General features: G+C 44.7%; 1 protein-coding gene across 2 annotated transcripts; it reads left to right on the plus strand.

Moving 5' to 3' along the window:
* The first annotated feature begins 24,760 nt into the window (after positions 1 to 24,760).
* net1 (neuroepithelial cell transforming 1) lies at positions 24,761 to 57,550 on the plus strand. 2 transcript variants are annotated; one of them, XM_042300306.1, is made up of 10 exons: positions 24,761 to 24,887; positions 36,480 to 36,546; positions 41,353 to 41,415; positions 52,894 to 53,178; positions 53,884 to 53,946; positions 54,186 to 54,359; positions 54,546 to 54,803; positions 54,911 to 55,081; positions 55,448 to 55,634; positions 55,758 to 57,550. In XM_042300306.1, the coding sequence occupies exons 1-10, from the start codon at positions 24,823 to 24,825 to the stop codon at positions 56,210 to 56,212; spliced, it is 1,788 nt and encodes a 595-aa protein (XP_042156240.1). In that variant the 5' UTR covers positions 24,761 to 24,822; the 3' UTR covers positions 56,213 to 57,550. The 2 variants fall into 2 exon arrangements, with proteins under 2 accessions (XP_042156240.1, XP_024232891.2); XM_024377123.2 differs by lacking the exons at positions 24,761 to 24,887; positions 36,480 to 36,546; positions 41,353 to 41,415 and adding an exon at positions 49,312 to 49,572.
* The last annotated feature ends 14,539 nt before the right edge of the window (positions 57,551 to 72,089 follow it).

Below are 72,089 nucleotides of genomic sequence, written 5' to 3' on the forward strand. Positions count from 1 at the left end.
GCTGGTAGATGGATGGAGATGGTAGTATGGCTGGGTTAGGATGGGATGGAGATGGTAGTATGGCTGGGATAGAGGATGGAGATGGTAGTATGGCTGGGATAGAGGATGGAGATGGTAGTAGGGCTGGGATAGAGGATGGAGATGGTAGTATGGCTGGGTTAGAGGATTGAGATGGTAGTATGGCTGTGTGTGGTAGGGCCGGGATAGAGAATGGAGATGGCAGTATGGCTGTGTGGTAGGGCTGGGATAGAGGATGGAGATGGTAGTATGGCTGGGATAGAGGATGGAGATGGTAGTATGGCTGGGTTAGAGGATGGAGATGGTAGTATGGCTGGGATAGAGGATGGAGATGGTAGTATGGCTGGGATAGAGGATGGAGATGGTAGTATGGCTGGGATAGAGGATGGAGATGGTAGTAGGGCTGGGATAGAGGATGGAGATGGTAGTATGGCTGGGTTAGAGGATTGAGATGGTAGTATGGCTGTGTGTAGTAGGGCTGGGATAGAGAATGGAGATGGTGGTATGGCTGTGTGTGGTAGGGCTGGGATAGAGGATGGAGATGGTAGTATGGCTGTGTGTGGTAGGGCTGGGATAGAGGATGGAGATGGTGGTATGGCTGTGTGTGGTAGGGCAGGGATAGAGGATGGAGATGGTAGTATGTCTGTGTGTGGTAGGAGTGGGATAGAGGATGGAGATGGTAGTATGGCTGGGATAGAGGATGGAGATGGTAGTATGGCTGTGTGTGGTAGGGCTGGGTTAGAGGATGGAGATGGTAGTATGGCTGTGTTGTAGGGCTGGGATAGAGGATGGAGATGGTAGTATGGCTGTGTGTGGTAGGGCTGGGATAGAGGATGGAGATGGTAGTATGGCTGTGTGGAGATGGTAGTAGGGCTGGGATAGAGGATGGAGATGGTAGTATGGCTGGGATAGAGGATGGAGATGGTATTATGGGCTGTGTGTGGTAGGGCTGGGTTAGAGGATGGAGATGGTAGTATGGCTGTGTGTGGTAGGGCTGGGATAGAGGATGGAGATGGTAGTATGGCTGTGTGTGGTAGGGCTGGGATAGAGGATGGAGATGGTGGTATGGCTGTGTGTGGTAGGGCTGGGATAGAGGATGGAGATGGTAGTATGGCTGTGTGTGGTAGGGCTGGGATAGAGGATGGAGATGGTAGTATGGCTGTGTGTGGTAGGGCTGGGATAGAGGATGGAGATGGTAGTATGGCTGTGTGTGGTAGGGTCTGGGATAGAGGATGGAGATGGTAGTATGGCTGTGTGTGGTAGGTCTGGGATAGAGGATGGAGATGGTAGTATGGCTGTGTGTGGTAGGGCTGGGTTAGAGGATGGAGATGGTAGTATGGCTGTGTGTGGTAGGTCTGGGATAGAGGATGGAGATGGTAGTATGGCTGTGTGTGGTAGGGCTGGGATAGAGGATGGAGATGGTAGTATGGCTGTGTGTGGTAGGGCTGGGATAGAGGATGGAGATGGTAGTATGGCTGTGTGTGGTAGGGCTGGGATAGAGGATGGAGATGGTAGTATGGCTGTGTGTGGTAGGTCTGGGATAGAGGATGGAGACGGTAGTATGGCTGTGTGTGGTAGGGCTGCGATAGAGGATGGAGAAGTCCAGCCTTAGAGAGAGAGAGTGTTTGTGTGTGTTTACTGTTAAGTCCAGCCTTAGAGAGAGAGAAGAGAGTGTTTGTGTGTGTTTACTGTTAAGTCCAGCCTTAGAGAGAAAGAGAAGAGAGAGAGAGAGAAGAGAGAGTGTTTGTGTGTGTTTACTGTTAAGTCCAGCCTTAGAGAGAGAGAGAAGAGAGAGTGTTTGTGTGTGTTTACTGTTAAGTAATGTTTATGTAAGATGTCTCCCCGCCTCTTCGATGGGATTGAGAGGCTTGTTGAAGATTTATCAGCAAAGACAGGCAATAAAGAGATGATGTCCTTATAACACGGACCTTATATAAGGAGCTCTCTCTCTTTGTTTGTCTGTCTCTGTCTCTGTCTTTCCCTCTATGGCCTTGAGTGGAATATGCAGACAACGTCTATGCAGATAACGTCTAGGCAGTCAAAAGTTATATTGGAGATGTACTGTATATCATAAAGGCAGAAGTTTTCCTCTTGATGCTGTCCACAGTGTTGTTATGTGTGGTGATGAATGTTGAATCGTTGTGTACATTTTGTGTGTGTAATGTACAGTAACTGATGTGTTTGCATAAAGGTGTGTGTTTATGTGTGTGTATGTGCTTAAGGGTATATGTGGTTGATTGGGATCTGTACATGATATGTATTCGGGGTCAAAGTTGAAGGTTATATGTTTGTGGGGTGGGTGTTGACTGAGGGTATTTTTGGTCACTGGTGACGTGTGTGTGTGTGTGTGTGTGTGTGTGTGTGTACTGTGTACAGTGTGTATACTGTGTACAGTGTGTGGGTGTGTACTGTGTGTGTGTACTGTGTGTGTGTGTAGTGTGTGTGTGTGTGTGTACTGTGTGTGTGTGTGTACTGTGTGTGTGTGTGTGTACTGTGTGTGTGTGTGCGTGTTTAACAAGATCTCATGTTGCTCCAAACGTCACATTTCTAAGTGGTTTTGACAATCTAGATTCCTCTTCTGCTCAGTATCATTCTGTTTCTCCAAACATAACGTTTCGAAGTTGCTTTGTCAAAGTTAAGGGTTAAGGTTTGGGATAGGGTTGGATCCGCAGTCATGGAATTAGGCCCATTCACCACCCCTGTCCGCAGCTCCCTAGCAAAATGAAAGCCTACTCAGTGTCATGTATTCATGGATGCCAAGGGAAGCCAGGCTTCCCCAAAAATGTACCAAGAAAAAATCTAAAAAATAAAATATTTAGTCTCCCTGTGTTTCATAATCTTCCTTCAATTCGGAGGAGGCTTTATGCATCTCTTCTATGAAAGCATTCAAGCGAGGAAAACAGCGCCCCTCTGTCTGTGTATGTGCAGCCCATCACTTTGAAGCTGTCTGGTCAAAAAGAGCAAGATATTGTTGCTGCCATAGCATTGCATGCAAGGGAAGCCAGCGAGAATTTGGCCTCCCTTAATAAAAAATATATAAATAATAGCCAATCAGCATTGAGCTAAACTGAGAAAGCTTAACTGTGAATGGTCCTGGCGCAACAAAAAAATGTCATGGGAAGCCAGGTTGGATTGGGCTTCACACCAATCACATCAAAAGCCAAACGTCATTGACAGAAAAACCTTGAATTGTTGCATCTCGTTGTGTTGTCCTCCAGTGGCCAGCTAAAATTGTCCCTTTCCTAATATTAGCCATGGATGGGAGACAGGGATTTGGACTTAATTCTCCGTACTCAGCAGTGATTGTAATGTATTCTGATCCAACTATAAATTCATACATTGTACCCCTGAAAGGAAGTCAGGTTATTGAGCAAACAATTTAACCAGGTAGTTTAGGACAACAAAAACGAAGTGTGTATTGTCTGACAGAGTCATAGACAGTTTTCGCAACATGAAAGAAAGGAGGATGCCATTGGTGTTTCTTCACAAGTAGGGTGAGTCAACATTTTGTTATACTTGCAAACACACACACACACGCATACAGAAATCAGTACCATGGACAGCCACATCATATTTAGCTGACGTTGATTGGACTGAATTGTTTTTGGTCTTTTAGTTGTCACTGTATTAGATTAAGCGTAGGTGATTTGATGAATTTGAAATGGTGCTGGAATAGTGGAGGCAGCTTCTGTTTTCTTTGCGACTTGCTGTAAGTCTCTGTGGTTCTAAATCAATAGTTGTTTAGTAGTCCTAAAAATGTCAGAAACATTAACTTGCTTGACCATGCTGTAGGTCATGTAACTGTTTGTTACATGCAATATTGTTTTTGGACTTCACCGGATAGAGCGTGCTCTCCGGTTTTGTGATGAAACAAAGGTGTGGTTGAATTTATGCCACTATCACGGTGGCAAGGCATATGAACTAACAGGTTATAGAGCAAACAACTAAATGATCACGTTGTAATATGGAATTCACCCACGCACCACTGCTGAGCCTATTTGACCCTGATTTCCGGATTCATGGAATTCTGCTCAAAACCCAGGCCTACTTGATGGTAATTGCGCTCACTGTTTCCTCCAGTGGACGGTTTTGAAGGCATTTTCCAACTTCGTCGGGAGATGGACAGATGTCCAATTTCTAAGTCAATCTTGGGCGGTGTGTGTGTGTGTGTGTGTGTGTGTGTGTGTAAACTTTGTGTGTGTGAGCACATTCTAACCCCTCTCTTTCTTTACTTAATTGTTTACCTGGCCAGAGAACTTAAAGAAGGTCTGTGTGTGTGTGTGTGTGTGTGTGTGTGTGTGTGTGTGTGTGTGGGCATCTTGCAAGTTCATGTTGTGTGTGTTTTGGACTGGCCATACACACCACCACCACTTCTTTCACTACAAACTCTGCCTCACATACCCAACTATTAGTTCTAGGATGTACTGTAGGATCATGCTGTTTTTGACAGATACATGGAAGTTTGGAGGGAATGATTAAATGGAGGGAGGGATAGATTGAAGACAGGTGGAGGAAGGAGGTGGTATGAGGCAGATAGCTGCTGGGGATTGTGGGTAGTGAGAGGAACAGGGTCAGAGTATCGGGTGACTTGGGAAGGGATGCAGAACTAGGTGAAGGGTTATGGGCCGGAAGACAGGGGCTGTTAAGGGGCTGTGGTGACACATATACACACACACACTGAAACACACACACACAGACAGTGCTGGCTGCTGGCGCCTGATGAAGAACATCAAGAGTGAAAACCTCAGTGACTCATAGTCCAGTCATGGAACCATAGATGCAGAGCACTTATGTGTTCATGGATGTGGACATGTTTAACTATACTTGTGGGGACCAGAAGTCTCCATAAGAATAGTAAATGAACAAAAATGTTATCAACTGGGGACATTTTGTTAGTCCCCACAAGTTCAAATGCTATTTCTAGGGGGTTTATGGTTAAGGTTAGAATTAGAATTAGGTTTACTGTTAGGAGCTGGTGTTAGTTTTAGGGTTAGGTTTAGGGTTAGGGTTAAGGTTAAGGTTAGGGTTAGGGTCAGGTAAGGGTAAGGGTTAGAGTTGGGGAAAATAGGATTTTGAATGGGACTGAATATTGTGTCCCCACAAGGTTAGTTGTACAAGTCTGTGTTTGTGTGTGTGTGTGTGAGACAGGTGTTCCCGTACAGTGGGATGTGAGTCAGGAATGAGGAATCCACCAGTGAGGGTTCATTTATTTTGGCGGGAAACCGAGAGTTACCGTCAACACACACACACCACAGGCCACACACCACACATACTCCACGAGAAAGGACCACAGGCAACTTCCTAGCATTCTCCACGGCATTCCGTGTGTGTGTGTGTGTGTGTGTGCGTGTGATGGCATGTAAACGTAGTGTCTCCATGTGTTTCCATTCCAGTGAAATGGTGTTTAACATCTAGTTTGGGCAGATATCTCTCTCTCACCATGATTACAACCTTTTGAAGGCCAGTAAAATGTTTTTTTTTTTTCATGAAACATCTGTTTAATCCTTTCAACAAGTTGTTTTTGATTGTAGTCTGAGGATTCCTTTGCCCCTTCTACCCTCCAAGGTTTCCAACACAATGGCAGCCCGTCATAACCACAACCACAATAACACAATCCCAACACAACAGTCACACTAACCATTACAAATGTGAATCATGGCAGTCAGCGGATGTTTTCACTCGGAAACAGTACCGACTGCTGTGTGTTAGAAGAACTGCAACAGAGGAAGACAACCAATCTATATACAGAGAGGAGTAAAAGGAGAATCTTAGAGAGTGTTTTGGAGAGTGGTAGAGAAAGAAGGAATTGGAGAGAAAAGGATGAGGGGGAGAGGAAGAGAGAGAGAGGCTCACTGCCTGTTGACTCACTGAGCAGGAATGACTTGACTGGTCATGATCTGTATGACTGAGCAGTGCGCACGCTCTCTCTTTCTCACACACGCTCTCTCTCTCTCTTGCACTCTCTCACCACAGACACACTCACCCGCTGAGTGGAGAGCTCCAGGACAGGCTGCTCTCGCAGCACAGCCTCAGGGACTTAGAGGTAATCTGCTGGGGAAGAGAGACAGGCAGGGACCCCCCCCCTGGAGCTCACTGGAACTTACTCTGTTTTTCTCTCCCTCTCTTTTTGTCTGTTCCCTCTCACTGAGTCTCTCTCCCCTTTCTCTCCCATTATCTCTCTATTTCTACTCTCTCCTTCTGTCTCTTTCCCTCTCTCCTCTCCTTCTCAGGACGGACACAGGATGTGAAGAGAGCAGGTGGCTGACAGTCTCACAGCAACAGTAGGTTCCTTTTTCTATTTTCATTTTTCCGTGTTTATAATATATTACAAGGAGTTTGTTAGTGTGTTTTCGTTCCAAGGGCATGGAGTCATATTGGAACACATCACTGCAAGTCAGGACAGATTCAGAGGAGATTCAAATCATGATCTTAATAAGTGGAATGCTTGATTATTCTAATGCCGCCGCTTATTCTCAGAACTCATTGGTCACATACTGCCAGAGCTTGGCTTTAGGCTACCCTTTGGCTAGGTTAGTGATGATATGGTGCAGCTCTGTGCTTAGTCATTAGTAGGGAACTATGATGTAGTCTGTCTGTTCGCTGTAATGACTGAGGTCATTTATCTCCATTATATCTCCTCCTCCTCTGATTGCTGTGGAATACGAGAGGCTAGAGAGGGAGTTAACCTACCTACTGTACGGTTGTGAATGGGTAAACTCAGTTAGGAGCCCATATCAATTAGAAAGGGACTCCAGGGGACATTAGAATGGACAAGACATTCCAAGGCGTGTTTGAATCAGATTTATTGCGCAACATTCCGGTTTCTGAGACCAATCTCACAGAGACACACACACACACACACACACCTACACCTGAGGTAACTATAGCTGTTGACTCAGCTGGTTTTGTGTTTCTGTGAGGCTCCTCCTCACACCTCCGTATGTTCTTGGAATCAGCGTGTGAATGGCTGGGAGGGGTGGGTGTGGCACGCACCACTGTACCTTGACCTAACACCCGCAACGCCCACACACTCGTAAACCTGTATCTACACAAGCACACTCTTTATACTGGACTAATTCAGGTAGGGGCTCCTTCCTTCTCCCTGTCCTTCGGATGATAGGTGAACACACCTGGATTGTCCTACTGTGTGTATGTCTGCTGTAATAGAAAGGCCTCATTCTGTCAGTATGGCTGATTCACTGTAGGGGGGAGGCCGGGGGAGCTTAAAACCTGCTTGTCTCTCAGGTGACACACACACACACAGAGACACACACACACACGCTTATCTCTGCTGGTCAGACTTAGCAGTGTGTTTGTGGCCATAGATCATGTCCCTCTAATTGAAAATGAAGCTCCTGTGTGGCTCTGGATGTATGGGGACTGGAGTTGTCTTTGTGCCTCACTAGAGTGGCCCAGATTCAGTCAGGTCAGCTTGGGTCTCCACTTCAGGGTTAGTAGACAGGTCAGGGTCAATGGCGTGTGTGTGTGTGTGTGTGTGTGTGTGTGTGTGTGTGTGTGTGTGTGTGTGTGAGAGAGAGAAAGAGAAAGAAAGAAAGAAAGAGTTGGATACCACTGAGAGAGCATGTGAACTGGGTCTGGTTTCCCACAATGCCAAGTGTGTACAGAGTAATGAGCCGTGGTCACTCAGGTGGAGCCCTCCTCTGTTCCTACATCACCACAGAAACAGGCCTCTCATTTTATTATCGCTTACAGACTAAATTGGGGCTACATTGGAATTGCCCCACTTGACCAACAATCACCGCCCTACTAGGGAATATGCTCTTTAAGGAATAGCTAACACTTGGGAACTGATAAGTGGGATTGACAATAATCTGTGGATAATATGTAGATGTTTAAACTGGCGTGCCCAAGCCTGTGGCTATTCCCATTTCTCCTGGTATTCCCAGTTCTCCTCCTGGCTTGGCTGGGCTCCTCTCCAGCTTCCTGTAGTGGAGTGTTTGGCATCACACCATGCCCAGGAACACATATTGCAGCCATGCCTGTGGGCATGAAGTGTGCGTGTGAGAGGGAGAGAGAGGGAGTGTCAGGGGAGGTAGAGTAAAGGTACTGTCTCTCTCAAACACACACACACACACACACACACACACACACACTACTTAGCAGTGCCACACTTTCTCACATGGTTGTGGGCTTCCTTTTCTTTACTACTTTTTGTTGACCGCTGAGATAGACATACCCTCTGTGTTTGGTAGAGCAGAAGTCAGAGGAGAGGACAGGAGAGGGGCCAGACTCACCCAGGTGGACAGAGGTAGGAGTGGACGGAGGGGGACACCCATGGAGGAAGGTCACTCTGATATTTCGCACTACTGACCCCCTTGTCTTGCATAGCCAGACATCGTATTCTTGCAATCACAAACATCAGAGCTAGTGACACGTTGATGACTCGGCTGGTATTCTTGTGCTTTCTCAGGAAATGGGAGGCTGTGGAGGATATGACAAACAGCCCTCATTCAGTCAGCAGACTAACTGGACAGCTCTACTGTACGCCACAGGGGACAGTGAGTAAAACTATTTATTTACTAAGGACCATACGGGAAGCCGTGACCTGTTTGTCATGGTCCTGTTAATGACTAATTAGTGTGTGTGCGCGGATGTATTTCCATTCAGAATTGTTTTATTTTATTTGTGTGTCTGTCAATGCCTGCGTTTCTTCATTGTATGTTGGTATTGTGTAGAGTATGCGTGTTTGCGTTTTTGTGGGTGTGTGTATTTGTTTACATGTGTGTGTCTCTGTGTGAATGTGCGTCAGTGGATGGTAACCAAATCTGGCCTGCTCTGACCCATCCCTCTGGTGATGCACACACACTCTGCCACGTCTCACAGCTTTGTGGTAGTGGAATGAATACCTGTTACGTCTCGGAGGGAGGGAGGGAAAGAAAAAGAGAAGGAATGAGATGGAGAGCAGTGGGAGGGGGTGTTACAGAGATTGAGGGGCGATTGTTAAGTTGTGATAGATGGAGTTGGATCCAGTACTGTAGATAGGGTAAAGGGGTAGGTCAACAGAATAGTAAATATGAGTTGTGTGTCCCTCCTTTCCAATACTGGTGTCTGTAACTGTAAAACACAGGGAATTCCCTTTTCTCCTACCTCTGATAAATACACCTCCGGGGGATGATTTCTGAAAACATGTTTTTTGTGGGCCTTATGCAGAGACACAAAGCATCAATGGGCGTCAATTGAGTGTTCTCAGAATAGCACAGGAAGTGACTTGATTTGACTATGACATCACTTCCATGTGGGGGTGGTCCAGAACAGTTTGTTTCAGTTGGAACGGTTTTGCTAATGTCATCAGGTGTGTTTATGTGTGGCAGTCCATGTTTACGGGTCAAATTCACCTGTAACGACTTCTCAGTTGAAGCAGAACACACACAGTTCTGAAGCGGTGAAGCTCGCTCCCACACATGCTGGAGAACGGTCACTGTTTGGCTGGTCCCAAGGGTGTCTACACATCAGGCCCTGAGTGTTGCGGGAAACCAGGCCAGCCTGTTCCACACACACACACACACACACACACACACCCCTCCGTTGCTATCACTCTGTCAGAGCTCCCATTAGCGTCATTGTTCCCTTGGCGACAACAGGGTCAGGGGTCACTTAGCAACGGCAGAATGTTGAGGACACTGGAGGGAGACTGGAGCTCCTGGCCTTTTGTTCCAGAACATAGCCTCAAGTCTGAAAATAGATATGGGCTTTAATATTTCCACACTGTTTTCCTCCGCAAAGTGATGACACACTCTTCTATGGTAGTCGGATGTCGTCATCACAGCTGATGACATACGTTAATGTATAGAGAATCTATGTCCTTCTATGATATGAGGAAGCCGGCGTGATGTTCTATATGACACTGAGCATTGATGGATCGTCTCCTCACCTTCTGGCTCATTGCCAAGAAGGGCTTTACATGTTTTAGAGTAGGCTTCCTCTTTCCTTATTCCCTCTCTGATCAGACGGCACACCGTAAACACAAGGGGTGGTGATCGATACAAGCAGTGTGAGAGTTCTTCTCAGTAACAAATGTTTTTGACAAGGTTAACAGCGGTGATAAATGACCATAGTACTGGAAAAGCACGCGTGAACATTTATGACACCACCAGGCTGTGCTGCCATGTACCTGTGCTTCATGCGTCACACTACCTGTGTACTCTAATGACCGTTAGAGGAGTGGCCCTATATAGTCCTTACAGTGCACTATAAACTGAATAATCAGATAAAGATGATATTATGACAAAGCTTATCATATACTGGGAACCACATACACATATATTCAGGAAAAATAACATTCTGGCATGTGGATATGCTTATACCTATAGCTAGTTTCTCTCTCTCTTTCTCTCGCACGCTCTCTCTCTCTCTTTCTCTCTCTCTCTCTTTCTCCTCTCTCTCTCTCTCTCTCTCTCTCTCTCTCTCTCTCTCTCTCTCTCTCTCTCTCTCTCTCTCTCTATGGAGTGGCACTGCGACACAGAGTGATTGAACCTTTAGATATTGAGGCAGGCGGAGATCAAAAACGTCCTGTAGTTATTGATTTGTAGGGACGGAGAGGTGCCTGAGGAATGATTTGTAGGGAGGGAGAGGTGCCTGAGGAATGATTTGTAGGGAAGGAGAGGTGCCTGAGGAATGATTTGTAGGGAAGGAGAGGTGCCTGAGGAATGATTTGTAGGGAGGGAGAGGTGCCTGAGGAATGATTTGTAGGGAAGGAGAGGAGCCTGAGGAATGATTTGTAGGGACGGAGAGGTGCCTGAGGAATGATTTGTAGGGAAGGAGAGGAGCCTGAGGAATGATTTGTAGGGACGGAGAGGTGCCTGAGGAATGATTTGTAGGGAAGGAGAGGTGCCTGAGGAATGATTTGTAGGGAAGGAGAGGTGCCTGAGGAATGATTTGTAGGGAAGGAGAGGTGCCTGAGGAATGATTTGTAGGGACGGAGAGGTGCCTGAGGAATGATTTGTAGGGAAGGAGAGGAGCCTGAGGAATGATTTGTAGGGACGGAGAGGTGCCTGAGGAATGATTTGTAGGGAAGGAGAGGAGCCTGAGGAATGATTTGTAGGGAAGGAGAGGTGCCTGAGGAATGATTTGTAGGGAGGGAGAGGTGCCTGAGGAATGATTTGTAGGGAAGGAGAGGTGCCTGAGGAATGATTTGTAGGGAAGGAGAGGAGCCTGAGGAATGATTTGTAGGGACGGAGAGGTGCCTGAGGAATGATTTGTAGGGAAGGAGAGGAGCCTGAGGAATGATTTGTAGGGAAGGAGAGGTGCCTGAGGAATGATTTGTAGGGAAGGAGAGGAGCCTGAGGAATGATTTGTAGGGAAGGAGAGGAGCCTGAGGAATAATTTGTAGGGACGGAGAGGTGCCTGAGGAATGATTTGTAGGGAAGGAGAGGTGCCTGAGGAATGATTTGTAGGGAAGGAGAGGTGCCTGAGGAATGATTTGTAGGGAAGGAGAGGTGCCTGAGGAATGATTTGTAGGGAGGGAGAGGTGCCTGAGGAATGATTTGTAGGGAAGGAGAGGTGCCTGAGGAATGATTTGTAGGGAAGGAGAGGTGCCTGAGGAATGATTTGTAGGGAGGGAGAGGTGCCTGAGGAATGATTTGTAGGGAAGGAGAGGTGCCTGAGGAATGATTTGTAGGGAAGGAGAGGAGCCTGAGGAATGATTTGTAGGGAAGGAGAGGTGCCTGAGGAATAATTTGTAGGGAAGGAGAGGAGCCTGAGGAATGATTTGTAGGGAAGGAGAGGTGCCTGAGGAATGATTTGTAGGGAGGGAGAGGTGCCTGAGGAATGATTTGTAGGGAAGGAGAGGTGCCTGAGGAATGATTTGTAGGGACGGAGAGGTGCCTGAGGAATGATTTGTAGGGAAGGAGAGGAGCCTGAGGAATGATTTGTAGGGAAGGAGAGGTGCCTGAGGAATGATTTGTAGGGAAGGAGAGGAGCCTGAGGAATGATTTGTAGGGACGGAGAGGTGCCTGAGGAATGATTTGTAGGGAAGGAGAGGAGCCTGAGGAATGATTTGTAGGGAAGGAGAGGAGCCTGAGGAATGATTTGTAGGGAATGAGAGGTGCCTGAGGAATGATTTGTAGGGAAGGAGAGGAGCCTGAGGAATGATTTGTAGGGAAGGAGAGGAGCCTGAGGAATAATTTGTAGGGACGGAGAGGTGCCTGAGGAATGATTTGTAGGGAAGGAGAGGAGCCTGAGGAATGCTCTTCAGGTGTACAGTCGTTGATTTTAGAGGTGGAAGAGAGAAGTGCTCAGACTCAAAGGGCTTTGGACTGGCCGTGAGCCAGCAAGCAAACACTGGGCGCCTATGAGGAGAACCGCTATGGTGCTGGGGGGAGGTCAGAAATAGTTGGCTCATTTTCCATCTGCATATCCAACGATAGAGAAATGATATATTCTTCTCTGGAGACCGTGACATAAAGTTCTAGCCTAATCATCAACCATTCCCCACTCACTCAAACACACGCCTACACAGTACTATCAGATGTCTAAACTTGAAGATTTACAGTAAAAAGGAGCTCTCTTTTTGGGAAGTTGCCTTGGCGATGGGCCAACAGGGAGTCCGCCTGCTTTGTGTGTATGTATGTGTGTGTGCGTGTGTGTGTTGTTGTTGTGACTCAGTGTTTGTGGGCTGCAGATAACTGTGTCAAAATTAAAAGCAAATGTGTCCCATCTCAAATGGATTTTAGGGCTTTAGTAAGAAAATAACAGTCCTCAGTTTGCCGTGGCAGATGTTTGTCAGAGTCTAAGAATGTACTGTACAGACACTGTACAGATACTATCTTAATTTGACCAGTTTCGCACTGCAGGAAAATAATCCTGCAGGAACAGGAAATGTGAATTATTATGTGGATTGTAATTAATGGACGTTTTTATAGGGGCTGATTCATTGTTTTTTTTTAAATCATCAAGTCTGACAATTTAAAGTGGAAATTAAACTTAAGAAGCCTTTTTAAACCTCAAATACATTACAATTTGCATTTCCTGTTGCACTACAAAATTCTCTGACAACACAGTGATCAAATTACGATAGCACATCTGTGTATAATTGGTTTACTGTAAACGTGAACCACTTTGTCAAGATGTGTGAGTTTTGTTTCAGCTTAATTCCAAGGAGGGTGATGGTTCCCTCCTTTCCCCTCTCTTGCAATACACACACACAAACACACACCCTGTCAGTTGGGAGGTGTGGAGATAAACAGGAGGCTGATCACAGCAGTTCTGAATGCCACATCATTCCTGCTACCACCGTCATCTGGGTTTAGTGACTCACCCTGCCGTCATCCAGCCCCTCCGAGGGTCACACACGTCACCCAGAGCCCCACAACACACCCCCTCTTCCTGGCTTGCCCCCCTCTCTATGGCCTACTCATCCCTCTCTGGCTCCCTGGCAGCCTGCTCCTGAGCTGAAGGGGAAGAGAGTCTCTGTTTTTCCCTCTCGCACATTTCCAGAGCCTTTCAGTCTCATACGCAGAAAAACAAGGGCTATTTTTGAACCGTGCTCCAATTAGGATGTTAAGATTGTTTATCTGTTTCCGCGAAAGACGAAAGACGTGTCCTCCCGGCTTGCAGTGGCACAGAAAATGGAGCAACGTTCGTCCCGTTCCCGGAACTGGATCCAAACAAAGCCAGATATTTAAGATTCTCTAGAAAGCGAGGAGACGCACTTGTTATTGTCCTCTTTTTCTCTGACAGTGGAAAAATACTTTGGATGGTTATGGAGAAACGTCAGCCTGCCTTGTGTGTGTTCTGAAAAGCCAGGAACTCTTAAATCTTATCTTATGATGTGGGCTTATTTTCGTGTGTGTGTGTGTGTGGCATTCAAAAGTCTGGCACTGTACTGTATTCCTCGCTTACTGCATAGATGCATGTTCGATAGTATTTGATTAAAAGCCCCCACTTACTCCAGAACCATGATGGATGTTCTGTTTTCCCTCCATCAGACTGATATGCCATTAGCATAGCTCCACACAATAATACCTGCCATCAGTACAGCCTATTGCTCTACATGGCCCATGCTTGAACCCATAGCGCAGCTAGCGCTCGCTCGCTAATGCACATTAACACACACACGAACCCGGCGATACACGCTAGGCTTAACCGCATTATCTGGAAAGGGGTACTGACAGAGACACTTATCCAGTAATGGAGGGTCTTTATTGGTTAACTCCTGGAATGCCCCTCAGAGAATGGCCCCATCATCCAGTTTAATGCCTTATCACCACATCTGTACTGAACGTGTGGCGTCATCTGTCACGGTTCACATACTGTACAGCACAGGGTCTTTGATGGGGCTGCAGTCTCCTTCATTATCATTACTCAGTTGGAACTCCTGTTTTGTAACATCCTATGCAGATTGACACGCACGCGCACACACAGAAACACACACACCCAATATTCACATCATGGACACCTGTGAATGTTGGCTGTGTACTCTATCATGAAAGATCTGTTTCAATGTGCAACCTCCTCCTTTAGCTTCTCCCACTTTCTTGATCAGGAATCCAATTAAGAGACTTAAGCCAGAGTTTCCAGGGGTTCTGAAAAGACTATCAGGGAAGGTATTAATCAGTAGTATGTCAACACTGATTCACTGTCTCTGATGAAATGCCAGTCACTCCTTTGAGCCTCTTCAGCACTGCATTCCGCTACACAGTTCCTGGAACAGTTATGTCAATATAATGGCTCAGATGCTATCTTTACGGGAATGAAGGATACGCTCAGGTCAGTGATGATGTAGTCCCAGGGGGATAGAGGGGTTTGACGTGCTGCCTGTTGAAGACAGGAGAACTTAGTCAGTCATCAGGCCTCATAAAGCTCTGGATGACTCACTGTTTTAACACCTCAGCAGTGTGTCCTCTCTATTCCGCTATAGTGAGTCCCATCAGAACAGTGTTTCTCACATTTATCAAATGACTGATTCGCATTATATTAGATGTGTGGTCATGGTGGGAAAGATGCTCTGACTGATGACTCATAATCCCTTTACCCTCCCACACGTATCCACACACACACACACACACACACACACACACACACACACACACACACACACACAACACACACACATATCCGGCAGGAGGGGTAACCTTGTCATCTGATTATCATACTGGCAGTGAGTAATTCTTCCTGTGTAATAACGAGAACATCCTTTCCAGAGTCATCCCTCCATCATCCCCCATCATCCTCCTCTTATGCACCTTGACCACAATCTACCCTCTCGCAGTCACCCCACATCCACAGAGCTCTGTCTGTCTCCTCCTCTTGTGTGAGGCGTTTATGTGTGTTTGAAACTCAGAGTGGACGTCTTGCAGCACATACCGTTTCCACCCCTTTCTGAAACTAACAAATTAATAACCGTGTGTCACTTTTTTGGATGAGTATAAGATCAAGTCTAATCTCACTAAATAGGTGTGCCGCAAGGCAGATGTGCCCATACAAGTTTGGACAAAAGAAAGATGCTACTCTACCCAGCATAGGAATAGGCCGGCCTCTCCCTGAAAAAGGAATCTCATATAATTTTCAGGAAAATTACCCCCCGCCACCCCTCTCCACCACCATCCAGGCTGTTATATAAACACACCACCGTCACTCTCTCTCTTTCTTGCTCTCTCTTGATCTTTTTGATACCCTGAGTGAAGGAATGGAGGAGCAGCAGCAGGAAGGGGGACATTACCGTCACCCGCAGCAGCTAGGGCCTGCCGGGCTGGTGTGTGGGAGTCTCTATCTCTGCATGTTACTTCCTGGGAGAGAATGAAACAGAAAGCGCAATGGCCAAACCTCACAAGGGCTCCTTTCACATGGGGGGGAGGGAGCGGTAGAGTTGAAATCTGTCTCTTACTTATTCATTCATCCCACACGGTGTTGTTGTTGTTAGGTTTAAGGTTGGCTTCTCTCTTTCCTCTCCCCTACCATGCTATGTGCTGGTGGGTGACTACTTATGGTGTGGTTTATGAGATGTTATGCCTCCCCCTAGTGTCCAAAGGCAGGATTGTAGAAAAGTGCCACGTTGTGATGAGACTGTTCCATCCAACTGTGTTTTCCTTATTTACAACATGCTCTGACCTACACTATGCTATATGACCATTATAGGTCATCCAACACCCAGCATTCAGACACCTGTGATTGACTGTGAGAACCTCTGTGACCAACTGCTATTAAGCTGTGTTGTCATGGCGACGCCATGGTTACGTAAGTGTTTTGGCCTGGTTCTCATAATCACACAGTACAGAGCTCTTTGTGTCCCAGTCGTTTTCTCCGACACTGGACACCCCAGCTGTGATCTGTTCACTCACTGTACATTCCTCCACCTGAATGTGATATGATGAAGATCAGGTGGGATACACAGGTGTGTGTGCTGCCTGCCACGCCCTACGTGAAACACACGTGTGTGTTTGTGTGTGGTGGGTGGTCATGATGTCATCGTCAACACTAGCCCCATTGTAAATAGAAATAGGGTTTGGGGAGGTGCACAGCGGTGTCTCACTGTGTCACATGGACAGCAGCCTGTGCCCTACCGTATCCATAGATACCTGCAGGACAGGTACAGTAAGCCGGACACAATAAGGAAGCTATTGTAAGGCTATGAGGCAAGCACTGTAAAACAGGTAAGATATCACGACTAGTGTTTAGTGGCTGTGAGAGTAGTTTGTTTGGTTACTCATGGATGTGGAGTGTTTGCCCAAACACACACACACACACACTCACTCACACACACTCTGTGGTCATGTGGTGTTTCTATGTGTTTTTCCCAGGACCCTTGGCAGGCAGAGAGGTCGCTGAGCTCTGAGAACAACAGTTAGTTGGGTGGGTGAGTAACATTGTAACATTCATGTTTGTTGGGTGAGTTCTAGAATAGAAGATGAGTAGACTGGTTAGATGTTGTTACGTATTTCTTACAGTCATTTATTGTTGATAGATAATGATTGCTGTAATGAATTGTGCATACAAAATTGTATCATTGTCCTATACTGTCTAATATTGTAATGTGTTATGTTTTCTGCATGTTGACGTGACGAGAATAGTATCTAAAGATATGATATTATTCTTATAATGTTGCTGCAGATCTTCTTCACAGCTCTACTGTTAAGAGGCAGTGTCCAAAGTGTGGAGGATGATGTCACACGTCAGCTGTCCTCATAGCTGGGCTACCATGGCAACGACATTCATCAGAATGACTTCCTGCAAAAGCAAAGCACTGTCACGATCACTTTCTGTACTGACAGATCACTTTATAAGGATAATTATTGTGTTTGTGTAAGGTAAAGCATTGAAATGCTATGCCAAATGAGTGGACTGTCTTTGTAAATCTACTTGTCATCCATGTCACAACTGCTGCACAGAGTTTCTAAATAAGCAAAGTGTCCTCCAAAATCTTTGCTGCTGCCACGCAACCACTGCATCCCTATTGTCCGGCAGGGAAAGTCTTCCCCCAGAGGCTGGTTTCACATGGTGGTTTAGATTAATGTTCCCAGTGTCTAGCACCATTTGAAATCAGTGTTCTTGGGGACAGGAGAACAGCACTGGGCCTCTGGTAGTGTCAGTCAGTCTATTGGAGCCATCCTCTCTCTCTCTCTCCCCTTTAAAGGATGACTGATTTCCTCTGGTGTTTAGAGCCCCTTAAAGCCTTCTAGCACCATTTGAAATCGGTTATAATGACTGGGGATCAATGCCTCAATGTCTTCACGATGTCTACATGTCAACTCTACAGTCAAGCAGACAGGAAATGAATTGGATGAATGTTCATATTATACGTGTCACAGGGTCTGCTCTACAGATCCTGGAATCGCAATGAGTTGGACAGGAGCTCAATTCCAGTGGGACAGTTTTAAAGTGTTTATTGAATAAATGTTCAACTAAACTGAATTGATATTGCATACTTATTTGACTTTTTCTGTGTGTATGTTATCATATTTGTGTCCGTGGTTCTGAACATGCATGTGAACTATATAACCCCGCTCTGCTATGTATAAAACTCAGAGCTCAAGGGATCATAACAAGTCATTTCACAATACCCTCACTCATAACAGATTGAATCACTGTTATATCTAGCAGCACTCAACACAATCCAACACTTACTTTATAACATGATAATGGAAACAGGAAAGGCTTTTTATTGCAGGGCTTGTACCAGACACCGCACAGAACTACAGAAGATGGCGTCTACTGAGTACAGAATGTTAAACCGGGAAAGTTCCTGTTCTGTAATGTGGGATGAATGAGTTCCAAGGAAGCCTGATGTTTTCAATAAGATTTTCAAGTTGTGGAAGTTTATCTTAGCTCTGCTCGGCGTCTCTGTCGCGTGTGTTACCATGTCACTCTCCGGGTCTGGCAAGACATGCAGTGCACAACCGGTATCTATTCATTTAGTGTGTTGTTAGGTGTAGATAAAGGTGTGGGCAATGGCATTGATGGTGGTTAGCATGGTAGTATGAACATGATCATGGAGTTGAACTTGGAGACCATCCCAGAGAATGCAGTTGAACTGGGAGAGGAAGAGGAGGAGGCAAAGGAAGAAAAATAAGTGCCTCCACATTTGAGCGCTACAGAGGTACAACTTGGACCCGAGGTCATTCTGTGTCCATGATTATTAGCTGAGATACTATGCAATTTCAACTCATATCATTATTTTAGAACCTAATTGGGGAGGACAGGCTCATTGTAATTGCTGGAATGGAATGAACGGTAAGAAACACATCAAACCTGTGGTATTATGAGCCATTCTCCTGTCACCAGCCTCCTGTGGAGCCTGTATTGGCTAGGTTGAAGACAAAATAGGTAAGGGCAAGTTGTATTCATGAAAATTAAACAGATTCATGTTTATTCTAGTTGATAACTAGCATCGCCTGGTCGTTCTTTAAAAGTAACTTCCTCACCATCTTAAATAATCATGCCTCTTTCAAAAAATGTAGAACTAAGAACAGATATAGCCCTTGGTTCACTCCAGACCTGACTGCCCTCGACCAGCACAAAAACATCCTGTGGCAGACTGCACTAGCATCAAATAGTTCCCGCGATATACAACTTTCAAGGGAGTCAGGAACCAATACACACAGTCAGTCAGGAAAGCAAAGACTAGCTTTTTCAAACAGAAATTTGTATCCTGTAGCTCAAACTCCCCAAAATTTTGGAACACTGTAAAGTCCATGGAGAATAAGAACACCTCCTCCCAGCTGCCCACTGCACTGAGGCTAGGAAACACTGTTACCACTGATAAATCCTCGATAATCGAGAATTTCAGTAAGCATTTCTCTACGGCTGGCCATGCTTTCCTCCTGGCTACCCCAACCCCCGGCCAACAGCTCTGCCCCCCCGCAGCTACTTGCCCAAGCTTCCCCAGCTTCTCTTTCACCCAAATCCAGATAGCAGATGTTCTGAAAGAGCTGCAAAACCTGGACCTGCACAAATCAGCTGGGCTAGACAATCTGGACCTTCTCTTTCTAAAATTATCCACCGCCGTTGTTGCAACCCCTATTACCAGTCTGTTCAACCTCTCTTTCGTATCGTCCGAGATCCCTAAAGATTGGAAAGCTGCCGCGGTCATCTCCCTCTTCTAAGGGGGTGACACCTTAGACCCAAACTGTTACAGACCTATATCCATCCTGCCCTGCCTTTCTAAAGTCTTCGAAATCCAAGTTAATAAACAGATCACTGACCATTTCGAATCCCACCGTACCTTCTCCACTGTGCAATCTGTTTCCGAGCTGGTCACGGGTGCACCTCAGCCATGCTCAAGGTACTAAACGATATCATAACCGCTATCGATAAAAGACAGTACTGTGCAGCTGTCTTCATCGACCTGGCCAAGGCTTTCGACTCTGTCAATCACCACATTCTTATCGGCAGACTCAATAGCCTTGGTTTCTCAAATGACTGCCTCGCCTGGTTCACCAACTACTTCTCAGACAGAGTTCAGTGTGTCAAATCGGAGGGCCTGATGTCCGGACCTCTGGCAGTCTCTATGGGGGTACCATAGGGTTCAATTCTTAGGCCGACTCTGTTCTCTGTATATATCAACGATGTCGCTCTTGCTGCCGGTGATTCCCTGATCCACCTCTATGCAAACGACACCATTCTGTATACATCTGGCCCTTCTTTGGACACTGTGTTAACTAACCTCCAAACGAGCTTCAATGCCATACAACACTCCTTCTGTAGCCTCCAACTGCTCTTAAACCCTAGTAAAACCAAAAGCATGCTCTTCAACCGTTTGCTGCCCACCCCCGCCCGCCCGACTAGCATCACTACTCTGGACGGTTCTGACTTAGAATATGTGGACAACTAGAAATACCTAGGTGTCTGGCTAGACTGTACTCTCCTTCCAGACTCATACTAAACATCTCCAATCCAAAATTAAATCTAGAATCGGCTTCCTATTTCGCAACAAAGCCTCCTTCACTCATGCTGCCAAACATACCCTCGTAAAACTGACTATCCTAAAGATCCTTGACTTCGGCGATGTCATTTACAAAATAGCTTCCAATACTCTACTCAGCAAACTGGATGCAGTCTATCACAGTGCCATCCGTTTTGTCACCAAAGCCCCTTATACCACCCACCACTGCGACCTGTATGCTCTAGTCGGCTTGCACTCGCTACATATTCATCGCCAGACCCACTGGCTCCAGGTCATCTATAAGTCTATGCTAGGTAAAGCTCCGCCTTATCTCAGCTCACTGGTCATGATAACAACACCCACCCGTAGCACGTGCTCCAGCACGTAAATCTCACTGGTCATCCCCAAAGCCAACACCTATTTTGGCCGCCTTTCCTTCCAGTTCTCTGCTACCAATGACTGGAACGAATTGCAAAAATCGCTGAAGCTGGAGACTTATATTTCCCTCACTAATTTTAAACATCAGCTATTTGAGCAGCTAACCGATCGCTGCAGCTGTACATAGCCCATCTGTAAATAGCCCACCCAATCTGCCTACCTCATCCCCATATTGTTTTTATTTACTTTTCTGCTCTTTTGCACACCAGTCTTTCTACTTGCACATCATCATCTGCTCATCTTTCACTCCAGTGTTAATCTGTTAATTGTAATTACTTCGCTACTATGGCCTATCTATTGCCTTACCTCCTCACGCCATTCACACTGTATATAGACTTTATTTTTTTAATATTGTGTTATTGTGTACGCTTGTTATGTTGTGTATGCTTGTTAATTCCATGTGTAACTCTGTGTTGTTTGTGTCACACTGCTTTGCATTGTCTTGGCCAAGTCGCAGTTGTAAATGAGAACTTGTTCTCAACTAGCCTACCTGGTTAAATAAAGGTGAAATTTAAAAAAATTGCTTGTCTGTTTGTTTAGAAATTGTTTAGAAATCTTTATGGGATATTAGAAATCCTCCTAACCTGGGTATCTTCAACCTAGCATATTATTGCTTCGATATGTCACAACATACAACTTTGGGGGTGTTTCAGCAACAGTGCAAAGTTCTACATTACAGTACACTACAGTACACTATGACATCACCCAAAGACCTGTAGAATGCTAAATATCATATCTAAATATGATGGAACGGTGCTTTCACTTAAGCCTCTGAATCACAACGTCAGTATTCTCATTGTATCAACTTGTTTTTGAATCGTCCATGCAGGCTAAAAAGTACGGTTTGATTTGATAGATTATTAGAGTTTGTTATTATAATACTTATTGATTGAAATATGAATTGGCTGTAGTGAGATTGTCCATGCATTGATTTACAGGGCTTTAGGGAACATGGCTTTCCTCCAGCCAGTGAGCAAGGATGAGATTATTGAGATGAGATCTATCAGAAAGCAAAAGGTGAGAGAATCATTCTAATAATGCAAATATATGACCTGGTTCATGCACTGAAACACAATACCAACCATTATTTTATATCTGTGTCTGGATTTTGCTACATTGCTGCTATCCTTGATACAGTAGACAGACTACAGTGCTAATGAGCAGTATTGTGTGTTGAAGTGGATGACATTTGTCATATTTTCCAAATGTCTGTAACAGTCCTGGATTCCAAAGAGATCTGGAACATTCTTAGGGAGGAGTCAGAGTCCAAACTGGCTCGGACGGAGACGTGCCCTCCATGATCAAGGTTTCCCTGATACAACACACAGAACACATCCTGTCACAATGTCACACACCGTTACCAACCCTGACCTGTGTCATCTTTATCAGACATTCAACCAATGCAAACTCTGTTTGTTGTCTATAAAAACAGTCATGAATGAAAAACCAACAAGTAGATTTCTAGATACTTGCTTAGATTAGATTTGCACTCTTTCTTTCTCTCTCTCTCGGTCTCTCTCTCTCTCAGGCATTTAATGACAGGATGGAGTGTCAGAAGCTGCTGGAGGTTCAGGGTCAAGGGAAGTCTAGCCGCCATAAGAATCGAGTGCCGCTCATGTTCAAGGCCTCGGAGGCCAACCTGGACAGGACAGCCCTTACTCATAGCCAATAACCCCCTGCCTGACCTCCATAACTTGAAGGAGGGTGACAGCCCACCAAAATACCTGGCAGGCAACCCCTCGCACCTGCCACCGCCCCCACCAAGGTAAGAGGTCATTTAAAAAATCATGTGATGTTGAGTAAAACCCCCAAGCCTGAATGCACAAAAAGCAAGAGTAATGTGGAAAACTTCAATATTGAATGCTCTTAAATTGATCAATTGGCTGTTCCCTCAGAGGCTTGAAGTCATTCGAGGTCGTCAGAGTGGTTTGCCTCCTCTGAAACAGCCTCTTAAATTGCCATCTGGGACGAGAAGAGATGTCAGCAAGCGGAGCAGCATGTGCGTGTGCTGGGAAAGAGTTGAGTGGTCTTGAGTTGTTTTCACAAATCATTTGAAACATTATATTTCTCTCCATTACCATGTACAGTACATGTACAGTTAGGGATATTGATGAATGGCAATACTTTGTGTCCCACAGAGCTGCATCATGGTTGTGAACACATCTTTGTGTGCAGTTCTCTGAGGATAGGTCAACTTTTTCAGACAGGGACAACTGGCAAGAAGGTATTTCATCACACGCGACAAGACATTGATTTTGGTGATGATTACAATGATAGAAATATTTTGTGCGTGTGTGTGTGTGTGTGTGTGTGTCTGTATCTAAGTGTTGCCCAGATCAGTGTACCGAACTGTGTGAGCCCCTCACTCTCTCGGCCCTGCTGGAGACTAATGTCACAGTAACAGCACAATGTGACCAGCAGCTGTGAACTGCCGCCATGACTTCTGAAGCCTGGACCTTTCCGTGCATGCACGCTAGATTTGGAGCTGTTTGACAACTATTTGTTGAAATTCAGCAATAAATACTTTATACTTTATACTGGACTAATTCAGGTAGGGGCTCCTTCCTTCTCCCTATCCTTCGGATGCTAGGTGAACACACCTGGATTGTCCTGCTGTGTGTGTGTCTGCTGTAATAGAAAGGCCTCATTCTGTCAGTATGGCTGATTCACTGTAGGGGGGAGGCCGGGGGAGCTTAAAACCTGCTTGTCTCAGGTGGCACACACATATATATATACACACACACACACACACACACACACACACACACACACACACACACACACACACACACACACACACACACACACACACACACACACTTACTCTGCTGGTCAGACTTAGCAGTGTATTTGTGGCCATAGATCATGTCTCTCTAATTGAAAATGAAGCTCCTGTTCTCATGGCTCTGGATGTATGGGGGCTGTGTGTGTGTGGGGGCTGTGTGTGTGTGTGTGTGTGTGTGTGTGTGTGTGTGTGTGTGTGTGTGTGTGTGTGTGTGTGTGTGTGTGTGTGTGTGTGTGTGTGCGTGCGTGTGTGCGTGCGTGCGTGCGTGCGTGCGTGCGTGCGTGCGTGTGGACTCACTAAACACAAATGCGTCCTTTGTAAATAATGTGTTGGAGTGTGCCCCTGGCTATCCGTAAATTGTAAACAAGAAAATGTTGCCGTCTGCTTTGCTTAATATAAGACATTTGAAATTAATTATATTTTTACTTTTGATATGTAAGTATATTTTAGCAATTACATTTACTTTTGATACTTAATTATTTTCAAAATGAATAACTTTTAGACTTTTACTCAAGTAGTGTTTTACTGGGTGATTTTCACTTTTACTTGAGTCACTTTCTATTAAGGTATGACAATTGGGTACTTTTTTTTCCATCTGTGTGTGTGTGTGTGTGTGTGTGTGTGTGTGTGTGTGTGTGTGTGTGTGTGTGTGTGTGTGTGTGTGTGTGTGTGTGTGTGTGTGTGATTCTATCCAGAATAGTTAATTTTACACCAGATGATCCCATCTGCCTTTTGCAGTTGCATAACAATAATGTAATATTTTAAATCCTTGCAGAACACAACTGTTTGTTGAAATGAAATATCAAAGAGGGCAGAAATGCACAACATTGGTCTATTACAATACAAAAACACGGTAGAGTGCATTGATATTTAATTGTGTCTAAGGGTTGTTTTGTGCAGATTATAGAAGCAAGTTCATTGTAACAGCATTTCCAATTGTTATTAGAGGTGCTGGCCCCGCCCAGAGTCGTCTGTTTATGTTATGACCCCTCCCATTTAACCATATAGCCTAGCAACTAGAACCTCAGGTCTTTCCTTATTGGTCATTGTTCAGATTTCCGCCATATTCAAAGAATTTCAAACATCCGTCTACTGTTATTATTTTTTCATAAATAGTTATCTATTATTCTCACCTTTAACATTGATTTCTGGTTCTGCCTTTCAAATGGAGGAAACCGGTGAAGCACAGGTTCAAATTTCGATACCAGAGAAGCAGAATGACAGACCAAAGAGAAAGGCAAACATGAAGAGGAAGTTCACCATAGATGATGAGACATCCCCCGAGATAAATAACAATAGCAAATCAAGGTGAGACAAACGCGGCCTTAACTATTGAGTGCAGGGGATGAAACGATTATAAGTGTAAACTATTTATATGGCGTTAACAACGTATTACCAACAGACTCTAGCTAACATTATTTAGATAGCTAATAATATTAGTTACGTCAGTTGAATGTTTGTTTCGATGGCTAGTATGTGCCTGGCTGACGTTACAATTCGAGTAAGTTGTCATTGTTACACCCCAGCCTAGCTCATGGTTCTCACAAGGGAAGTGAAATTATAGGCTTGATGACTTTGCTCATGAGATCATGCACGCCGCTAATGACATGTTACTATAAATTCCTTGAATTTTTTTTCACGGGTGTCTTTTCATTATCGATAACGTTACACCTATCAAAGCAGGGCGAGTGTGATGAATGGTCAACCATTAATCTTGGGAGCGGGTTTGCGGAATGCTGTCATATCACGTAATTATACAATATTATACAATTGAGATTTATTTATATATAAATAAATTGACAAATTATCCAATGGATTGTGGTATTTTTTTCCCACCGAAGAGCACAAAAGGCTGTTTGGCGCATCTATCATGAAGAGGAGTAACTTTGCAGCTGTTTCTGATTAATAAGCATAAATTGGCGGGTGGTAACCAGTGAGGATTTTAGCGTTTAAAAAAAATATATATTTAACCAGGTAGGCTAGTTGAGAACAAGTTCTCATTTACAACTGCGACCTGGCCAAGATAAAGCATAGCAGTGTGAACAGACAGCAACACAGAGTTACACATGGAGTAAACAATAAACAAGTCAATAACACAGTAGAAAAAAAAGAGTCTATATACATTGTGTGCAAAAGGCATGAGGAGGTAGGCGAATAATTACAATTTAGCAGATTAACACTGGAGTGATAAATTATCAGATGGTCATGTGCAGGTAGAGATACTGGTGTGCAAAAGAGCAGAAAAGTAAATAAATAAAAACAGTATGGGGATGAGGTAGGTATATTGGGTGGGCTATTTACAGATGGACTATGTACAGCTGCAGCGGTTAGCTGCTCAGATAGCAGATGTTTAAAGTTGGTGAGGGAGATTAAAATCTCCAACTTCAATGATTTTTGCAATTCGTTCCAGTCACAGGCAGCAGAGAACTGGAAGGAAAGGCGGCCAAAAGAGGTGTTGGCTTTAGGGATGATCAGTGACACCTGCTGGAGCTCGTGCTACGGGTGGGTGTTGCCTTCGTGACCAGTGGGCCGAGATAAGGCGGAGCTTTACCTAGTATGGACTTGTAGATGACCTGGAGCCAGTGGGTCTGGCGACGAATATGTAGCGAGGGCCAGCCGACTAGAGCATACAGGTCGCAGTGGTGGGTGGTATAAGGGGCTTTAGTAACAAAGCAGATGGCACTGTGATAAATTGCATCCAGTTTGCTGAGTAGAGTATTGGAAGCCATTTTGTAGATGACATCGCCGAAGTCGAGGATCGGTAGGATAGTCAGTTTTACTAGGGTAAGTTTGGCGGCGTGAGTGAAGTAGGCTTTGTTGCGAAATAGAAAGCCGATTCTAGATTTGATTTTTGGATTGGAGATGTTTGATATAAGTCTGGAAGGAGAGTTTACAGTCTAGCCAGACATCTAGGTAATTATAGATGTCCACATATTCTAGGTCGGAACCATCCAGGGTGGTGATGCTAGTCGGGCGTGCGGGTGCAGGCTGCGAATGGTTGAAAAGCATGCAATTGGTTTTACTAGCGTTTAAGAGCAGTTGGAGGCGACGGAAGGAGTGTTGTATGGCATTGAAGCTCGTTTGGAGGTTAGATAGCACAGTGTCCAAGGAAGGGCCAGAAGTATACAGAATGGTGTCGTCTGCGTAGAGGTGGATCAGGGAATCGCCCGCAGCAAGAGCAACATCATTGATGTATACAGAGAAAAGAGTCGGCCCGAGAATTGAACCCTGTGGCACCCCCATAGAGACTGCCAGAGGACCGGACAACATGCCCTCCGATTTGACACACTGAACTCTGTCTGCAAAGTAGTTGGAGAACCAGGCAAGGCAGTCATTAGAAAAACCGAGGCTACTGAGTCTGCCGATAAGAATATGGTGATTGACAGAGTTGAAAGCCTTGGCCAGGTCGACGAAGACAGCTGCACAGTACTGTCTTTTATCGATGGCGGTTATGATATCGTTTAGTACCTTTAGCGTGGCTGAGGTGCACCCGTGACCGGCTCGGAAACCAGATTACACAGCGGAGAAGGTACGGTGGGATTCGAGATGGTCAGTGATCTGTTTGTTGACTTGGCTTTCGAGGACCTTAGATAGGCAGGGCAGGATGGATATAGGTCTGTAACAGTTTGGGTCCAGGGTGTCTCCCCCTTTGAAGAGGGGGATGACTGCGGCAGCTTTCCAGTTCTTGGGGATCTCAGACGATATGAAAGAGAGGTTGAACAGGCTGGTAATAGGGGTTGCGACAATGGTGGTGGATAGTTTCAAAAATAGAGGGTCCAGATTGTCAAGCCCAGCTGATTTGTACGGGTCCAGGTTTTGCAGCTCTTTCAGAACAACTGCTGTCTGGATTTGGGTGAAAGAGAAGCTGGAGAGGCCTGGGCGAGTAGCTGCGGGTGGGGGGCTGGAGCTGTTGGCCGAGGTTGGAGTGGCCAGGAGGAAGGCATGGCCAGCCGTTGAGAAATGCTTGTTGAAGTTTTCGATTATCATGGATTTATCGGTGGTGACCGTGTTACCTAGCCTCAGTGCAGTGGGCAGCTGGGAGGAGGTGCTCTTGTTCTCCATGGTGGGGCATCCTCAACAAGAAATGTTTTATTTGCATGCCAGCAAAGCCACAACACTAAACAATACATTCAAATGGTGCCCACAAACTGTTAGGGCCTACATAAAGCTGTCCCAGCAGTCCCACCAGCAGTCCCAACACCTGAATATCAACTACGACTTGTCTGGCAGCTAAACAGTTCATTCAGCCTCATTTACTGCCTTTAACAAAAAAGAGAGCTAATATGGCTGACAAATGTGGATAAGAGGCAATCTGTAATTTCGATTAAGACATTAATGAGCTAGGACGGACATAGTCAATATAACTATTTGTTCAGCACTTTTGAAATGTACAGCAACAGAATTCAAAACAGGCCGTTCTTACAGTATTCTCCCTGTACAGCAAGTCAGAACTGTAGAAATAAATAAAGGGGGCATATAAGCAGACAATGAAAGCGCTTACAATATTCAATGATGACATTTTTCTAAAACAGGCTATAGGCTACATGTGCACCACCAAATCAGAACAGTAGGCTAAGTTATGGGGGGAAAGGAGACCAAATTAATAGGGTGAAGAACACAGGCTACCAACAGCTTACTACACAATATACATTAGTATTACATTCTTAGCTACAGCAGCATACAATACAAGCTATGCAGCAGCATACAATACATTTTTGGACTCACCTTGTTGTGCCTTGCTCACTTAAACAGGAAGGTGGTGCGGCGGTCCTTCGTGGGCAAATTCTGTCATCAAAGTCTGGAATCCTCTGGATGTATAGTCCTATCTCCCATTGGCTATCTAGCTAGCTTTGTTAAACCCCGATTAGGGCTTATTTGACAAAGATACAGTCATTCAAGTGATGGCCGCCCGCGTCATCGGCGTGCCATGAAGGCGTCACTCTCTGACCAAATATGGTGTCCTATAAGATATACTATACCCCTAATGAAGTCTTGTTACCTTCTAGGATCTCTGAGGAATAGATACGAACATGATTTGACTCGTTCCAACAACATTCAGGGTGAGATTTTCACAGATTCCTTTCTTTGCAAATTGAACGAGTGGAAATACAAAATTGATCGTGCATGCTATATGGACCTTTTTAGGATATGAAAAATGTTATCTAACAAAACAACACTTCATGTTATCTCTGGGACCCTTTGGATGATACATTCTGAAATCTTGCTCTAAGCACACATTTCACCTTCAGAGGTGAAATTATCCAACCTATTGCGTTGAAAAAAGTGTTTTGTTGTTAGGAGCTCTCTTCAAACACGCATGGCATTTTTTTGCTGTAATAGCTACTGTAAATTGGACAGTGCAGTTTTATATATCCTCTGAAAGCTTAAAATCTTGTTAATAAGACACTTATATCTACCATCATTTGTTGTTACTCTAATATCTGTGATCTTGATATAACGCGCTGCATGATTTCTAACTGTCCCGTTAACGGAAAGCCGATCCTTAATTAAACAAGCAAACACATTTATATTGCAGCTAGAAGGTAGTGCTGGTTCCATATTCCAATTCCTTGGAAAACTATTTTAGCTGGTTACTTTTGCATGTTCCCGTCAGGACCTAATTATCCTTTTGCGTCAGCACATGCCGTAATTGTAAACTTTTAAACAGACAGTCGGCTACAGATAGCAAGTACTGCAAATAATTGTGTACTACTGGACAGTATGCTGCAATACTGTAATACACACTAGTTGACCACAAGGTGGCAGTAAATGCCAACAAATTAATCAAGTAACCACGAATAACAGTTGGTGTGGGTGTTTGGATGATAGATAAATAGTTTGTTAGTCACATGTGTAGGGACGCAGATGTAATTTCCAGGTACAGGGAAAATCTTATGCGCCGTGCTCCAACAGTGCAGGTCATTTAAAAAATAAATAAAAAGAATTGAGTGAGACAAAATAAAGATGATAATAATATATACACATTTACAACTGTGGGGGCAGGGTAAGAGTGAATGAAACAGGAATATAAAAAAAATAATACTATATACTTTACATAATTATTATTTTAAAAATGTAACCTTTACAGTTAAGAACAAATTATTATTTTCAATGATGGCCTAGGAACAGTGGGTTCAGGGGCAGAACTACAAATGTGTACCTTGTCAGCTCGGGTTTCGATCTTGCAACCTTTCGGTTGCTCGCCCAACGCTCTAACCACTAGGCTACCTGCTGCCCCTTACACTGTAGCAATGATAAATGTCCATTGGGGGTAGTCCGGCGGGGGGTGTAGCAGGGAGCTGCCTAGTGACTATCGAGCAGCCTGATGGTCTGGGGATAGAAGCCAGTCTGACAGTTTTTGTCAGAGTTGGGACGTGCCAAGTATACCGTTTAGACTTCCTATCAATTCAATTCAAAGGGCTTTATTCGCAAGGGAAACATATATTTACATTGCCAAAGCAAGTGAAATGGTTAATAAACAGTGAACATTACCCTCAAATTCTGACTGAATAGAGACATTTCAAATGTCATAGTATGGCTATATACAGTGTTGTAATGATGGGCAAAAAAATGTAAGTACAGAAGGGAAAATAAACATAAATATGGGTTGTATTTACAATGGTGTTTGTTCTTCACTGGTTGCCTTATTCTTGTGGCAACAGAAATATATGTCTCTAAATGGTCATACATTTGGCAGGAGGTTAGGGAGTGCAGCTCAGTTTCCACTTAATTTTGTGGACAGTGTGCACATAGCCTGTCTTTTCTTGGGTGCCGGGTCTGCCTACGGCAGCCTGTCTTTTCTTGGGAGCCGGGTCTGCCTACGGCAGCCTGTCTTTTCTTGGGTGCCGGGTCTGCCTACGGCGGCCTGTCTTTTCTTGGGAGCCGGGTCTGCCTACGGCGGCCTGTCTTTTCTTGGGAGCCGGGTCTGCCTACGGCGGCCTGTCTTTTCTTGGGTGCCGGGTCTGCCTACGGCGGCCTGTCTTTTCTTGGGAGCCGGGTCTGCCTACGGCGGCCTGTCTTTTCTTGGGTGCCGGGTCTGCCTACGGCGGCCTGTCTTTTCTTGGGAGCCGGGTCTGCCTACGGCGGCCTGTTTTTTCTTGGGAGCCGGGTCTGCCTACGGCGGCCTGTCTTTTCTTGGGAGCCGGGTCTGCCTACGGCGGCCTGTCTTTTCTTGGGAGCCGGGTCTGCGGCGGCCTGTCTTTTCTTGGGAGCCGGGTCTGCCTACGGCGGCCTGTCTTTTCTTGGGAGCCGGGTCTGCCTACGGCGGCCTGTCTTTTCTTGGGAGCCGGGTCTGCCTACGGCGGCCTGTCTTTTCTTGGGAGCCGGGTCTGCCTACGGCGGCCTGTCTTTTTTGGGAGCTGGGTCTGCCTACGGCGGCCTGTTTTTTCTTGGGAGCCGGGTCTGCCTACGGCGGCCTGTCTTTTCTTGGGAGCCGGGTCTGCCTACGGCGGCCTGTCTTTTCTTGGGAGCCGGGTCTGCCTGTCAACCTTCCTTGTTTTGGGTCAGTCACAGTGGTCAGGTATTCTGCCTCTGTGTACTCTCTGTTTAGGGTCAAATAGCATCTAGTTTGCTCAGTTTTTTTGTTAGTAGTTTCCAATATGTCAACTAATTATTGTTATGTTTTCTCGTGTTTTGGTTGGGTCTAATTGTGTTGCTTTGTGTGGTCTGTTTGTTTGTGAACAGAGCCCTGGGACTCATCTATAGGTTCATCTCTCTGTAGGTAATGGCTTTGTTATGGAAGGTTTGGGAATCGATTTCCATTTAGGTGGTTGTCGAATTGAACGTCTCTTTTCTGTATTTTTATAATTAGCGGGTATCGGCCTAATTCTGCTCTGCATGCATTATTTGGTGTTTTACGTTGTACACCAATATTTTTGCTGAATTCTGCATATCTCTCTGGCCTACAGAACAGCATATGTCTCATGAAAGGACTTTGCACTTCTTGTTGAAAGTCTCATAAAGATAGTGTTCCCGTCTGACTCCAACCTCTACTTGTAAGGAAGAAAATACTTGATTTGTTTCTACTTTTTTAATCTTTCCTGTTTGAGTATACAATTTGACACATAGTCTTCATGAATTGCCCCAGGCCTTTAAATCAAACTTACTATTTCAGTTTTAGACAGACAGCAGACAGAGAGCCAAAAGTCAAATTTATTTTGGGGTAATCAATACTGAGAAATTTGATGTTGGCATGTGGCATACTGGTAGGCTTTCCATCCTTTGTGCCAAAAGGCCCCTGCCCACTGTTGGGAAAACATGGAAAACTGTGACTATAAATATGACCCCAATAGCCAACCCTGCAGGAAAACAAGGAGAGTGTTGCTCAGTGGACTTTGGATTACTAGGTAATAGGTGTTTGATTGCATGTTACCTTTGTGATTATTGAGCCGCGTGCTCCTGTCTCGATCGTTATTCACTGTCCTTCAGCCTCAATTATGTCAACATTTTCTGACTTGCTTCCAGCCTATTCAGGTGTTATTCACCCACAGAAGTGTGTAAGAGATAGGTCTACCTCTGAGTAAGAATCATACCCCTGCCTGTGACTTCCAATCACAAGCCCCAGGGACCGACCTTTGTCCCCTTTTATAATGGACAGGTGTCGTGGGAGCAGAATGGTCAGTAATGTTCTAGAAAAATAAACAACTAACGATATAATGTCATACAAACCTAGATTGTAAAACATCTATAGTTTTTAGACCCTTTAACAATAGCATTCAGGTGTATTCAATGTAATGTATCCAATGTCATGTTTCCAACCCATGATGAGCTGTTCAGAAAGCTGATACCAGCCATTGTGCTGGTGTGTGGGGCCTTTTTATGCATACGTGATTGATGTCACTTCGTATTCACTTGGTCATAGCAGTAAGCTTTGGGGCAAAGGCCACTTTCACTGTGCCAGTGTGAGAGAGCTGTATGTGCTGTGAGTCAGTGGAAAGGCATCATAGTAGGCCCTGCCTTTGTTTGTTAGGTTAGGTTATGTAAAACTGATTCCAACCACCCCACCTCCCGCTCCCCTGGCCTCCACTCTTCCAGTATTTCTCACCTGGAAAAACTCTCTTGCCCCAGGTAAAGATTTCAGAGTAAATGACCTTCAGGCATGCACAGCAGGACACTCGGAGGGGTTTTTATGATGAAGTCTGTCAGGTGCACCACATTGCTATCTCTGTTTTTTTAACAGGTCAGCATCCTTAAACATCCGGTCCACACATAAGGTCAGATAAAAGGAAATTGTGTCTGAAATAATCATTTGTTTTGTAATTGGGATGTTTTTTCATTTGAATGACCAAGGCTCCCGAGTGGCCCAGCGGCCTAAGGCACTGCATCTCAGAGCTTGAGGCGTCACTACAGACACCCAGGTTCGAATCCAGGCTGTATCACAACCGGCCATGATTGGGAGTCCCATAGGGCGGCGCTCAATTGTCCCAGCATCGTCCGGTTGTGGCCCTCTAAACAACATTACATCCCATCGACATTACAGAATCTGAAATAATCGATTTAGGCTAAGGTCAGGTGTGACTGTTATCTGGTGTGTGTGGGTAAAAGCAATGCTGGCCTAACCACTCTAAGATGATACAACATTGATGTCATTTGCTGTACAACGTGTGCATCAGAGAGGAAGAACCTTCCAAAACATCATGATTAGGCCTAAATCCTGTTAGCAAACACCTTTCCCAGTCTCTAGGTGGAATTATTTTCTGCATTATTACATAATGTACCTTTTTACTGTGTTTGTTTAGAATGATGAGCCAGGGGGAGAATGAGAGACATGACTGCTGGTGATATGTGTGTTGTTGTACACACACACCTGTGTTGGGCTCCAGCCTCATTCCCTGCATGTTTTGACCACTGTCTGAGAAATAGCCCTGCTCTGGCCGTCCCTTGGCTTCTCCTGAGGGAGCTACTGTGATTATCTAGTGTTCCTGTGAAGATCCTTTGCATTCCTCAGACACCACCACCAGGCAGACACCAGAGAACCACCCAGGTTGTCACAGCGTAGCAGCATAGCTTTCATTCATCACCTCGCATACCTCAGTGTTCCTGCTGTCTACAGAACACACCGGTTCCCAGAACATAGAATAACACAAAGCATCACCTCACTTTATGAGCTCATTGGCTGCCAGATGTCACTGGGATGTCTATTGGACAGGAATGTCTCACTGAACAGAGACGTTTCTGATAGCATACTGTTGATAGACCTATCAGGGTACTTATTACTGGTGTCTCTTCAGATTTGTTTCACATCATGGCTCATTGTCTGAGGTAATGTCATTTTGAATAATGTACACATTAATACACACCCTAGGGGTGTTCTTGACAGTCGTCATAACCATCCTCCTCACCTCCAGGCCACAGCAGATCCAGTAACTAAACTCTCCCTCCTTTTTCCCACCTTATGGTGCGTTCAGTTGAATACTGAGTCAAACCGATCATCCAGTTCAGGCTTTGGTTCTGACTCATGCAGGAGCAGCACTGCTTGTGCGTAGGTCTCTCGCTCATAATGGCTGTATGGTCTCTACCATGAGTGTCACTGACCACAGTCCTCATGATGTAAAGGGGTAAGATGGCGGAGGAGTGTGGTGTCTGTTGACCACCTGTAGTGACCTTTCACATCTCCCAGTGCCACACAGACACAACTCTCTCTTCTGCCCAGGTCTCTCTCTCTCGCTCAATTCAAAGGGATTTATTGGCATGTTAAACATATGTCCTATATCTTTCTTCCTGTTTGACTTGTCTTGTCTGAACTCCCTATGTTCTTTGTGCTCTCACACTCGTGCTCTGGCACTTGTGCTCTCACTCGTGCTCTCTTTCTCTCACACTTGTTATTTCTCACACGTGCTCTTTCTCACACTCGTTCTCGCTTTCTCGTACACTTGTTCTCTTTCTCTCACACTTGTTCTCTTTCTCTCACACTTGTTTTTTCCCTCACACTTGTTCTTTCCCTCACACTTGTGCTCTCATACTTGTTCTCTTTCTCTCACACTTGTTTTTTCCCTCACACTTGTTCTTTCCCTCACACTTGTTCTTTCCCTCACACTTGTGCTCTCACACTTGTTCTCTTTCTCTCACACTTGTGTTCTTTCTCTCTCACTCATGCTCTCTCTCTCTTCTCTCGTGCTCTCTTTCTCTCACACTTGTGCTCTCACTCGTGCTTTCTTTCTCTCACACTCGTGCTCTCTTTCTCTCACAGTTGTGCTATCACACTTGTTCTCTTTCTCTCACACTTGTGCTCTCTCTCTCTCGCACCCGGGCTCTCTCTCTCTCTCTCGCACCCGGGCTCTCTCTCTCTCGCACCCGGGCTCTCTTTCTCTCACACTCGTGCTCTCTTTCTCTCACAGTTGTGCTCTCACTCGGGCTCTCTTTCTCTCGCACTCGGGCTCTCTTTCTCTCGCACCCGGGCTCTCTCTCTCGCACCCGGGCTCTCTCTCTCTCGCACCCGGGCTCTCTCTCTCTCGCACCCGGGCTCTCTTTCTCTCGCACCCGGGCTCTCTCTCTCTCGTATCCGGGCTCTCTTTCTCTCGCACCCGGGCTCTCTTGCTCTTTCACTCACTCACTCACTCACTCACTCACTCACTCACTCACTCACTCTTAGGGAATTCCTCCACTGTCCGCCAGGCCTCCACTACTAGTCGTTCAGTACCGATTTCTGAGTGCAGACCACATAGGAAGCTGTAGAGTGGCACCACAGCTGCGGTCAGTGCAGTCTGCCCTTCACTATAGACAAGTGCTGTGTCACTGTGCACAATGCCACCTGTAGCAACGAGGCAGGCCAACGGAATGACTTGGCCCAGTAACAGCAGTACAAGAGGAACACATGCTAGAGACAAGTGGTTCAAAGGAATCAAGGAAAGAATGTTAGGATTGTAGAGGTTTAATTTCCTTTGAGGTTTCTCTATATAAAGACCATTATCACCAATCTGTTTTCAGATATGATCTGAACATATTGTTGATGGTTTCAGAAGATATGAGTGTCCATCTAAGTAACACCTTGACATTAACTCAAACCCAAACAATGTGGAAACTGGTCTTTTTGAAAGCCGTCCAATTTGGCTTCATCGTCACTCATGTGGGTTGTTATCAGCGTGTGACAGGGCAATAATAGAAATCCAATCCTTCTGTCTCAAAAGACTGACAGAGGTTTTTAGGTGTGCTGACAGGGTGCCTGTCTGAAGGGTAATCGTCTAGCCAGACAGAGGGAATAGATTGCGCTTTGTCTAAGAGCTCTCAACTTGTCCTGATCTGACCTAAACTAGCCCCACTCTAATGGCCAGACTGACGTAATCTCTCAAAAATCCCTTATACAGATCTCACCCTCATCAGGTTATCAACAATGAAATATAATCAGAAGTTAAATCATTGATGATAACCTGATAAGGGTGAGTATTGTATTCGAGGGGTTCCATGAGGTCCATGAGTATTGTGAGGACATCTTGGAGACCTGGTAACCCTGTGGGTGCTGCACAGAGAGTGAGGGGTGAAGGACAGTTCTCTGACTGGATCTACTCTGCTGGGTGTCTGAGGATGCAGCGAAGGGGACATCGCTATGGCTACAGCAGGCTGTGGTATGTACCAGAGCCCATGCACCGTGTGCCACAGATGTATACGGTGGCACCTGAGCATGGGTCTTTGGGGAAGGCACTGAATGACTGAAGTAGTTATTGTGTTTGAGGCACTTCCTGCACTACCATGATTGAGCGTTCACAAGGCAGGGGTGAGCTTGTGTTCTTACATGCGGTTGTTACCTGCTGGCGTTGTGATGGTGTTATGTCATCTCGTGCCCTGAGATGGAAAGGTCTTAGTAGTGTCACCTTTTTGAATTAGGGTGTAGGGTATGGTGTTATTCATATTGTACTAGTTGAACAAGCAATCATTTCCTGCTCTTTTTCCATCTTCATCTTGTAGGCCTGGACTGAGAAGAGGGAGCTCCTTCACCTTCCTCACCCCTGGACCTCAATGGGACTTCAGTCTGGTGAGTACAGCATCCATCCAGCTCTTGTTTTTGTGTCTCCCTGTTCCCTCACAGAACCTTGGCTCATTCCACTATCCTCCACATTTTATCCTGGCATTGTTTCGGACGATTATGGCTATACGGCCTGTTTGTGCAAAACTGTCTGTTTTGGCTTCAAATCTGGCCTTGGTGTTTTTAACCCGACACGGAAGCAAATGGACCTGTTCATTCTCAAAGCTGTAAAGTTCCTCTGACTTGGACCACAGATACTGACTCTGTGCACTTAGGTTTAGGAAAAGGTCCTTTATTAGTAAGCGATAATGACAAATGATTGAATCACTTTGGTCTTAAGGTTTTGAGGGGAGGTTTGGACTGCATCTTGGATGCATCCGGCATCACCTGTGTATCGGTATTCAGAGCATAGTCTATTGTAACCCAGCCTTCACCCATTACTCCATAGTGGATGATGGTGTCACTCAGGCTCCCGAGTGGCACAGCGGTCTAAGGCACTGCATGTCAGTGCAAGAGGAGTCACTAGTTTATTATCTGGTTCGAATCCAGGCTGTATCACATCCGGCCGTGATTGGAGTCCCATAGGGTGGTGCACAATTGGCACAGCGACGTCCAGGTTTGGCCGATGTAGGCTGTCATTATAAATAAGAATTTGTTCTTAACTAACTTGCCTAGTTAAAAAAAATACAAATTACTGCATTGTTCATGATAGCCTTGATCCCCAAAATAAAGGCACTCAAACTAAACTTGAATCGCTCATGCAACTCGCAGTCACCTCTGAGTGAGAGGTGATGTAAGCATTCTGCAGGTCCATCTGATCCTCCATTCAGGAACTTTTTAATTGCATGACTCCCTCACAGCTGATGCCAGGCACAGGACAGACTACCCAGTGACCCAACAGTGAACAAACAAGAAAAATCTTCCTGTTTCTATTTCCCCTTCAACATAATGGAATCAACATAGCTCCTGTTTCTCTCAGATTGGCCGGCCTACTGTTTACAGTAAAACCTAGACCTCAATGTGATCAGTGATTGGAAACAGAGTTGAGAGGAGAGATTAGAGAAAGGAACGGAACGACAAGGCCTGGAGCATTCCAGGGTTTATGAGTGAACCCCAGCTGAAACCCTATCTATCACTCATCTGAGCCGGAGAGAGGAGGAGATGAAAAGAAGGGACGAGGGAGGGAGGGGTAGAGGAGAGGAGGCCAGCGGCTCTTCATCTCGTGCCAAATGTTGCCTTTGATTCCACTAATTTACTTTAACTGGCATGCTTACCTCAACCACTAAAAGCATATAGCGCTTGTTGCCTAGGCTCCCCCCCCCCCATGACTCCACTATTATCTAAACTTTTATAAATCTACCCAAAGAGAGAGAAATGTAGACAAACGGTGGGCTCCTTTCTTCTCCTTTGTCTCCCATCCCCTCTTATCTCTACCTTCAAACTTGAATAAGGTCAGGACGATCCTGTGCTTTGATGTGGGAATGTAGGGGACTTTCTGGAGGCTGGGGCAGGCATAGTACAGTTTAGGTAGGGGGGGGTGTAGTGTTTCATATTATCTCAGACTACATTAGCAAGGCCTCAGGGCAGTTCTGTAATGTTGAGAATGTCATTTAGGTTTCTAGTTCTGTGCAAAGCCCAACTGCTGTTGTGTGAATGTAGGCAGGTAATTAGTAGGGAGATGGCAGCTTTTCTGTCTCTCCCAGCGACGTGTTCAGACAGACAGAATGTCAGTCAGCATCGCTTTCCATGCAAACGTTCCCACTTCAAACAGGTGTGTGTGTGTGTGTGTGTGTGTGTGTGTGTGTGTGTGTGTGTGTGTGTGTGTGTGTGTGTGTGTGTGTGTGTGTGTGTGTGTGTGTGTGTGCCTAGGAATTGAGATTGTATTTTGATGTGCCTATGTGCGTGTCCCTGTGTGTAAGATCAAGCACCCTAATTCAATGATATCAACATAAACCTACCCAGCACATCCCAAAAGACCTAGGTGGGGTACTAAGTATGACCACTGATTATCATAGTCTCTGTTCTAGAATCTCTTTAGAGTCCATGGCATTCTTTAACACAGTGTCGACCCCACTGCCCCCACCTTTTTCTATGCCTACCTACCTCATACTTTGTTTTGTGCTGGTAATTACATAGGGCCAGCCAGGTTGTGTATTCTGGCAGCTGACCAGGTCATGGTTTTATTGTGCCATTTTCACGTGACACACACAAACAGGCCAGCACAATAATAGGCCAGTGTTACTCGTGAGAGAACTCCACTGTTGCCTCACTCCCAACCCCCACTCTGCCCTTTCTACACCTCTCCCCATCCTCCCTCTACCACTCCCTCCTTCTCTCACTGTTTCCCTCTCTCTGTGCAATCGATGTTCCTCACCTATCATTCTATCAAGCAGAACATACTTCACAAATATCACCAAGTTCTTTATCTAATCCCACCTGACATTAATGCCTTTTTTCTCAGGCCTAAGCTGGGCTTGTTTAAAAGGTTAGTTTAGCCTAGCCCATGATGTCACAGTAATGTAAAATTGTATAATTTTCATGGGCAGCAGCAGCAGTCAACAGAGACTCTGCCCTCACACAAGCCTTGTTGTCTGGGGGAGGCTCTGAAGAGGAGACCCCTCTAGCCCAGACTTGCATTGCATAGGCAGTAGTTTGTTAGGTTCATGAACTGAGGAGCTTCTACATTATGCCTCTAGTCCAGTGTAAACATTCCATCTAACCTGGCACACCCTTTTGATGATTTCATCAAAAACTGACCAGAAACACATCGTTATTTAACAGCTAGCCTGACACTATGCAGTTAAGCCCTCTGATGATAAACTCTTTAATGTCTTGTTATTTTCTCTGATCAATCACTTGAATTCCTTTTTGAATGGGGATCAGCTTAATGATTAGTCATTCAGTCACTAGCTGATTAAAGACACTAGTCTAGAGCTATTGGCTAATGAGCCTTTTTTTATAGCTAGTTGATGAATGGCTACACTGTAGCCTTTTGATCAGATTGCCAGTTTCAGCCTCTCCTTTTACCGTCAGCTCTACTATAAACAAGAGTTTAATTGATTGATCCCACTTCCCTCATTAGCTTCAGAAAAGGTCCTAACTGCCTCAATTAGCCTACCTTTAAAAATGACTGAGTGTGGAACTACTGTATTCAACAGCTGTAGCACTAAATGAGAATCTCTTGATAAGGAGCTGTACTGTAGTATTGCGTAACTTTCTGTTAGCCAAAGCACTGTTCACTCCCGTTAGTAGGCTAACTAATCATCTAGCCTTGTTCTCTCATCTGGGGCATTGCATATGGAGGCCCCTTGTGTCCCCTTGTAATTTATGAACCATGCATATTCACATTTTCTCACCTTGTGTGATCAGATATTGCACAAGGAGTTGTCTTTATATTGTACAAGGAGTTGTCTTAATATTGCACAAGGAGTTCTCTTAATATTACACAAGGAGTTGTCTTAATATTACACAAGGAGTTGTCTTTATATTACACAAGGAGTTGTCTTTATATTACACAAGGAGTTGTCTTTATATTACACAAGGATGTGTCTTTATATTACACAAGGAGTTGTCTTAATATTGCACAAGGAGTTCTCTTAATATTACACAAGGAGTTCTCTTAATATTACACAAGGAGTTGTCTTTATATTACACAAGGAGTTGTCTTTATATTACACAAGGAGTTGTCTTTATATTACACAAGGAGTTGTCTTTATATTGTACAAGGAGTTGTCTTTATATTGCACAAGGAGTTGTCTTTATATTGCACAAGGAGTTGTCTTTATATTGCACAAGGAGTTGTCTTTATATTACACAAGGAGTTGTCTTTATATTACACAAGGAGTTGTCTTTATATTGCACAAGGAGTTGTCTTTATATTGCACAAGGAGTTGTCTTTATATTACACAAGGAGTTGTCTTTATATTACACAAGGAGTTGTCTTTATATTACACAAGGAGTTGTCTTTATATTGCACAAGGAGTTGTCTTTATATTACACAATGAGTTGTCTTTATATTGCACAAGGAGTTGTCTTTACTGTGGAAAGCTGACAGGTTTGAGGAAGAAATGCCCATTTACCTCCTTCAAAACAAACTATTCATAACAAACAACTACCTCAACATACTGTCTCACTCTGCACACCCGTGGTCCTGTCTCGACTTCCTGAATGCCCTGTGATGGCCCTCTACTCCCTCCGTGGTTAATGTGCCCTAATGACAGCACCCTAAGAGCCCCGGCAGTCAGGCGACGCCAGCGCTCCTCCAGCCTTTACAACCCTAGTCACATACAGACAAACTCTGGGCCAGACCTCATCTCACCTGCCAGCTGGTCTTCTCCCCAGGTGTTCAAGTGCTCTTGTGCTTCATTAACCCTTTCCTGTTCCCAATGGAACCTGCAGGGGTGAACATTGTCCCTGGGGCAATAGTGGCAGTTCTTCACTTCACTGGGGTTATTCTCAAACCTATGAGACTAGGATAGGACAGGGTAATGGGGCAGAGGGGTGGTGGTTGTCTATTCTTGTCTAACTATTTCTAACATCAGAGAACAGCAGGAGTCCAGACTAGATGTAGTTGTTTTGTGTGAATTGGAGAGACTCATGAGTGTGTGTGTGTGTGTGTGTGTGTGTGTGTGTGTGTGTGTGTGTGTGTGTGTGTGTGTGTGTGTGTGTGTGTGTGTGTGTGTGTGTGTGTGTGTGTGTGTGTGTGTGTGTGTGTGTGTGTGTGTGTGTGTGTGTGTGTGTGTGAGAGAGAGAGATATGGGTAAGTTTATCTGTCTAAATTTGAAAAATAACAATCTCATTTCCATCTGTCCCCAGAAGCGGAAGTGCAGAGAGAAGGATGAGTCTGATGCGGTCAGCCTGTGCAGCTTTGACTTCAAGGTAAAACACACAATGAATCGGCCCATAACACTGATCTGAGTTCACAATATAGATGCCCTGAACCAGCATTACTGATCCTAGATCCGTTTGTCAAAGTGATGCACACAGTTCTGTAAACTGTTGTTGTCCCCAAGAGTTGCTGACATTCATGAATGTACGGGAAATTGCATTCCAGACTTAGAATGTTATTGCAATGGATCGTTTGGTACCAACATGGAGGACAGTTTCCTGACCTCTGTATATCTTTGGCTGAGGTCTGAAGAAGCTAGGTCTATAGCCTATCCAAAGTCTAGCCCTGTCCTGTTTGTTTGTGATACTTGAGCATATCACTGAAAACCATCCAGATAAGGACCATGTTTGTTTATAGCAACCACCACAACATTCATCAACTCATGTTTGGGGAATTCCATCACCAAATCTACTGTAGTTACTAAGATTATTATTTATAGTAAATTGACAATCAGGGCTCGTTGGTTGGAAAACGTCCTCCTATATGGGTCTATAATGTTGTCTGGGTGTTTGACTCACATACTCAGGCCTGTCACCAGTATTCCAACTTGGGATGATTTTCTCAATAATCCCCCTTTGGTAATGCTCTCTGTTTCCACAGAGGTTTCATTATCACACTCAATCTGGAGGCGAAAGAAACGCACACCTGGTGAGGTGAGGTGCTGGCTAGCGGAGTAGAACACTTGGTAAAGGAAAGATGCACAGTCTAGGAGCTCAGATGCAATTATTGAATAACCTAATAACTAATGTTTGGACAAACAAGCTATAATTATCACACTCAAAACATAACAAGCACTTTTCTGAGTAATCAGACGATTAATAGTACCCTGTTAAATTTCTCACAAACCACTATGACAGGCCACATTTCTAGTGAACACTTTTACTTTTGATGACTACATGGAGGACATTAGTCTGTTTCTACCCAGCGGAGCCTAATCTTGTTTTTTTGATCGCTTCATATTTCTTCAGTAAAATGCTTGGGTCTGAAATGACTCGAAAGCTGAGGGTGGTCTGATGAGACTTTTGATAGTAGTGCATTAAAGAGATTTGCCCGTCACAATTTATAAACAACCCTACATCATTATGCTCAATCAGATTTGAGCCATTTTACTGGTAGTCTCTATATACAAAGACTTGTTATTGTCCTGTAGCATTGGTTTTTTTTTAGGTGGTTTATAGGCTGGTCTATGTATTGGTCTATACCAGGGAACTGTCGGGGTCTCGACTTACTTTCTACAGTTAAAATACTAGAATACACAAGGTGCAATTTCAAAATGTGGTTGTGTGTCAGCAGTTTCTCTTATGTCAATCACTGATAGTCAGTCAATTAGCTCATGTCGGCTAATCGTTTTTTAGATTAGCGGTCAGCTATCCAGGGGGACCCCATTGATTTTGTTAGTCAGTCTCACTCAGTTATGATATTAAAATATGCTAACATATCTCTCCACCCTGTGGCAAAATGAATAGAATTGCATAAAATGACACTGAACAAAAATATAAACGTAAAGTGTAGGTCCCATGTTTAATGAGCTGAAATAAAATATCCCAGAAATGTTCCATACGCACAAAAGCTAATTTCTCTCAAATTTTGCGCTCAAGTTTGTTTACATCCCTGTTAGTGAACATTTCTCCTTTGCCAAGATAATCCATCCACCTGACAGGTGTGGCATATCAAGAAGCTGATTAAACAGCATGATATTACACAGGAGCACCTTGTGCTGGAGGTTTTGTGTCACAACATAATGCCACAGATGGCTCAAGTTTTGAGGGAGTGTGCAATTGGCATGCTGACTGCAGGAATGTCCACCAGAGCTGTTGCCAGTGAATTGAATGTTAATTTCTTTACCCTAAACTGAATCCAATGTCATTTTAGATAATTTGGCAGTAAGTCTACCCGGCCTCACAACCGCAGACCACAATCTATGGCGTTGTGTGTGGGGGCGAGCGGTTTGCTGACATCAACGTTGTGAACAGAGTGCCCCATGATGCAGATTATGCCATGCCTTGTCTCTGTTGTTGCTTCATTCATTCCATGATCCGTGCCTGAGCTTCCAACACTCATGGTTGAACTGATTTCAGTCACCTGAAATCAGTGACTGGTATTATGATCCCATCACAAGGTATTATGACGGGATGGGCTATAGTGAAATGGAAGTGTGGATACAGACGAAATCCTGTCTGTCATTCTGTGGTATTAAAGTCTTATTTTTCCACTGTGTTATTGGTGATTGGTCAACAAGGAGTTGTCAAACTGTCAGAATGACCACTTCATGATCAGAGTTATGGTAACCCAAGGTACATCTATGCTTCAGTAGAGGACGCCATGCTGTGTACTGACATCTAGCAGCCAGATTCACTTCGAAATTGGACGTCCATCCATGTCCCGAGGACGTCTGGAGATGCCTTTAGAATCCTGCTAGGGCATTGTGGACGGAGATGGTGAATGAGCATTAGCCACCCAGTGCTAAACAGTCGTTTTACATGTATTTGTTTTAACCCTATCCTTAACCTTGTTAGTTCTAGATCTGTCATTCTCATTGAAAGCAAATCTAAGAAGTAGTAGTTCTGTCATATGCTCTATTTCTATGCTTCCTGTTCTTACGTTTTGTTTTTGTACACCAACTTCAAACAGATGAAAATACAATATTTTCGGTTATTGAAAATATATTTCACAGCAGTTTAGATGGTACAATAATTCTCTACACTACACGGTAAAGGTGAAATATGCAGAAATCGCTCCACCATTTCCTGGTTTCTAAAATTCAAATAGTTAGTTTAATTTCAGTTTACGCTAAACTGCTTGTTTTGTCACTGAAATTAGGCCATCTATTCGAATTTTAGCAACCAGCAATTGGTGGCGCGATTTCTGCACATTGCACCTTTTAACTGTTGAGTTGTTTTTGTTTGAACTCTATCCCAGCCCTTAACTCTTAACTTAACCATTCAGAATGAGAGACAGCAGCGGTGCAACCCCAGATGCAGATGCTGCAGTAGGAGCAACTCTTGGTGTCCAAAAAACATAGACATTTTACGTTTGGCGCCACTTCTAAATTTTACATTTGGAGAAACATTTGCAGTGCAGTGATTTAAGCAAAGGTTAAAGGCTCTTGTAGTGTATGACTAACTGAGGTCAAACCACTCACTGACTCAAACTAAACACGATCAAAACAAGATTCGGCTCCGCTGGGGAAGAACGGAATAATTACAATAAACTTGCCAAGTGATATTTCATAAAGTCGAAGTTGGGCAAGAATGGAGAGAGGAATGACTCACTGAACCATTCCTCTGTCATAAAATATGTGTTTACTAGAAATGTGGCCTGTCATAGAGGTTTGTGACAAATTGAACAGGGTACTATTATTCATCTGATTAGAAAAATCTGCCGTTGTGTCCTTGATCAAGGCACTTAACCCTAATTGCTGCTGTAAGTCGCTCTGGATAAGAGCGTCTGCTAAATGACTCAAATGTCAAATTAACTCATTCGGCTGCTAGATGAATAGACTACTCTGGCGAATGGTCCTCGTTTAATGAAGTTAGATCAAAGCTGAATCAATGTCTGCATACAAGATCACATCATGATATTCTACATATTCTACATAACTGAGTATTATAGTGTATTATAGTTTTCCTGTAAAACAAACACCACCTCATTTCTTATGAGATTTCAGGGTGATTGTGGCATGCTACAGTTTGATAACCCATCTACACTAAAATCTGCCCACTGTCCATAATTCTAAACCACATTGTAGGCTACTTCAGAACAACGCTGTATAACTCCAGAAGAGCTAAATGTATCTCCTCGTGAAACTGATTGAGATCCAATAGTTGACATGCAGACGCTGCATGGATGTTTCACCGGTAAAACTTGAAGAATTATTATTCCCGAGTGAAAGTGAGAAATATGCAGGGAGGGTACCACAAAAATGTGTGCGTAAATCCCCCCCACATGCACAGAACGTGATTTGGATCTTCAGCTCTGGGGGAGAAGGGATATAGGCGGGGACAGGGCGGTTACCTACGGATTCGCAGTCTCGGCCTGTTCGCAAACTTGTTGTACCAGACCAGATCCCCTCCCCCGCACACCTCCCCAAATCCACCTTCAGGTAAACAACCTACGAACAATAGGCTACTTCCATAGTTCTCTGCCCCCTCAACCCTCCAGGTTTGACCTGCATGCTCGCCCGGAGAGCCAAAATGTTGCCACAATAAAAACAGGGCAGGGGGGTTGAGTAGCTGACTAGAAGGTGTTTGCTGTAAATGCTGCACACTTGTATCATGTATCGCCAGTCCTGGCTGGAATCAGGGTTCCTTGAAAAACCTGAAGCCACAAGTTGTAACTTTCCAAGCTTCTTTCACCACCCATTTTCTTCTCTTCTGCATGTTTGCTTGGTGGGTTAGCTAGATTGTGTGTGTGTGTGCTCTCTATGAATGTGTCATGACAAACCTGTGGTTCTTGGTTACCTCCACATTGTTTGGTAGCAACCCATAGAAGCCCTGGTTGTGTGCACTGAGAAAAACTCACTTAAGTAAAGTATTGAGTAACCAGGGGGTGTTTGTCTGGTGTGAATTCTAGCGCTGGTATTGTGTTTAATGGCTGCTCTGTGATGGTTTTAGTGGGGCACTGCTGGATAAGAAGCCCTGTCCTCATCTCCCCTCCAATAGCTGCCGAAAATACCTTTTTTAAAGGTTGATTGGCAGTAAGACAGAGGAATGAGGGAGGAATGGAGACCACAGGAAATTGGGGATCAGGTATAGGTGGAAAGTGAATGGGAAGAATGGAGCGAGAACAACAGAGGCAAATTCCAAATAGAGAGAAATGGGGCAATACAGGAGTTGGTGTATCAGAAACGAAACTGTTTTTGTTTTTCTCTTGGCCCACTCAATCTGGCAGTGCCTGGGCTTGATATGATCACACTGAAGCCGTGATTCATTATAGTATATGAACACCCGTAGGCCTATTCTCTTCCTGCCTGCTCAAATACGGACTCACCGACCAAATGTATATAGAGAGGAATAATCCACTAATATTAGATTCATTCCAGACCATATCTGCCATTTGTTGTACCTGAACTCCTGCACCAAACTTCCACCACCAGGGGGCAATGGTTCCACCACTTGTTGAGTGAATTAGGCCCCTTGGAAAGTGTTGGCTGTTATGTTTTCTCCAGAACTCTAATAAACACTAGCCTTTTCCTGTACTGCTGGTGTGGAGGGCATGTTCAGTTCAGTCCGAACTGTAAGCCCCAGGGCTCTGTTTGTTCCTGGCAGGGTGGTACCATGGTGGAATAGAGGGTAACGCTATGGTTGAGGTGACTCACTCCTGCCTGCCTCTCTGTGTGGGGGGGGTGGGATAGTAAAGTGTGTGAGAGGGTAGTATTAAGTAAGTAAGTGTGTGTGAATACATGTTTGTTTGTCAGACCTTTCCTACAGCTGACTGGGTGTTTGGGCCCAGCAAGTTGAGCTATTTTGTGTTTGTTTGGTTGTGTTCACAGCCCACCCACGGGTGATGGACCAGACAGAGGGGTGACTCAGCCTCAGGTCTCCCCACACAGAGTGACTAACACTGAGATGCACCGTGTTGTCTTCCCTGTGTCTGGATGATTGCACGATAAAGACTCTTTTCACAGACACAAGTTTTCATTTTCTCCACTGAAAGTGTACACTGGGGCAGTGGTGTGTTTTATAGTCTATCTCCTCCAGACTGTCTGTTTCCTGGTTCATATTCCAGACATTTTGTAAATATTATTATTCAGTCTTATTCAGTCTTACCTGAATAATCATTCACACCATCCTCCCTTCTGGCAAACTGCTCTCCCTTTTTCACAAGTAATCTAATCATCCCTCAAATCAACATGTAGTCAGACTTTCCCCCTGGGCTGTTAATTAGCATTTGATTCCTTGCCCGGAGCTGTAAATCCTAGCCACTTGTTGGGTCAGTTTGTGGAGTGGACTCTGCTTGTGGAGTGATGTATGCCAGACTGTCAGAGCCCTGTTGGTCTGTATAACACAATCAATTTTACCTGTAAACAGACAGTCCTGACGAACACATTCTCAACCATGGTGCCAGTCCTCATGTAGTTTAGCAACAATGACCCATCTGTGTTTCCTCAATTCTGTCACCACACACACACACACACACACACACACACACACACACACACACACACACACACACACTCTTAGTTGCATATGTCCTGTTTCACACCTTAGTATTGACACAGGAGGGTGAATTCGAGCCTTCACATTGGTCTAATTTATTTGCTCAACACACACGCGAGCACACACAGACTGTGGCTAAATGACTAGCAAGGTTTTACATCCCTTCCACCACATAGCACCTCAGCACATTATCCAGTCCATCACACAGTCAACACCTTGGAATCTGCAGTCCATTTGCGCAGCAGTTATGAGTATGTAGCAACGTGTGTAGGGTTTAGTGGCTTGCCACAGGTGTTTTCACATCTCTAATCACGTCTCACCATTTTTATGTCTCTGTGTGCAGTTTGAAGGAAGTTGCTAATTAGTGTTAGCGCAATGGAAGTCTATAATATCTACTAGCATTCTGGGTAATAACGAACTAAACACCCCTAATTTAAATCCACCCCACCCCCACACACAACACTTCTGTCCTCAATACACAGGGTCTTGTGAGTGTGTGTGTGTGTGTGATATAATAAGGAGGTGAATGAGTGCGTCCCTCTTATTGAAATTCTAATTGATCTTCCCCTTCCCCTGCTGATCAGAGCCTGGTAACAACTCTCTGCCATTAGCTAAAGCAGACGACGAACACTGGTGCACTTTACACCTTTCACACCAGAAAGCCAGGGGACAAAGAAGTGCTCCATAATTACTCACTCAATAAGGTGTGTTATTGATTACATGATAGTTCATTACTTATAGGTTGTGTTTGAAATAGATTCTATAGGTGGAAATGTACAACTGCTGTTTTCAAGGAATTTACATGATTAATTATCTGAAGTAGAATTCCTCTAAGCCTACTTTTTTTACACGATTCATCAGTATGAGCTCAGAAGGCATTTCTCTATTTTGTTTAGTTTAAAAACACGAAGCAAGTTTCTCTCTGAGTTAGGGATGCTCAATGAATCTAATTTGGATTGAAATTGCAATATTGTTAGAGGCTGCATTTTTAAACATGTTTTTTAATTATTTTTATGCCATGATTATAATATTCAAATGTAATAAGGGTCTCCAGGGAAACTCTGACCAACACTTTGGGTTCCTTCCCTTTCACAACGTCTACTGTACCTGTCTTTTTCAGTAGTTGTCATGACAAACAACACCAACCATAGAATTGGAATACTCATTTTATTTCTATGATTCTTAGTGTTTTGAGTAAAATCGCAATCATAATATTGGGTTCAAAAATTGCAATTAGATTATTTTCCCATATTGTGCAGTCCTAAATTGTTGGACGGTAACTTGTTCTCTGATGCGAGAGCAACAGATCTCTTATCAGATTTGTGACTGAATCAGCAACTAGCCCTGTTCTCTCTGCTATCTCCACTGAACACTATATCTTAGCAGGGTATGTTTGTGTGTGTTTAGTCTCTGGCAGATGACTGCCTTGTTCAAACCAGAACTCTTAGAGATCATTGTTCTGTAATACTGTCTGCACATGATGCATACCTTTTCCATGCACTTTAACAACAGACCTACATGGAATTCTCCCAGCACTTTTTTGTTTTAATGTGTGTGTGTGTGTGTGTGTCACCAACAAAAAGCAAACGGGCTGCTTCGCCTGTATAGCCCTTCACACTTCCAAGAAGAGTCTGATTCCTCCAACAGTAACCCCCGTAAATGGTGGGAGGGGTTTGGAGAGCTTGGTCCTCCCTTTACCAAGGAGTATTTAAACCGCCCCCTCCCTAACTCCACCTCAGACCAAAGTTTAGAAAGAGAGAGCGGTAGTGTGTAGTGTGGATTTGTTCTACTCTCACAAAGATATTTTGAAGAAGAGAGAAAAAAACTATTTCATATGGATTAATGAAGACTAACTGGATATAGCAGAAACCTTGTTGGATTTTTTTACTCAACGCTATGGTGGCTTACGATGAACTGGGTAGCTTGGTGCCTATCAAACGGACTCTACAAGCTATAGACTGTCAGAACCGAGGCAACAAAGACTCAGAGGTGAGATACTGGGAGAAGAAATTATTGATCTAGTATGTTCTTTCTGCTGGCTTTGTCATTTGGTATCAGTTGGATAGGAACTTGTTCTCTGCTGAGATAGCCACTGATCTCTTATCAGATCTGAGTGAATCAGCACCTTGCCCTGTTCTCTGCTATCAAATTTTATTTGTCACATGCTCCGTAAACAACAGCTTTGTCACAAGCGTATTTGTCACATACTTCGTATCTCACCTGAACACTGCACCTTACTTCTTAGTAAGGTATAAGTAAGGTATTAGTAAGGTATGTGTGTGTGTGTTTAGTCTCTGGCAGAACCTTGAGCAGGCAGGAACCATATTTGTTCTATGATACTATCACACTGAAGATTGCTCAACAGGTTGAAGTTGAGGTCATAAAACTATCCATCCCTTTAGCTTTGCTGGCTTTGCTGGCTTTTGTGTGAATTTATCTGCCCAGACAGGTAATGTATCCTATCCCTGGGGGTTGAGTAGTACCTCATCAGCACTGTAACAGCAGGGGACAAATAGCCATACAGAGATCAGCACCATGTTTTCAACTTCTCACCAAATGTTTCATTCCAATAACATTCTAACTTGGAATGTATGTGGTTTGAAGTTGGAACTTAATGCCAACATTATTGCACATTTAAATGTTCCAGTTGGGATTCCCCCTTCCCCATTTCTCCGAGCCCTGGGGGAGTGAGTGCAGTGAAGCGGCTCTCAGGTGTGAGTGCTCACACAGAAGGCTGAGAGCATTCCTCACACACAATTAAAGGGAGGTGGGGTAGAACCCAGGTGTGAGTGCTCACACAGTAGGCTGAGAGCATTCCTCACACACAATTAAAGGGAGGGAGGGGGGTAGAACCCAGGTGTGCCTCTTCTTCTTTGACTCACACAGAGCCACTGGTCAGCAGACGCCTTTCTTACTTCTCTAGTGTCCTCCCTTCCCCCATTCAAGGTTTTTGTGGTTATATTTCGGAAGGGGTTTCAGGGGGAAGCCAGCGGCTACATTGTCGGTAAATCAGAAAGAAGAAGTTGAGTTCTTCAATGAAGTGAGTAGTCGTGTTTGGAAACCTAAGTCACCCCACAGTTACACTTTGATGAGCTCTGTCGTTGGAGTCCAGGGTAAACCATGGTGTTCCACTCCCTCAGAGCCCTGCTATCAGCTATGCTGTAATGAGAGAGAGAGAGAGAGAGAGAGAGAGAGAGAGAGAGAGAGATGCAGCAGGGAGGGACAGCCAAGCCAGCAGGGATTAACACATGTGGGGTTACATCAAAGGGAGGCCAGGGGCACAGGAAGGGGCTATTGGGGGGGCTGGCTGAAAAAGTGGATGCATTTAGTTGATGAGCCTTTGGCTTTCTGGTTGGAGATAACGAAGTAGAAGGATAATTGTGGAGAGGAGGAAGGGAGTGGCGTTGTTATTAAAAGGGGCCAATTTAGGACATTAGGGAAGATTTGAGTGAGTGCCCATGGTCCCTCAATCTGTGGTGGGGGGGATTGTTCCAAAGACTGTACAGAACGATATAGTCCAGCAGCACAAACCCCGGATATGTCTGGCTTCCTGAAGGGAGCGAGACTGAACAGTATTCCAGGCAGTTCCCTGTAGTCAAACTTCCTGGACCAGGACTAGTTTCTATCAGTCTACATGTGGTCTCTCCAGCTGATAGTAACACTGGGTGGGCGTACAAAGAACAGCACTAGTGGCCTTTGTTATTCCATGGCCATTCCCCAAATGACAGGAAAGGCACAATGGGCAACACACGTTTCCAAAGTTTACATTGGAAGACCCCTTGATTTCCAAAGCAAATTCACCCTCTCTCTGTTTCCATTGTCCAATGGGGTTTACAGCAGAACTAGTTGGACACAGTGTGGCTGTTATGGTCCTCTCTCCACTCAGTAATGAGGCCCATTAAAATACATTCCTAGAGAGGTTTAAATCAGACCTGTGTTTTAGGATTGGGATTCCTTTCTGACCGCACCACTGTCAGAGCAGTACGGGTGTGGTCAGCGCTGGTCCTCTCGGTTTATTGTCTCTGGAATACAGTGGTTTAGATAAGTTCCTGGACTGTCTGGCGGTCCTGGTCAAAGACCCCGACCACATTTGGACCATGACCCTAGCTGGCTGCAGCCACAGTGGCTTTCACACCAGACTCTGTTATGGATCTGTTCTGCAGCTGTGGTCTGCTTCTGGGGCCAAGAGGAGCCTGAATGGCTCTCTGTTCCCCCAGTTTTGCTGAGCCAAGGCAAAACCCCATTCATCCTGAGTCAGGAGAAGGCTCAGAGAGTTTAAGAGCTTGGGGGTTCCAATAGAGCATGCAGCATAGATTTCATAAGACTGATTTTTTTCTCTTTTTTTTCTTCTTCCCTAAACATGTCTAAGAGCATTATATTTATGGTTGTTTTTGAAGAGGTCTCTCTCACAGTCTATGAATTCATTACCTCAGATCTGCAGTGCTTTGATATGTTTGCTGCTGTTTGCAGCAGGCCAGTGCATTGTCAGGGGAGTGTTGCGCTCAGTACAGGGGAGTGAAGCGGGATTACCTGGTGTGATGCTTCTCTCACGCGACAAGGGCTCCAGGCCCTGTTCCAACTCGCACCCACAAACCCCACACCACCCCCTCCTCCAGTATTCTAGTGCCTGTTTAGGACGAGGTCTGTTAGTTCCTCTCTATCTCTCACTGGTGGTCTTTCGTCTAGAGTCTCACATCAGTTTTACTCTGGCTGTCCAAACACAGCACCGTCCTGTCTCGTACCTCACTGAACTCGAGTTAAATGATGAGGCCTTTTGTCTTCCTATGTTTGAGTGACTGAACAGTCCCAGTCTCACGGTCCGTTTGCTGTAGTTAAGCCATAATGCTGAGTAGTTGTGTAGTGTGTGTGTGTGACAGTGTGAGTGTGTTGGACAGCTGAGAGCAGGGGTCCCATGCATTCCTGGCATGCCTCCAGGCCCCTTCTCTGGTCGGCGCCTCTGGGCTGCAGTCTGAAAGGGGGTCTTTGTGTTCCCCCAGCCTGCCCTGGGCTCCTCAGTCCTCACATGATGGAGGCAACAGCTGCTGGGGCTGCTGCTTCCTCCTGCCCGCTGTCTCTATGGCCTGACCCCAGCTCCAAACCCCTCCTCCCTTTTGGAGGGAGTGTCATCAATAGGGATTCATGGCTGGCATCATCAGGGCCATGTCATATCAGTAATGGGGAAGCTTCTAGCTGTTTCCTGTTGAGGCTTCTGCTAAAGGAGTTGACGTTCTGATGGTTGAGGTTTATGATAAAGGAAGTTGAGAATCTGAGGCCTAATATGTGTTTCCCCCCTCTCTCTCTTCTCTCCAGGAACCCAGCAACAAGCGTGTCCGTCCTCTCGGCAGAGTGACCTCGCTGGCTAACTTCATCTCCCCCGTGAGGAATGGGGCCGTCCGGCGCTTCGGCCAGACCATCCAGTCCATATCCTTCCGGGGCGATGGCAACGGTGGCAAGACGCCGGGCGTGCCCCAGAAGCCATGCAGTAAGGCGGCGGCGCCCACGCCGCCCAAGAGACGCAACAGCACGCTGTGGTCGGAGACCTTAGACGTCCACCAGAAGGGCACCTTCTCCACCAAGGAGATCAAGAGACAGGAGGTGAGAGTCAACACCGTCACCATAGACTTCTCAAATCTCTCTTCACACAAATCCCAATAGAGAAAGAATGGGAACTCGGCTGCAACCATAGATGGTGTGATTAGATTAGAACGGTGTGAGGTGAGAGACTGAACCACATACCTGATGTCTAGTTCGGCTGGCCCTGCTAAAGCGCTCCAGATGACTGAGTGCGCTCCAGGTCACAAAGCCAGACGCCACTGTATTCAGCCTAGCCCGGGACAGAGTTATTAAAGCCAGAGGGCTGGGCGCTTTTCCTGCCCCCCTTTGCACTGTTTTTCTCTTTTGATTCTCATACAAGAGTTCAGACTTTTGTTTGTTTTGAAAGTCCCCTCGGTATTTGTGCTGAGTGAGCTAAGTGGGGTTAGAAGCGGTCAGGGCCCAGTCTGTCACCAGTCTGTTCCAGAGCTGGTGTCTGACGTCACTAATGTACCCCTGGCCTGGCAGACCTCTCAACCAACTGTCAGAATACTCTCAAACCATAAACAACACAGAGAGAGTAATTGAGAGAGAAGGGACACAAGAATTTGGCAACTCATTGACCTCAGTAATTTGGCGTTGATTTGGCCTCTTACTTTAATATGTCCTCAGTAATTTGGTGTCCTTTTTAGTTTAATGTGTTTTAATTTGGCATGGCCTCCTGTTCCATGGTGTTTTAAATAAGTCTTTCATCTCCTTTGTCCTCAGGCCATATTTGAGTTGACTCGCGGAGAACAGGACCTGATTGAGGACCTCCAGCTCGCACGCAAGGTTCGTACTTTAATTCAAACCCTCCGAGAGTACATATCAGGCAAACAGATTCAATCTGACTATTTGGCAGCTCTTCTCTAAACATGACCGACTATTACCCATGAGCTATAAAAATAAATGATTCCATTTCTATCTCACTAAAACCTTTCCTCCAGAGCTATTCTTAGGCTCCCACTCTCTTTCTAAATAAACCGTAAGCTGTTGAATGACCGCTTGGCTCTATTTTCTCTCTCCTCCAGGCGTACCACGACCCCATGCTGAAGCTGAGTATCATGTCGGAGGAGGAGCTGAGCCATATCTTCGGGGACCTGGATGCCTACATCCCCCTCCACGAGGACCTGCTGGCTCAGCTGGCCACAGCCACCGGCCCCGACGGCACCGTGGGACAGATAGGTCAAATCGTCGTCAGCTGGGTACGTACCAGGGCCCGTGCCCACTCAATTCTGGCCTCTCTATCTTTCTCTACCTGTGTGTTTAGCAGGGACTAAAGTGTTGAAGATGTCATAAAGATGCCCCTTTATGACATGACGTATCTGTATGTTTATCTAGCAGATAATGGCCAAAGTGCTAATGGTACGGTACATCTCTCTCCCCTCCAGTTGCCAGGGCTGAATGCATACCGAGACTACTGCAGTAACCAGGTGGCGGCCAAGGCCCTGTTGGACCAGAAGAAACAGGACCGGAGGGTGCAGGACTTCCTGCAGCGCTGCCTGGAGTCTCCCTTCAGCAGGAAGCTGGACCTGTGGAGCTTCCTTGACATCCCCCGCTCCCGCCTGTTCAAATACCCCCTCCTGCTCAAAGAGATCCTCAAACACACGACGCCCGAGCATCCTGACACGCCCCACCTGGAGCTAGCGGTGAGTGGAGACGCCCACAAACACTTATGAATACAGCGTTCTGAAACATCAAATATATCATTGTATCCTATCAGTTTGTGACTATAACTGTGTGTGTTTGTCTCCAGATCACCATCATCCAGGGTGTGTTGTCTGACATCAACATGAAGAAGGGTGAGTCAGAGAGCCAGTACTACATAGACAAGCTGGAGTATCTGGACGACAGGCAAAGAGACCCGCGCATCGACCAGTGCAAGAGTCTGTTGTGTCACGGCGAGCTACGCAACAAGAGCGGAACAGTGAGTTTAGAATACACGCATACACACACATTATAATGCTAAAATATACACACTCTCACCCAAATCCACCTAAAGCAATGATTCTTCCCTGGCTCCTTCTAACCCTAACGTGCACAAACTTGAGCTCTGCACCCCCAAATAAGGCAATCAGGGCCAAAACTTGGACCTTTTTTCATTTAAAACGAACCGAATAACACATGAATTACATAATCACATGAGAATCTCTACCAATGATTAATCCTCAGGAAAATAAACATCTGTTGGCAGATGAGAATGTGAGAAACTATGCCTGAAATTAAACAACACCTTGCAATGATCTGATTTTTAACATGTATATATTATTTATTCCTTTCTTTTGTCCTCCAGAAGCTGCATGTGTTCCTGTTCACAGAGCTGTTGGTGATGACCCGGCCTGTGACGCGGAACGAGCACCACTGTTTCCAGGTGTACCGGCAGCCAATCCCGGTGCAGGACCTGGTGCTGGAGGACCTGCAGGATGGAGACGTCAAAATGGGTGGCTCCTTCAGAGGAGCATTCAGTAACTCAGACAAAGGTGAGCCCCTGACCCCTCACCTATGACCTCTCCCCTATGACCTTCCATGTCTATCTGGAGGTTAAAGCCTGTAACTGAAACTGATGGTTAATCTAACGTCTTATTCTCTGTTCATCTCCTCAGCCAAGAACATCTTCCGTGTGCGTTTCCATGACCCGTCTCGGGGCCAGTCCCACACGCTGCAGGTCAACGACGTCTTCCACAAGCAGCAGTGGCTCAACTGCCTGCGCAGCGCCATCTCCGTCCACCACTCCGCTGACGTCACCACACCCACTTCCTCCCCGGCAGCCGACGCCCACTCCAAGCGGCACTCCTCCAAAATCTCCTCCGTCATCCACACGGAGGAGGCCGACGAGAACTGCCCTTTGACGCCCGCAGGTGCAACGTCCGCCTCCAGTTCGCTATGCGGGGACGAGACCCCCAGTCCCACCTCAACGTCTCCCTCCTCATCGTCTCCCTCCTCCCGCTCCTCATCCTCCTCTTCATCACCACTATCCTCCCCGTCGCCCAAACACAAAACCAAAAAGGACAAGCGCTCCCTCTGTGCTTTAGGGAAGAGGAAGGAGACCATGGTGTAATTAGAGGGGGGAAAATGGACTCCTGGGCGAGTGGACAATATGTTTGTACATAAGGACGGGGGAGAGGGGGGCTGCGTGTCCCCTCCCCATGGGACTTTTATTTATGCATCTGTGTGTTTATTACAACAGTGTTTTGTGTTACTGTCCCCATTGGCAGCTATTTACATTACCCTTCCATCCCTCCACTGTTTGGTTCTGTCCACAAAGGGGCTAAGTGCATACCATTCAGTATTCTGGAGAGGCCTGCTTGGCTTTCAGTAATTAGATAGAAGTCGTGCATATAGTCCTGTTTACTATTTGATTTTTTTTTATTGAAGTTTTACTCCTTTTTTTCCCCAATCTGAAATGACTGTAGCTCTATGTTTAAAACTGTTTCTAGCTTTTTGCTGTTGTTATTCAACACTTTTTGGGGAGGTGGATAGAAGGGAAGAGTTCCCAAGAGTTCCCACAATAGATGAGATACGAAACTGAAAACTATACATTTTGATAAGTCTGATTTGTAGCTGTACTGGAGGACGGGTCTTATTTTTGTACATTCCTAATAACAGATATTTTTTAATGGTCCGGACACCTTTTTGCATCACCTGCAGTTGAGGGCATTAACTTTAATCCAAACGCATTTTAATGGGAAAAAACAGGAATTGCTACAGAATTGTAGTAATTTTATGTCAAAAAGCATATCAAATGAGATTTTGTTTTACTATAATGTAAAAACAATTTAAACTGAGCCATGTTGGTTTAAAAAGCTGACTCTTCCAAATGAAAATTGATCACTTTTCAACGTAGCAATCTTGCATGGAGCTTTAGTTGTTGACACTGCCACTCCCCAGCCACAGTACTGGCAGGAGCATATACATGCTTGTCTGATGGGTTGGGATCTACTAAGGAGATGACGTATAGCTGAAAGAAACCACAAAGATGGGTTGAGAAAAGCAAAAGAGTATGTTAGAAGAAGATTTAAGAGATGTGGAAAAAAGAGGGAAATGTTGAACGTGTTTGAACTGAGAAGTTGGGGGTTTTGTTTTCAAGGTGTGTGTAGCCACTAGCCACGCAATGATGGAGCTGTGATGTGGTGCCTTGTCCAAAAATGGAGGTTTGAGGCACTGGTCAAAAGCCAGTGAGAAAAATGAAAAGAAAGACTATGTATGTTATAGGGAGAAAACAGATGAAGGTGTTATGAAAGTGTTGAAGAAGGAAAATGAATGAGGTTTGACTGTTTGAAAAGGGGATGGTAAAGAACTGTACTGAAAAGTAAAGGGCTGTGATATGACTGCCATGGCCTATATGTAATGTGGTGTAAAAACAACACAAAAATCTATAATAAAGATCTGTGGAAGAGTTGCGTCTGACCTCTTGAGTTACTATCTTCCTTTCTATTTTCTACCTCAGTGGACTGAATGATCTGACCTGGATAACTACATGTGTCATACATAAACACACCACCATCATCATCATTGGCTGTTGGTTGCTGTCTTGGTAACTGTTTGAGTTCTCTGAATTGTTTAGATAGTTCATGGCGTGACGACAATGTTTACACCATTATGGCATCTCTTAGTCTTGCTTATAACAGGCAAATCACATTTACGTAAGTATTCAGACCCTTTACTCAGTACTTTATTGAAGCACCTTTGGCAGCGATTACAGCCTTGAGTCTTCTTTGGTATGATGCTACAAGCTTGGCACCTGTATTTGGGGAGTTTCTCCCATTCTCTGCAGATCCTCTCAAGCCCTGTCAGGTTGGATGGGGAGCGTCGCTGCACAGCTATTTTCAAGTCTCTCGTGAGATGTTCGATCTGGCTCAAGTCCGGGCTCTGGCTGGGAAACTCAAGGACATTCAGAAACTTGTCCCAAAGCCACTGCTGCGTTGTCTTGGCTGTGTGCTTAGTGTCGTTGTCCTGAGCGCTCGGGAGCAGGTTTTCATCAAGGATATCTCTGTAATTTGCCCTCTTAATCTTTCCCTCGATCCTGACTACTCCCAGACCCTGCTGCTGAAAAACATCCTTGCATAGTCACTAACTATACATTCATGTACATACTACCTCAATTGGGCCGACCAACTAGTGCTCCCACACATTCGCTAACCGGGCTATATGCATTGTGTCCCGCCACCCTCCACCCACCAAACCCTCTTTTATGCTACTGCTACTCTGTTCATCAAATATGCATAGTCACTTTAACCATATCTACATGTACATACTACCTCAATCAGCCTGGCTAACGGTGTCTGTATGTAGCCTTGCTACTTTTATAGCCTCGCTACTGTATATAGCCTGTCTTTTTACTGTTGTTTTATTTCTTTACTTAACTATTGTTCACCTAACACCTTTTTTGCGCTATTGGTTAGAGCCTGTAAGTAAGCATTTCACTGTAAGGTTTACCGACTCCTGTTGTATTCGGCGCAGGTGACAAATAAACTTTGATTTGATTCGATTTTTTGCTGCCATCACCATGCTTCACCATAGGGATGGTGCCAGGTTTCCTCCAAATGTGACGCTAAAAGGCCAAAGATTTCAATCTTGGTTTCATCAGACCAGATAATCTTGTTTCTCATGATCTGAGAGTCTTTTAGATGCCTTTTGGCAAATTCAAAGCAGGCTGTCATGTGCCTTTTACTGAGTAGTGGCTTCTGTCTGGCCACTCTACCATAAAGGCCTGATTGGTGGAGTGCTGCAGAGATGGTTGTCCTTCTGGATGGTTCTCCCATCTCCATAGAGGAACTCTGGAGCTCTGTCAAGTGACCATCGGGTTCTTGATCACCTCCCTGACCAAGACCCTTCTCCCCCAAGCTCTAATAAGAGTCTTGGTGGTTCCAAACTTATTCCATTTAAGAACGATGGAGGCCACTGTGTTCTTGGGGACTTTCAAAGCTGCAGACATTTTTTGGTACCCTTCCCCAGATCTATGGCTTGACACAATCTGGTCTCGGAGCTCTATGGACAATTACTTTGACCTCATGGCTTGGTTTTTGCTCTGACGTGCACTGTCAACTGTGAGACCTTATATAGACAGGTGTGTACGTTTCCAAATCATGTCCAATCGACTGAATTTACCACAGGTGGATCAATGGAAACGGGATGCACCTGAGCTCAATTTTGAGTCTCAGAGGAAAGGGTCTGAATACTTATGCAAATAAGGTATATGTTTTTTATTTGTAATACATTTAGAAAAAAATATGAAAACATGTTTCACTTTGTCGTTATGGGGTATTGTGTGTAGATTGATAAGGGCATTTGTTTATTTAATCATTTTCAGAATAAGGCTGTAATGTAACAAAATGTAGAAAAAGGGAAGAGGTCTGAACTTTCCGAATGCACTGTACCTCAGTCTGTCCCCAGGTCTTCCATTCCTCACAACACCACTGACCGTATTAACAGAAAAGCCTCACTCTGAAAGGGGGGACTTAACGGACGGACCATCAAAACCCTTTAATACCATTAGCATGTTAACAGTGGCAATTGGGGGTTCATATCGGTTGTTATGACAAGAGAGACCAGATTTGGTGTTTTTTTAACCTTTATTTAACAACAATTTCTTATTTACAATGACGGCCTACCAAAAGGCCTCCTGTGGAGACGTGGGCTAAAAAATATATATATAGGACAAAAAAAAGAGAGACAACATAACACTACATAGAGAGAGACCTAAGACAACAGCATAGCATGGCAACAACACATGACAACAACATGGTAGCAACAAAACATGGCAGCAGCACAACATGGTAGCATAAAAAAAACATGGTACAAACATTATTGGGCACAGACAACAGCACAAAGGCAAGAAGGTAGAGACAAACTAACCACCAACCAAAGGACATCCAGCCAACTTGACACAACTGTGGGAAGCATTGGAGTCAACATGGGACAGCATCCCTGTGGAACGCTTTCGACACCTTGTAGAGTCCATGACCCAACGAATTGAGGCTGTTCTGAGGGCAAAAAAGGGAGGTACAACTCAATATTAGGAAGGTGTTCTTAGTGTTTGGTAAACTCAGTGTATAAGGTGTGTGTCCAATAATGTGATTGGTAATATAGTGCCAACATAAGTATGGAGTTAAGTTGTGGGCTATGGGTGAGAGAGAGAGAGAGGTAGGGAGTCCATTGCAGACATCACTGTAAACACATTCATGTCCAGCAGCATAAAGTCCTGTTAGACTGGTTTAACTTACAGCCATTTTAATTGGTTTCTGTGCAGCCAGTGCTGCTTGGCAGGGCTGAGCTCGGGTTCAGCTTTTATGGAGAAATGGCCTCATGTCTGCTTTTCAGTAATAGGAGAATTCTCAGAGCATTCGCTCATTCTCTCCACAAAGCAAACCTGCTGTTGCATATTTACTTTAACCCAGGCCCTATATACACAAGTACATAATTGTTACAATTCAACAAATGGACACTTAACTTTATTTGCCAGTGAGGTAATATAAGGTTCCTATCAAGTGTCTGTAGTCAGTAGAAACTAAAACATTTACTTATATTGTTTTTATCTGCTTGAGGAAAGGGATATTTTGTGTTTTTTTCCTACAAAGAAAGTCCAAATGAGAAATGATTGTCAGTAATTGTCATTTAACAACTCTGACTGAGACTAAACATGAACCAGTGTCAGCTCACTGCTTGAGGGGTAGTTAGGCTCCAAGCCCTCTGAAAGTATTACAACACCCTCATCACTGTGTTCAACTCATGTTTCCTTTCTTGTGTTTCCCTTTGACCCCCAATAAGGAGAACTGGGTAACATCCATCGTTGTGCAACACTATTATACACAGTCTGACGTCGTCTTTGGAGTGGAAGGGAGGAGGGGAGTCACTCGGGAGAAAACCCCCAGGCGTTCGCTGTTGTCTTTTGTGCTTAAGGTGTTTCTAAACAAACAAGGGAACGTTTGGCTTAAAGTGGTCGATAAAACTGCCACGCTCCCCATTAACAGTAACAACTGCGGTTGTGTGACAGGGCTTTGTCTCAAGTGTGTACTTTTGAGGTGTGGATGTATGTAATTCAATGCAGGGTCTTTGAAGCAGACAGTTACACCATATTATTCTTCATGAGGCTACAGAGTCAAAGCATTGCTCTGGACACTGTTATACCTGTAGATATTGATATGGAGAAAGATATTGATATGGAGAGTTATGCAGAAACCATATCAGAAAGTGATTGTGATACCACAGTGGCATCAGTTGTCAAAGTCATTGGGTCAGGGGGCATTCAACAGAGCTGGCTTGTATCCAGCATGGCAGGAAGCTGTCTCATTAGGCTATGTAGTTGAAGCTACCCGGTGTCCCAACAATCAATCAATGTACACCTCCGCAAACCATGGCCAAAAGCCCCTATTGCATGATACCATATAATCTCTACTAAATGTTGATATGTGAATACTGAATAATGCACAAACAAACACATATCAAAACTCTCTTCCACCCTAAAAAATATTCCTCTCAGCAGTTCATGGGGACATGTAGTTGAAAGAGCTTGGGGGAGCTGATTGAGATAGACAGCTGTGGCTCGTTGCAGTAACTGATCACCCCTCCATCCGGTAACACTCATCCTAAACCCCCCACCATGCATCACTCATCCGAACTCTTCCGGATAGACAGCCTACTTCTCTATTACCCCTGGGGTGACAAAGGGACACAGGGATATGATTCAGACCAAGTAGGGAAGTTTTGTGTGACTAAGTGACTAAGTTACATATTACCTTAACAGTGCCATGGAAGTGACACTGTTACTCAGTTCCGGAATCAAAACAACTTGACAAAGACTACAATGGGGAAAGGCGATAACACACTCTCCTCTATACACACTCCCATATCAGTGCACTACCCCCGGGCTAGCTCAATGACCAAACTGTTTTGTATTTCCCTAATGGTGCAACCCCACATCCCAATGCTTTGGACAAGATCCCCAAGTCAATTCTCACCACCCCCAGTGAAAATGTAAAACATATGCACGCACCATCAAAGAGTCCTTTGAAATCAAATTGGATCTGAATTGTAATAAGTGAGGCCCATGAACAGGCAAAAGGTCAGACTCCCCTACACACAAGTACATACGTATTACAGAACAAGGATTATCATGTGATAGATGTTATGTTGGATGAAAAGCCCTCTCTTATAGTGCCTGCGAGTCAGAACAGAGTGAACCTGATAAACTCTTTGTCATGTCAGTTTTATGACTCTCAAGGTAGAAATGACTCACTTTGCACCAGACCTAGGATCGGTTTTCCCAAATGAATCTCAAACTGAACTCATTTGGAGCTATATGTAACATATGACTTGAGACCAGTGCTTAAGGCAACTTCTATGGACTCCGGGTCACATGGGTACAAAGACGCCCCATTTGAAAGACAGCCTTCATGTTTCTGTCACAGAAGCGGTCCTCCATCCTCACCCTGACATACCAGGGCATCAGAGTGTCGAATCAAAAGGCACGTTCAGTCACCACTAACACCGTGTCAAAAGGACCTGTCGGCTAAATGCATTTTCCTCTTAGACAAACAGTCTCAGGGATTTCCGCCATAGACAGTCGCCTCAGGTGAGTGAATTCACCCTGAAAGACAGCTCAAAACGGACCCAAAATAAGATGAACCTGTTTCAGTCTGAAATGGAGCTTCAACTTTGTCTTGCTCTAACGGCAGTCATCAATCCTTCATTTTTTAAGCTCCAAAAGATAGTGAAGAATACCACCAAAATACCAATTAGGCCGTCATAAATGAGAATTTGTTCTTAACTGACTTGCCTAGTTAAATTAAGGTTAAATAAAAAATAAATAAATACAATTCAATACCACTGACATTTAGAAGTCCTTAATCATGCCTTCAAGTGCAGAAGGTCACTAGTTTAGTATAATGGGTGGATAAATCTCTACTGACAATAGGATAAACTTAATTGTGACTGAGTCATGTGTGGTATTATACTAACTTAATATGTAACCAATTATCATCTTGACTATAACATTTTCTGGTTCATATCAATCTGATGCTCACCACTATCTTTCCAACCTAGTTTTTGAAGCATGATACCTCTGTGTAATCACTCTCACCTACATCTCAAATATTTAAATATAAAAGGTTTAAATAGAAGATGTATAAAAGTGTATAAACATGCAGGTGTGGCTTTTGGCGAGTAACCCAGAAACGACACACCTTGGTTAACTCACAAAACCAAAGGAATTAGCAGTAGGGGGAAAATACTTTAAATCAAATCAAATTGTATTTGTCACATACACATGGTTAGCAGATGTTAATGTGAGTGTAGTGAAATGCTTGTGCTTCTAGTTCTGACAATGCAGTAATAACCAACGAGTAATCTAACCTAACAATTTCACAACAGCTACCTTATACACACAGTGTAAAGGGATGAAGAACATGTACATAAAGATATATGAATGAGTGATGGTACAGAACAGCATAGGCAAGATGCAGTAGGTGGTATTGAGTACAGTATATACCTATGAGATTAGTAATACAGGGTATGTAAACATTATATTAAGTGGCATTGTTTAAAGTGGCTAGTGATACATTTTTTACATGTATGGCAGCAGCCACTCAATGTTAGTGGTGGCTGTTTAACAGTCTGATGGCTTTGAGATAAACAGCTTCTTTCAGTCTCTCGGTTCCTGCTTTGATGCACCTATACTGACCTCGCCTTCTGGATGATAGCGGGGTGAACAGGAAGTGGCTTGGGTGGTTGTTGTCCTTGATGATCTTTATGGCCTTCCTGTGACATCGGGTGGTGTAGGTGTCCTGGAGGGCAGGTAGTTTGCCCCCGGTGAAGGTACTACTTAAGTAGCTATTTTGGGGTATCTGTACTTTACTTTACTATTTATATTTTTGCTTCACTACATTCCTGTCACGCCCTGGTCAAAGTATTTTGTGTTTATCTTTATGTATTTGGTCAGGCCAGGGTGTGGCATGGGGTTTTTGTAATTGTGGTGTGTTTGTCTTGGGGTTTTGGTGGTGGTATAGGGATTGTAGCTTAGTGGGTTATCTAGCAAAGTCTATGGCTGTCTGGAGTGGTTCTCAATCAGAGGCAGGTGCTTATCGTTGTCTCTGATTGGGAACCATATTTAGGCAGCCATATTCTTTGAGTTTGTCGTGGGTGATTGTCCTTAGTGTCCTATGTGTACTCTCGGTTAGTTTGCACTAGATAGGCTGTTTCGATTACGTTTTGTGTAGTGTTCGTGTTTCTTTGTTTGATTAAACATGAATCTCAATCGACACGCTGCAGTTTGTTCCGACTCTCCTTCATCACCACTAGAAAACCGTTACAATTCCTAAAGAAAATTATGTACTTTTTACTCCATACATTTTCCCTGACACCCAAGTACTCGTTACATTTTGATTGCTTAGCAGGACGGAAAATGGACCACACTTATCAAGAGAACATCCCAGGTCATCCCTACTGCCTCTGATCTGGCGGACTCACTAAACACAAATGCTTTGTTTTTAAATGATGTCTGAGTGTTGGAGTGTTACCCTGCCATCCATAAATTTAAAAAACAAGAAAATTGTGCCATCTGGTTTGCTTAATATAAGGAATTCTATTCATAATTTTACTTTTACTTTTGATACTTAAGTATCTTTAAAACCAAATACTTTTAGACTTTTACTCAAGTAGTATTTTACTGGGTGACTTTCACTTTTTTACTTTTTTTTACTAATTTTCTATGGTCTTTACTTTTACTCAAGTATGAGATTTGAGTACTTTTTCCACCACTGGGGATTAGTTTGCCATCATCACAAGTACCTAATGGGCCGTGCATGGCAGGTTCAATGCCCTTTTTCATACCAGTCACAACACCACTGGTTTATGTCTGGCCTCTTTACACACATGGCATTTTACTAGTGTTGTGTTATACAAGCGTGTTGAGCATAAATCTATGGTGTTATGCAGAGGTCGAGTTGTTTTCCCCCACATTTAGGTCATATCTAATGATTTTCAATATGTCTGGAAAATGTTTGTGGAATATGGGGAACGGAAAGGGGGATACTTAGTCAGTTGCACAACTGAATGCATTCAACTGAAATGTGCCTTCTGCATTTAAAGAGAAGTTCCGGTAGGCTATTTTGGCGACTACAGTAAGTATTTTTTAAACCTCCCTCTATGGGTTGGATGTGTCAATGTGTAGTTCATACATGCATAATCTATGAGCAGAATTACTGTTTTACCTTAATGCAAAAAGATGTTGAACTCAGACTGTCATTGTTTTACCACTATCCACTACATCTTTTTAAACTACGGTGAGCGACATGCCAATAAATCAGCACAATATACCTTTTCTTTTTTTCATATTGCCGGTGTACACTGGGAATAATTTTGCACGCCCAATTTTTCAGTTTTTGATTTGTTAAAAAAGTTTGAAATATCCAATAAATGTCGTTCCACTTCATGATTGTGTCCCACTTGTTGCTGATTCTTCACAAAAAAATACAGTTTTATATCTTTATGTTTGAAGCCTGAAATGTGGCAAAAGGTCGCAAAGTTCAAGGGGGCCGAATACTTTCGCAAGGCACTGTATATGACTTTGTGGGAATTATTATGTGTATTATAATTAATGGACGTTTTTGTGGAGGTTGATACATTTTTTCGTAAGGGAAAATCAAGTCTGAAATGTAAAAGTGGAAATTACAAGCTTACGAATACTTTTTAAACCTCAAGTTTAAAATGTCCTGAATGGCAGGAAAGTTCTACTGCAACAGGGTGTTCAAATTTAGATCCTACTTATGTATGTAGATCGTTTGACTTTGAGGTGGGATACAGGTTGGTACACTATTGCCAGCCAACTGCATCTTGGGAATGTACTAGTAGTGTAGCCAATTAGTGCATACAGTACATACTTTTTGAGGCAGAACATTATTAGATGCCTTATAGTTCAAATCTGCGTTTATTCCCACAGTATTCTGCTAATTTCTGGTGGGACAACCAGGTAGGCCACATATTGCTCATGAAGCAGTCCTTTAATTTCCTCTGCAAAAGCCTGTGGCTTTAGGGGTCTAAACCACTCACTCTGCTCAGACTGAAGTGGAGTTTTTCTTGGATGCCTGCACAGCTACGTCAAGCATTTCTCTTTCCCAGTCATGTGTAACGCTGTCCTGTGGTAGTGAGTGTGTAATCGACCGACCCTTATATGCCGAGATACTGAGGCCAGCAAGGAGAGGAGCTATGAGTTCTGTCTGCCCAGACTGGCATAAATACACAAACAACTTCACAGACGATTATTTACACACACACACACACACACACACACACACACACACACACACACACACACACACACACACACACACACACACACACACACACACACACACACACACACACACACACACACACACACACACACACACACACACACACACACAAACAGATAGATATACAGTATATCCATCTAGATTCACATCATACTATTTTAGAGGCACGCACACTGCACACTGTGATTTTTAAAAAATCCACCCCTTCATTTTACTTTACTCTGTCTTTCACATCACGGAGGCCCCGAAAATAAATCTACATTTCCTTCAATATCTATAGGCTCAGATTGGGCTTGACTAATGGTGTCTTGGCTTTGCCTTTGCCCTCCCTGTGGGTTCTTATATGAATGGTTCAGTGACAGTGGCGGCCCGTCATTCAGGGCAGGTGGGGCAACAATTTTAATGACCAAACCTTATGTTTGTTAAAAATTAAAAAATGTGTAAAGCTCACCGATTCATTATAGATTTCTGCTGACAGGTTCGATGATGGACCTGAGAAACTAAGCCAGAGCTGTGGCCCAGTGTTAGTGTGTCTCTGTCTAGGTAAATCCTACTTCATTATTGTATTATGTAAGATTGGTTCTCCATATCTCATGCTCTGCTACTGTCGCCAGATAGGGAGTCGTGTATATGTGTGTGTGTGTGTGTGTGTGTGTGTGTGTGTGTGTGTGTGTGTGTGTGTGTGTGTGTGTGTGTGTGTGTGTGTGTGTGTGTGTGTGTGTGTTTGTGTGTGTGGGTGCAGATTTGTATGTTACAAACTGTGTATTTATTTCTTGTGTTATCTTTTTATTATTTCTCTTGTTTCTCTGCCCATAAGTAAGCATTTCATTCATTGTTAGTCTACACCTGTTGTTTACGAAGCATGTGACAAATAGCATGTGATTGATTTATTGTAAACTCAGCAAAAAAAGAAACGTCCCTTTTTCAGGTCCCTGTCTTTCAAAGATAATTCGTAAAAATCCAAATAACTTCACAGATCTTCATTGTAAAGGGTTTAAACACTGTTTCCCATGCTTGTTCAATGAACTATAAACAATTAATGAACATGCACCTGTGGAACGGTCGTTAAGACACTAAGCTTACATACGGTAGGCAATTAAGGTCACTGTTATGAAAACTTAGCACACTAAAGAGGCCTTTCTACTGACTCTGAAAAACACAAAAAGAAAGATGCCCAGGGTCCCTGCTCATCTGCGTGAACATGCCTTCGGTATGCTGCAAGGAGGCATGAGGACTGCAGATGTGGCCAGGGAAATAAATTGTCTGTACTGTGAGACGCCTAAGACAGCGCTACAGGGAGACAGGCCGGACAGCTGATCGTCCTCGCAGTGGCAGACCACGTGTAACAACACCTGCACAGGATCAGTACATCCCACCTGCAGGACAGGTACAGGATGGCAACAACAACTACCCGAGTTACACGCACAATCCCTCCATCAGTGCTCAGACTGTCCGCAATAGGCTGAGAGAGGCTGGACTGAGGGCTTGTAGGCCTGTTGTAAGGCAGGTACTCGCCAGACATCACCGGCAACAACAACATATGGGCACAAACCCACCGTCGCTGGACCAGACAGGACTGACAAAAAGTGCTCTTCACTGACAAGTCGCGGTTTTGTCTCACCAGGGGCGAATGTATGATTTGCGTTTATCGTCGAAGGAATGAGCGTTACTCTGGAACATTTGGATGTGGAGGGTCCGTCATGATCTGGGGCGGTGTGTCACCGCATCATCGGACTGAGCTTGTTGTCATTGCAGGCAATCTCAATGCTGTGCGTTGCAGGGAAGACATCCTCCTCCCTCATGTGGTACGCTTCCTGCAGGCTCATCCTGACATGACCCTCCAGCATGACAATGCCACCAGACATACTACTCGTTCTGTGCGTGATTTCCTGCAAGACAGGAATGTCAGTGTTCTGCCATGGCAAGCGAAGAGCCCGGATCTCATTCGTTCTCAATACTGCAATAACATCTTAGTTTGCGTGACTAAGATCTCTGCAAAAATTTCGAAATGAATGACAGATTTCCTGAGTTATCTTAGATTCATTCAGACTATTTTGAGGAAGTATACTGGCTACGGCCTCAAGGGGTCTTTTAACACTTGTTTGCTTCAACCGAACCAAAGCATGCGGACTGCTCTAGGCAACTCTACCTCTCCTTCATACATACACCAGTATCCCACCTTCAGTAGTAGTAGTTCTCTGTTTTCAGGATAATGTAATGGTTATTTTGAAAAAAATGTCCTCTTCTAAAATTGATATACTGACTTTGGAAGTATATAAGAGTACTCCATTCAGGTATTTTGGTGGTCTTGAGTCTCTCAATCAGGAGGACCATACAGTTACATTTTTGGATGGTTGACCTGCTAGGAAATCTGTAGGATTGTATCCCGAGGCCTTTCCCCCTAGCTGTGTGGTCTAGGAATAAATATCTCTTAAAAAATAGTGATATTTATGAGCCAAGTTCAGGATCGTAGAGGCTGATCTCCCTCTGAATTGGCAGTCTTCCAAACCGGCGTCAGAAATATAAAAAAATATAAAATTACATTAACCCTCTTAGAGCTGGGGAGGAGGTGGGTTCTGGGTAATGTGGATGGGTGGGTGTGAACTCAAATCCTTCCCTGAGGCTATGTGGTTAGCTTGAGTTATTTAGCCTTGTTGAAAAATCCCCCATCTCCCCTCTGTGCTATGTCTGTGTTCCTTATAAACCAGATTTAGAAGCTTTTAGGGAGCTACAGAGGAGGCAGCATTGAACTACTGATCCATTGTTCTTCAGTGAACCTGTGTGGCCCCTGTCTCCTCCCAGTGGGTTTCTAACAGGTTAACTCCAATTTGTCATGTCTTCACACTGGGCTTAGCATGGTGGATGATGAGAAGTCACATAGATGAGTGTTTCCCCTAGGATTATTTGAAGCAGCAGTGGCAAAGTTAGTGGCGGGTAGTGGGCGGGGTAGTGGGCGGGGTAGTGGGCGGGGTAGTGGGCGGGGTAGTGGGCGGGGTAGTGGGCGAGGTAGTAGGCGGTAGTGGGCGGGGTAGTGGGCGAGGTAGTAGGCGAAGTAGTAGGCGGGGTAGTGGGCGAGGTAGTGGGCGAGGTAGTGGGCGGGGTAGTGGGCGAGGTAGTAGGCGAGGTAGTGGGCAGGGTAGTGGGCGAGGTAGTGGGCGAGGTAGTGGGCGAGGTAGTGGGCGAGGTAGTGGGCGAGGTAGTGGGCGAGGTAGTGGGCGAGGTAGTGGGCGAGGTAGTAGGCGAGGTAGTAGGCGAGGTAGTGGGCGAGGTAGTAGGCGAGGTAGTGGGCGGGGTAGTGGGCGGGGTAGTGGGCGAGGTAGTGGGCGGGGTAGTGGGCGAGGTAGTAGGCGAGGTAGTATGCGGGGTAGTGGGCGAGGTAGTGGGCGAGGTAGTGGGCGAGGTAGTGGGCGAGGTAGTGGGCGAGGTAGTAGTAGGGCGAGGTAGTGGGCGAGGTAGTGGGCGAGGTAGTGGGCGAGGTAGTGGGCGAGGTAGTGGGCGAGGTAGTGGGCGGGGTAGTGGGCGGGGTAGTGGGCGAGGTAGTGGGCGAGGTAGTGGGCATGGCCAATGGCACGGTCTCCGGCCACAGAGACAAAATGTTGCTGTTTTAAAGCACATTTCAGGCGATTCTACACTTTTTACCATGGCTTATGTTCTTACTCAAACCTTTTAACAAAATCAATGGAGGCCCCATGACATGACATTTGGGAAATTTTAGATTCTTCCTGACTGTCTGGTTTTTATTCTGGTGGTTGTTAGTTCTCAAATATTATCTTATTTAGTTGTTTAAGTTTACACTGAAAGTGTTTTATCATCCCAAAAATGATTTTAAATATCATATTTTTTGGAGTGGAGGCCACGGCCATCGCTGCTAAATTAATATAGATATAATATAATATATTAATATATAATATATACACTGGACAACTATTGCTTTGTACAGGAACACTGTAATCTAGTTTGGTTCAATTTGAATAATTTTCCATGGTGAACAAAAACAAAAATATTCCTTTTAAAAATTAAGGAATTCTGAATGGCTGTTTTATGTAGGTTTTACCTTCTGGTTTCTGAGAATCAGTGTCTCCTGTCATGTAAAGTAATCTGATAGTGTTCTGAACAACATCCACCTCTGTAGCGTCAAACAGCTAGAATATACAAACACCAACCCACAGCCCATTATTGTACAAACATCTCTGTCCTCCCCGCCCGCCCTCTTCCCGATCTTGTCCTCTGCCTGTTAAACGAGGTGAGCGAGTTCTGTTAAGTCAAGACCTTGATTTACTTCCAGACCATCGCTCTACTCCACACCAACATCAAAGTGAGAAGACAGACAGTGTCCTCAAGCTCAAATGATGTGTTCCCTTTGCTGACTGTTGGGAAACTTAATGTCTTTGATTCCAACACAGCAGGTTGTTTTTCAATCCCCTGTATGTCTCTCTTTCTCTCTCATGTCTTTCTTCTCACCTGTTTTTCCTCACCTATGTCTGTCTCTCATTTCTTTCTTGTCTCAAAAGGGTCATCCGGACAGGGAACACCTCGTTAAAATCGACGCTCAGTTTACTAGCATCAACGTCATCCTCCTAAACTGTTATCCATATTGCTTAGAAATGGCATTCACATGCAATGTTAAAACAATGACGTGTGCTCTTATGAAACACTAATTTGACTGTAATTATATTTCATAATCACTTCTTAAGGGCAAATGTCTAATGATCATGTCAGCCTGCAGGTAATAACATGTGTCCTTGACTTTGTGTCCCTGACATGGTAGCACGGAGAGCATAGCGACTTAGATCTGTACATGTCAAAATAGACAGCAGGTCGATTGTGCCGATGAGGCAGAGAGAGGCTTCGACTTGCACCTGTAACCTAAAAGAACGTAGCGGTACACATACATGTTCTCTACATGTGGGTGCTTCATAAGAGTTCCACAAACCCAAACCAGAAGCCATGAATGTCCTATAGTGTTGCTGCAATGCAGCAGCACAGGCACTGTCAGGTGAGGGGTTGAAAGGTGAGAGTGAGTGTGTGTTTCTTTTTTGCGCAATATGTGGTAGAAGACTGTTTTTGTGTGTCAACAAGAAAGAGATTGAGTAACAATGTGTTTCTCAGTGAGCGATTAACAATGAGTGTGTGTGTCTGTTTGTGGGTGCGTGCGTGTGAGTGCAGGTTTGGGTGGAGTGCTGGATTTCTTAACCACGATGACAGACACGTTGGTGTCGGTCAGCCGCCTGGGCACTGAGGTGTGTCCGGTATTTGAACTCTCTGCTCTGAATGTTTCTGCACACGACTCCCAAACACACACCCTTCTGTCTCTATATTCTCTGGAGCTGGGAAACCCCCCACAGAGTGTCACTGGGCCTGGTCTGGTCCTTACCTGGATCAGGTCAACCCGTTCCCTGCAGCCGATCGCGTGTGAGAGGCCCAGCCATCTGGATCTCATCCGTGTCCTCAGGGAACACCATGTGTTGTTCAGGGTGTTATTCACTGTGTTACTCATTCACTCCCTCAGTTTACCTCGGGCCTAGCAGTACACTCTCCAGTACACACTTCGGTCTGACACCTTTTTTGTGGGCCGGCCTTCCTTTGACAACACTGGTTGAGTCACCCCTTGCCAACAGTCAACTTGGCTACGGAGACAAACAGAGA

This window comes from Oncorhynchus tshawytscha, linkage group LG17, assembly GCF_018296145.1.
Source record: "Oncorhynchus tshawytscha isolate Ot180627B linkage group LG17, Otsh_v2.0, whole genome shotgun sequence".
Lineage (NCBI taxonomy): Eukaryota > Metazoa > Chordata > Actinopteri > Salmoniformes > Salmonidae > Oncorhynchus > Oncorhynchus tshawytscha.

Excerpts from the sequence above, each read along its gene's own strand:
- net1 (XM_042300306.1), top strand. The coding sequence starts at position 24,823 with ATGAAGAGGAAGTTCACCATAGATGATGAGACATCCCCCGAGATAAAT. Across the intron at positions 54,360-54,545 it reads GTCAAATCGTCGTCAGCTGG|TTGCCAGGGCTGAATGCATA; the intron begins GTACGTACCAGG and ends TCTCCCCTCCAG. Across the intron at positions 55,635-55,757 it reads ATTCAGTAACTCAGACAAAG|CCAAGAACATCTTCCGTGTG; the intron begins GTGAGCCCCTGA and ends TCATCTCCTCAG.